The following is a 72,089-nucleotide window of genomic DNA, read 5'->3' as shown; positions in this document are numbered from 1 at the left end:
AAAGTTACTATTGTGACAAAGGCACTTTGCTAAGAGGTGATGGATACCCAGATGGAGCAGGCATAGATCTTATTTTTAAGCAGCTTACAGTTGACTAAGCAGAACAGCCTTTCAGACTGGAGGCCCCAGGCTAGCAGGCATGTTAGTTACTGCTGGTGCCCAGCATCTAGAGGAAAGCCTGAACTTCACAGCTGCTCAGTCAGATTGGTTGTGGGATTAAACAGATAACAGAGAGATGAAGAGACCAGAGACAAGTTAGGCTGCTGATTTTTCTGCAACCTCGGGGGCGGGGTGGGGGGTGGGTGGGAGCCTATTCTAGAACCAAAAGTTGAATGGGACCCCTGGAAAGGCAAGCACACCTTTGATTACCCGGTGCTGCCAAAAAGCAGGAAAAAGGATCCTATGAAAAATTAAAGCCTATAGTTGGGAGATGGGAAGGAAAGTCTATGGAAACCCTAACTAGAAGTTCCAGAGTTGTGGCTAAGAGCCAAAATGAGGAGCCTAAAAACAACCAAATCAAGGTCATCAGGATGAAAATAAACTGATGAAAAAAGTATTAATGTTTAGTGAGACAGATTTTTTTAAATGTAGCTAACTTTTTGATTTCTGTTAAAATATTAGTGTTCACAGTAGTTACTACATTGTGACATGCACACATTGTGACTAAAGTATATATGTGCATAGAATCATTTGGAAGAAAATACACCAAAACGTCAACTAAAAATGGTTATCCCTAGGCGGTAGGATTATGGATGATTTTTATTTTATTTTAAATAACAATTTAATAATGAATATTTGTTTAATGAATTTTAAAATTCATTTTAAATCATGATTTATTTAATAATGTTTAAATAGTGATTGTTTATTGCTGGAAAAATGTTTTTAAAAGTAACAATTAGGGCCTGGCCTGGTGGCATAGTGGTTAAATTTGTGTGCTCTGCTTTGGTGGCCTGGGGTTCACTGGTTCGGATCCTGGGTGCAGACCTACACACCACTCATCAAGCCATGCTGTGGTGGCATCCCACATAGAAGAGTTAGAAGGACTTACAACCAGGATATACAACTATGTACTGGGGCTTTGGGGAGAAGAAAACACCGAAAACAAAAACCAGTAAACATTATTTAACATAGCTTAAACATTTTAGTCACAAGGTGTGTAGGGAGTGTGCATGCATGTGAAATGAAGTATGGAAAATTCAAGGTAATTCTGAGTGTTAGAAAAGAAAAGAGATGTGCCTCGTAAATGTCAGCAAAAACAAACACATCGCTTTCAAGTAAGAAATTCCACTTCTGACTGGAACTGTGATTATATACTTTTTGCTTTGATCTGATTAAAAGACAAACAAAATACCAAAACAAAACTCTAAAAGGTGAAAAGGCAGCAAGTGTTATATTCTCCGAAGGGCCCTTGGGAGGGGAGAGGCCAGTGATGGTGGGGCTGGAGGGTGGGGAGACAAGAGGAAGAAGGGAACTTTCTCAAAATGCTGACTTTGTGATAATTGTAGGTTTGAAAGCTACTCTACCCTTTTTCCTCCCGAGTCAAGACAAAAATAACAGCCACATGTAGATATCTCATAGAAGTAACCCAAACTAGATGGGGCTTTAACAAATCTATCGAGATTTGTTAGTATTTACACTTTTCTGTTGAAATCAAAGTATGTTAAATTCCTTTGTGATGTACACAAAAATGTAAAGGATGAATATAACTTTAGGAAAAGTAGGTTTTTAGATGATTTTTATTTTCTTCTTTTGCTCATCTGTAGCTCCTGCTTTTTCATTTTATTTTTACTATGAGTGTATATTATTTGCACAACAGCAGCAGCAGCAAAAAAAGAAAAGATAACACTCAATAGGGTCAAAATTAATTAAAACAAAACAAACATGTGTGAATAGAGAAGAGACTACAAAAGAATAAACCCACTATTCCTAGTGATTGTCTTTGGGGTAGATTACAAATAATGGATAGATTTCAGCTTCTTTCTACTCCAGGTGTTCTCCGAATTTTCTCAAATGGGCATGGGAGAGCAACACATATAGCAGGATCCCACTGTGTAAAAAATAAAATTGCATACCTATATAATATATACTTTTTGCAGGGAAATGTTTAGAAGTGTCTATACTACAAGAGTGATTTTTTTTGGAGGAAAAATGGATTAGAGAGGGGAGAAACAGGAAAGCTGTTTTGTTGGTGTCAATATACCGTTTGCTTTTTTGCAACAAATGTGTATTACTTTAGCAATTTTGACCAAAAAAAGTAATTAGAAAAATGCACAAGGAAGGCCCGACAAGCCTAGATTAGACTCACGGGCTTCTTCGCACCCTTTGATGTGTGTTTCACATGTGGCCTACAGAGGAAGTCTCCCCAGCTGAACAGCTCCACTGTTTCAGTTTTGGCTCTCACTCAGGTTCTTAGCCCTTTAAATAATGTCAAACGCATTTTTAAAAATAAATATTTTTCTTTGGAAGTCTCCCCTACTTTTGCAGCATATTTGAAAATCAGGAAGCCAGGAAGAGTTAATTTGGAGTCCTAGATTTCTCTTCGGTTTATACGTCTATCATAGAGGCGGTGACGGGATCTATTAATATTAAAAAGCTGTCAACTTGGCTCATATTTTCGCTTTTGAAAACTAGGCTGTTGGGTGAGTAGTATTGTTGAGCTCATTCAGTTGTGTCTGCTTGCCTCTCACATGCAGAACAGAACTCAGTCTATGGAGGACAATAATTTTAATAATCTAAGCCCTAGAAAATTCTCTACAGAATTTCCATTGACTTTATTGGCTTTTAAAGTGGAGAATTCTGTCCTTTCAGCCACTGAGAAAGTGGAGTTCACAGCACTGTTTTGGACGAATTGTAATGTTGCGTTGTGCAGATTGAGCGCTGCACAAAGGTGCCGTGTGCCTGCAGTGTTATGTTACGCTAAGGGGATGCTGGCCTCTTACTTGCACATTGGCTGGACGTGGGTCACTAGTAGCCCTGAGCGTCAGCAGCTGGCCAGGGCTGGCAAACACCTGGATTCCTGTAATTGGTAAGGAAATCCCTTTCTCTTCTCCCTCTCTTGTCTTCATTATTTCATCCACTGGTTTTGCTCATTTTTTAGTCTCTTTCCTCATCTATTTCCCCTCTCCCTTTTCCTTTTTCTTACCCACAATTATCTTTCTTCTTGTAATGGGTTGAATTGTGTCTCCCACACCCCTCACAAGAAAGGGAATATTGGAGTACTAACCCCCAGTATCTCAGATTGTGACCTTATTTGGAAATAGAGTCTTTACAGAGGTAATGAAGTTAAAATGAGGTCAGTACGTGGGCCCTAATTCTGCATGACTGGTTTCCTTATAAAAGCAGAAACTTGGACACAGGGAAGATGATGGGAAGACACAAGGAAAACACCATCTACAAGCCTGAGGCTGCCAGACGCTAGGACAGAGGCTTGGAACAGATCCCTCCCTCACAGCCTGCAGAAGGAAACAACCCTGCTAACACCTTAATTTCAGACTTCCAGCATGCAGAACCCTGAAACAATGTTTGTCTAAAGCCACGAAGTTTGTGATACTTTATTTTGGCAACTCCAAGAAACTAATATGCCCCACCCCACCCTAAGCTTTCAACCTCTCTCACTCGTGCTTTATTTCCACTTCCTTTCTCTGAACTTTCCTATCCCAGGAAACCCATCTTTACCTTACTCCTCTGTCTTGGTTGCACGAGCTGGTCAAATGTGGTCAGTGTATTCTAGTGAAATAAGCCAGATCCCACGGACTCTCTAAAGAAAAGAAAGTCCGTTTGGAGGACCCTTGTATTAGGCACTCTGTTTTTGGATAATTTATACTGTGGGCACTACCACAGCCAGTGTATCTGCTCTATTTGTAAAATTTTGACTGCGTGTAGCACCTAGTGCTCATCCAAAGTCACACCTGGACAAGTACCTCTTAAAGAAGGACCGGGTGCATACAGAACATTGTTTTCATCAAATAGAATTGAATTCTGTACTCCATACTTATTATCAATTATTGGCCATTGTTTATGATAATCAAGCACTTGTTTGTTTTACTTTCTTCCAACTTAATAATTAAATAGACTTTTTCGTGATGACAGGAGTTGGTTTTTGTCTTGGCCGTTATAATCGTGTATGAGATTGCTTTGATGTAGCAACCTGTCAACAATATAGATAAAAGAAACCCAAAGCAAATATCAGGCAACCCAGAAAGCAGTACTTTCTAAGAAGTACTGTATCCTGAGTTATCAGTCTTGGAAGCTCAGTTCCCAGCCACGGTTCGACTGCACTATTCCAGTGACCCAGATAATAAAATTACCCTTGTTTTCCTTGGGGGAAAAGAGGAAGGAACATCAGTGTGTTCTTTCCTCTGAAAATTATGTGGAATGTCCTGACACCCTAGAATTTGTTCAGTCTTCATTCTGAAGGTCATTTATGCGCAATTCCCAAAGGTTTTATAGGGATTTTAATCATTTCAGGCCAGGTTCCTCCTACACACAACGCTAGCATGTATAGCTCTACTGTCTGTCATTGAGGACCAGCTCAGAGCTTGTTGCCAAGTGCCACCCATTTGATGGCATTGTTATCATACTTGTTCTTGGGAATTATTTATAAGGAAACCTGGCAGTAAGGGTTCACATCATTATTGCTGGTATGTGAACTATTTCTAAATGCACTCCTGTGTTACATTTGTGAATTCTACTCACCAAACCTGCCTCATACTGTTGAGCACATTGTGCATGATCGTCAGTGGGTATCTGTTGCTTGCTTCCCACTGAACACCACTTACACAGGCAGGGGCTTCCATCAGACAGACCTGGGCTCTGGGCCATAGTCTCTTAGTTACTTAACCTCTCTGATCCCCCAATTCCTCTTCTGTGTGTAACTGAGGAGGATGGGGAATGGTATACAGACTTATCCTGCCTTCTGAAGTGGGCAAATCAAGGCAAAAGAAAGACCTTCATCTCAGGGCTTCTGTAGGTCCTTTGTCCTGCTACGGAAATCAATGACTCTTTTGTCTGGATTTTTTTTTTAAATATGTAGTGGTTCTAAAAGTGTTATCCCCAGACCAGTGGCATCAACATCACCTGAGAAATTGTAAGAAATGCAACTTCTCACTCACACCTACAGACTCAAAACCCAGCAAGCTGTGTCCTAAGGTCCCCAGGTGACTCTGACACATTCTCAAGGTTCAGAACCACTGGTGTAGGTAAAGACAGGCCAGGAGCTGAGTTAGATGTAGAGACTTGCTAGAATTGAACCCCCACTCTACATAATAAAGTGAAAGGAATCTGGAGTTCCTGGGTACAGTCTGGGTAAGAGATATATGGAAACTAAAGCCAGTAGGATGGTGAGAGGGCAAGGTATTGCATGAGGTCACATGTGCAGTGAGAAAGCCCCAGCCCTAGTGGTGCGGTGGCTGAAAGGACTTTAAAAGCAGGGCTGCCTATGACACTACTTGGTTCATTTGCTATGTGATGTGATTTTGTACCCTCTCCCTCACACCTACAAATATTTAAAATTTTCTCCTACATGCAATAACTTTGCATTAGTGGGGCCTTGCTTTAGGAAGGGAGGGATGGAAGTTTGGATACATGCCAAAGTGGGAGAAAGACATCTGTGACTAAAGCACTGAGCAAAAAATATCAATAAATGCAGGAAATGAGAGTAAGAGATGATTACACTCCAGGGCAGGGTTCTCAACCTCAGCACTACTGACATTTCAGACTGGGTAATTCTTTGTTTCATTGGCTCTTAATTGTACAATGTTTAGCAGTATCCCTGGCCTCTAGCTACTAGATGCTAACAACACCCCTACCCTAAGTTGCGGCCACCAAAAATGTCTTCAGCCATTGCTAAATTGGGGGGAAATCACCCCCTTTGAGAATCACTGCTCTGGAGTCTTCTGTGAGCACTGGATTTTCTTAAGGACATGTACTAAGTGAGGTAATTGGGGACATGCTGAGTCCTTTTTATCTGAATCACAAGCAACCAGGTCATCCTAGCTGACATCTGGGTGGCCATTAAAATGACGGTAGCATCTCTTACAGAGCAGTGTGAAAACTCAGTGAGAATATTTGTACAGTACTAGCAGAGTCAGTGGTAACTGGTAGACAGGCTGCCTCTTCCTTTTCCATTTCTATTATGAACATTCTTAGTAGACCCTGACCCATGGTGATCACAGAGGTTTGTACACTGTTCTGTTTACTACTTGTCAAGAACTGTGAAGGGTCTGAGACTTTACCCTATTTGTAAACTAACAAGTTAACCTAGTTCAGCAGTTTTGTAGATGCTGACAGAAGACACAAAACCCCTGGGTCAGAGACAAAAGACCATTTATTACTCACAGAAATAGCAGTAGCCAGAGGATCAGAATTTTCTGGAGCTGGTTTTTCCCATCACAGTTCTCACAGGGTGGCACAAAGAGGGCCAGATGGTACATTCACACACAGTGGGTTGCCATCAGAGAGGAACCCTGAGCTTAGGGGACTTGAATTTTTTATACTGGACTGTAACCATGTCTGCCCTTTGCTCTGGAGGTAGATTCTGTCTTCTAAGGTTGTTCTCTGCACAGACAAATATCCTTGAAAAGACAGTCTTGAATAAAGGCAATCAGTGCTTCTGCTCACCAGATGTGCAGAAACACGAGACTAGTTCCCAACACTATTATTCTGTAAGCTCCCTGGGCACTGGGACCATGTTCATTCATCTGTGTAACCCCAGTGCCTGGTACCCAGGAGGTCACTAACAAGCATTTTTTGGATAAATAATAAAAATCCGTAACAAAAGTGTGGAAAGAGTTCACAAGTTATGTTTGGCCCAATTGCATACTCCATCCATTTGACAGTTCTACTAGTTTCCAAATGTTGCTGTAACAAATTACTGCAAACTTTGTAGCTTAAAACAACACAAATTTATATTAGAGTTCTAGAGATCAAAAGTCTGAAATTGGTCTTAGTGGGCCAAAGTTAGGCTGAGGGCAGAGCTGCATTTCTTTTGCAGACTTCAGAGGAGAATCAATTTCTTGCCTTTTCTGACTTCTAGAGGCCTACATTTCTTGGCTTGTAGCCCCTTTTGCCATCTTTAAAGCCAGAGCATAGCATCTTCCAGTCTTTCTCTGACTCTAACTTTCCTGCCTCCATCTTTCTCTTATAAAGACTCTTTTATTACATTGAGAACCCCCAGATAATCCAGGATAATTTCCCCATCTCAAGAGCCTTAGCTTAATGACAGTTCCAAAAAGTCCCTTTAGCAAAATAAGATAAAATATGCAAAGTTTCCAGGAATTAGGATGTGGAAATTTCAGGGGGGCCATTATTCTGCCTTCCACAACAGTCTACCCTTTTGTAGCTGGAATCAGATTTTTAGCCCCTCAGACTTCCCTGAGGCATAAAGCATAGTCATCCTAGTTTGGGAATCAGAAAAGAACTTTTTCCTTCACACTACTTTTTCTTCTTATAATTTACATTTGGAATACATTTTAAAAATGTTTTTTATAAGTCTTCTGTTTAGCACCCAAAGTATGCTAAGGAAAAAGTGCTTTCCAGGAAATAGTAGGCAACATACTATTTTTACTAGTGATGTTAACTTGTGATTTTTCCACATTATGTGTATTTTCTATTCTTCCATAAATTCTTTCCTTAGGAGATAATTTTTGCCAACCACAACAAGAACATCTTTAGAGTCTTGGTAAGAGTTGCTGAACATGCCTTAATGACCCTATTATCTGAGGGAAAGAAAATCTTGAGTGCTTACTATGTGCTAGGAGCTCTACTAAGCATCTAACCTGATCATCTCAGCTACTCCTCAGAACAGACCTGTCAGGTAGGTATCATCATGCCCCTAATTTTACAGAGGGTACATTATGTATGTTGCCCAAGGGTCCAATACCTTGTGAGTGGGTAAGACAAAAATCACATCCAGGCTTTCTGACTCCACAGCTCTAAAGATTAACACCTGGGCTAAACTTCTTTCCTGGGTCTGAATCTCTCTTTTTGTGAAATATGACATACATACCCAAAAGATTGTATAAAACAGGTATTTATAAAGCAAACACCCTCATCACCATCACCTAGAACAGGGATTGGTAAATCTGGTCCATGGGCCAAATTTGGCTGGCTGCTTTTTTTTGTAAATAAAGTTTTATTGGGACATTCCCTTGCCCGTTCCTTCACATATTATCTCTGTCTACTTTCAGACTACATCGGCAGTCTTGAGTAGTCGTGACAGAAACCATACGGCTCACAAAGCCCATGATAATTACTATATCGTCCTTCACAGAAAAAGTTTGCTGACCCCCGATCTAGATCAAGGAAAAGAGCATTGCCAGCCCCCTGGAAGACCTCTGTATGCCTTCCCCTCTCATAATCCTATGAATAACCACTGTCCTGTCTTTTGTGATCATGATTTTTTTTGCTTTTTTAAAAGTTTTAGAACCTAAATATTGCTAAACTCTATGATTCAGCTTTGCCCTTCTTTTTTTTGAACTTTATAAGAAAAGAATCATATCATATGACTTTTTCATCTTGTTTCTTTTGCCCAACATTTGATTTGTGAGATCGATCCATGTTATTGCATTGAGCTGTAGTTTGTTGCCAGCAAATGATACTCTATTGTATGGACATATTCCTTCTACTGTTTATGAAAATTTGAGTTATTTCAATATAATGGAACCATGTTGCTATGGACATTCTTGTCTGTGTCTCATGGTGCACATGTACTTGACTTTCTCGGGAGTAGACTTGCTAGGTCATAGGATATGCATTATCATTCCATAGTACTTCCCAAAGGGTTTTAACAATTTACACTCCAGTCAGTCGGTCCACATCCTCATCAACATTGACATTATCAAATATCTGGGATTTTCTTTGCCAGTTTATTAAGGGTATCTGAGGGTAAATGCATCTCATTGTGGTTTAACTTGCATTTTCGTGGGAACATTGAGCTTGAGGACATTTTTCATACATTTATTGACCACTTGGATTTCCTTAGTCTCTGAAATGCTTGTTCAAATTTTCTGTCCTTTTCCCAACCATGTTGTTTTTCTTATTTATTTCTAGTTTTTTACATATTCTGGATACTAGTCCTTTGTAAGTTATATGTAATGTGAATAGCTTCTCCCACTCTATGGCTTTTCTTTTTACTGTTCATGTCGTCTTTTGATGAACACAAGGTCTTGATTTTTAATGTAGTCAAGTTTATCAATCTTTTCTTTCATCATTAGTGCTTTTTTGTCTTTAGAAATTCTTCTCTATCTTCAAGATACCTTCCTTTATTGTGTTCTTAAAGCTTTATAGTTTTGCCTTTCACATGAGGTCTTTAATTCAACTGGAATTCATTTTGTGTTTGGTGTGACATAGGTAATGTTTTTTTCATGTTGCTACCCAGTTGTCCCAATGCCATTTATTGAAGATACTTTCTACTTTTCCTCAGGGCGTCTCTTTCATATACGTAGTGGCCATATAAGCATGGGTGTGTTTTCTAGGTTATCCTTGCTTCCTCATTGGCGTATTTGTATACCTTCACATCACACCTATATTACACTGATATATAGGACTATAGTTACTCTGTATTGAATTTTCTATCTGGAAATTTGCTAAACTCTCATACTAATTCTAATACATGTCCTGTGTATTATTTTATAAACATAAAAGTTATATCATTCATAAATAGTGAGAGTTTTATTTTCAAACCTTAAATTCTTTTTTTGACATTACACTGACTAGGACCTCCAGGACAATGTTGAATAGAAGTATTAGTAAGTTACTTTCTTGCTTCTGATTTTAAGGGGAAAGCATTCAATATTTCACTATTAAGCATGACATCTGCTGAGTGGTGTTTTTATAGATACTCTTTATCTGAATCAAGTAGTTACATTTTTACTACTAGTACGCTAAGAAATTTTTTAAAATCATAAATGATATTGCATTTATCATAAGCTTTTTCTTTAACCATTGATAATATTTGACTACTTTCATTAATATCTTAATGTGGTTAATTACATTAATTGGTATTTTAAATCAGTTTTTAAACTAACTTTGCATTTCTGAAATAAACCCAATTTAGTCCTAATATGTTATCCTTTTTCCCTGTTACTAGATTAATTTTGCTAATATTGTTTAGGACTTTTCCATCTACATTAATGAGGGAGATTGGCCTATAGTTTTCCTTTTTTATTACTTCCCCTGTGAAGTTTTATTAAGGGGATTGTGTTAGCTCATAAAATGTGAGTTGTGTGTGGCAAAGATATGTTATCTTTTTACCACACCATTTCTACACCCTCTACAGATAAGACTATATTTCTCAGCCTCCCTTGCAGTTAAATTGGCCAATAGGAATCTGAGTAAAAAGGACATGTACTTTGGGGCTGGCCCCGTGGCCGGGTGGTTAAGTTCGCACACTCTGCTGCAGGGCCCAGTGTTTCGTTGGTTCGAATCCTGGGCGCGGACATGGCACTGCTCATCAAACCACGCTGAGGCAGCGTCCCACATGCCACAACTAGAAGGACCCACAACGAAGAATATACAACTATGTACTGGGGGGCTTTGGGGAAAAAAAGGAAAAAAATAAAATCTTTAAAAAAAAAGGACATGTACTTAAAATCTAAGTTAGGAGTGGTTGTGCCTTCTCTGTATTTTTCTCTTGGAGGCCACAGGCATTACAGATGGTGTAATTATAAGATAAAGGAGGATGGCTAGAGCACAGGATTAATTAAGCCCACTAATGGAACATTCCTTCCTTTTCTGTTCTCTAGAAGACCTTGCGTAAAATTAGAATTGTGTTTTTTTTAAAGATTTTTGTGTTAGAACTCACCAACGGTTTTATCTAGAGGAAGATTTATAACTTCTGGTTCAATTTCATTAATGGTTGTAGAAATGTTCAGGTTTTCTATTTCTCCTTAAGTTAATTGTAATACATTACATTTTTAAAAGATTTGGTCCTTTTATCAAATTTCCCAATTTATTCACATGAAGTTATTTACAATATCCCCTTATTACATTTCAAAATGTTTGCAACATCTGTAGAATGTTGATCTTTTCATTTCTGTTACTCATTATTTGTATCTCCTCTTTTTTTCCCTTAATCAATCTTTCCTGAATTTTCTCAATTTTATTAGTCTTCAAATAAACCAGCTTTTGGGGCTGGCCCCATGGCTGAGTGTTTAAGTTCATGCCCTCCACTTTGGTGGCCCAGGATTTCGCTGGTTTGGATCCTGGGCGCAGACATGGTACCACTCATCAAGCCATGCTGAGGCGGCATCCCACATGCCACAACCAGAAAGACCCACAACTAAAAATATACAACTATGTTCCCGGGGGACTTTGGGGAGAAAAAGGAAAAATAAAATCTTTAAAAATAAATAAATTTTAATAAACCCCAGCTTTTGACCTTATGAATTCTTTGTATTTTGTGTGTGCCTTCTGTTACTTTCTGATCTTCATTTTTTCCTTTCCTTTGAGTTTTTTACTTTTGAATTTTTCATGTAAATGCTTAACATTAATTTGAAGTCCTAATTTTTTCTAATGTAATCATTTACAGTTATAAATTTCCAAACACTGCTGTCATGTCTGTCCCCTTACAGATAAGAAAGTCATTTTCATTGTTCAGTTAAGAATGTTTCTAACTTTTTACTTATGGTTTGTTCTCTGATCTATAGATAATTTGGAAGTAGAGTTCTTAATTTCTAAGTTAATAATGATTTTCTAATTATCTTTTTCCTTTGCATTTCTAAATTAACTGCAATGTATCAGAGAACATGGTGTCCTCATAAATTTGTTGAAGGTTGCATTGTTGTCCAGGATACAGTAATTTTTTGTAAAAACTTCACACACACTTTAAAAGAAGCATATTTTGCATTTACTGGTTATATTGTTCCATATAAGTTCAATAAATCAAATTTGTTAATCGCCTTATTTAAATCTTTTATCTCAGAGTTTTTTGGTCTGCTTTTTCTATCAGTTCCTAACAGAGATGTGTTAAAAAAAATCTCCCACTATGATTGTTACTTTGCTATTTCTTCTTGTAATTCTCTCAACTTTTGCTTTATATATTTTCAAGATAAATTATTATGTAAACACATTTAAAACCGTGTAGAATAACTTTCTGATGACTTGAACCATTTATCCTTATGAAGGACACTATTCATCTCTAGCAAGATATTTTGCCTTAAAATTTATTTAATATAGAAGAAGCTAAGTCAACTAGACTTTAGTTAGTATTTGCATATTCCTTAATTTTTAACTTTGCTGTTTCTGATATTTTAGGTATGTGTCTTGTAAATGACAGATTTTGTTGTTGTGATTTTCATTTTCTATCCAGCCTACAATCCGTCTATTAACCTGAGAATTTAGTCCACTGACATTAATGTAATTACTTATATACTTTTTTTTAAATGTGCCATTTTTGTGTGTGATTTCAATGCTATTTTTTGCCCTATTTTATGTTTCTTTGTTTTTAACTTTATACCTCTATTATTAATCTCATACCAATTTGCTAGAAAGGGAATTGTATATTCTATTTGTCCACTTTTTGTGATTATTGCAAATACTAAATGAAAACATTAAGTTTTGAGGTTGATCCATACAATTATTCTGCCCCCGAAGTCTATGAAGAATTTAGAATGTTTAGCTCCAATTCTTTTCCCTCCTCACTCAAACTCTATTGTTGTATTTTACTTGTATTTTGTTCCTTTTAAAATTTTTAAGACAAAGTCTTATGATTTTATTCAACCTGTGCTCTTAGGTTTCATCATATATTTACCATTTCTTTGCTCTGTATTTCTTTTTATTCCTTCTTCCATTTCAGACTTCAAATCTTTGATCATTATCCTTCTGTCAGAAGTCTATCTTCTAAGCAAGATGAAGAGCTAAGAGGTCCCAAAGCTTGTCTGCCCCACGAAACAACAAAAACAACAAATAAACTACAAACTGAAGAAAACAGCTCAGGGCAAGCTTAGGACTACAAAGAAGAAATAGCAAAAAACCCCGCAGAGCTCGAGGGTTGAAGCTGGCTGCATAGAAAAGTACAGGAAGAGCATTACCCACGTCACCCCATCTCCTGGTCAAGAGCAGCTTGACACCAGGCAGGAGCGATCCCCTCAGAGGAATTTCACCCCAAGGGAAAAAGTAGAACAAGAGAACCCAAGCGTGCCTGGCCATTGTGGACCTTCGCAGTCCTTGCTACAGAGGTCTACCACAGTCTTCCCAGCGCTGATCCCAGCCGACAGAGCTGCCCTAGAGTCCCACGGACTGTATCTACTTCCTGGGGCTGGGGCTGGAGCTGTGGTGAGATCTGACCTTAGGGTCCCCAGTTGCTGCTGTGCCCTGTTCTCCAGGATCAGGATGCCACACCATCTGACCATATATGGGACCAGAAGTGGAACTGCCACAGTTCCATGCACCATCCATGGCCCCACGTCAGGGCTTTGTCTCACCATTACCTGGGCAACCTCTGTTGCCCTGATCCCCACCCCCCAAGTCCCAGGTTATCGCTCTGATCTACCATTGCTGGGGGCAACTGAAATAGAAAAATCTGAACAGACCAATAATAAGTAAAGAGCTTGAATCAGTAGTCAAAAGTCTTCTAGCAAAAAAAAAAATCCAAGACCAGATAGCTTCACTGAAGAATTCTACCAAACACTTGAATTAATATCAATCCTTCTCAAACTCTCCCCCAAAAATGAAGAAGAGGCAACACCCCCAAACTCATTTTAAAAGGCCAGCATTACTCTAATATCAAAGCCAGATAAGGACACTACAAGAAAAGAAAATTACAGACCAATAACCCTGATGAGTATAGACACAAAAATTCTAAACACAATAGTAGCAAACCAAATTTAACAGCACGTTAAAAGGATCATTCACCATGATCAAGTGGGATTTATCCCTGGGATGCAAGAATGTTTCAACATATGCAAATCGATCAATGTGATTCACTACACTAATAAAGTGACAAATAAAAATTATATAGTCATCTCAGTAGATGCAGAAAAGGCATTCGACAAACTACAACATCCTTTTCATAATAAACATGCCTAACAAATTGGATATAGAAGGAATATGCCTCAGCATAATGAACTCCATGTATGCCAAGCCCACAGCTAACATCATACTCAGTGGTGAAAAGTTAAAATCCTTTCCTCTAAAATCAGGAACAAGACAGGGATGCCCACTGTCACCATTTCTATTCAACCTAGTACTAGAAGTCCTAGCCAGAGCAGTAAGGCAAGAATAAGAAATAAAAGGCATCCATATTAGGGGGAAAAAAGTAAAATTATCTATTTGCAGATGATGTGATCTTACATACAGAAAACTCTTAAGACTACACTAAAAAAATTGTTAGAACCAAAAAATAAATTCAGTAAAGTTGTAGAATACAAAAATCAACATACAGAAATCAGTTGCTTTTCTATACACTAACAATGAACCTTCTGAAAAAGAAATTAAGAAAGCAATCCCATTTATGATCACATTAAAATCAATAACATACTTAGGAATAAATTTAACCAAGGAGGTGAAAGACTCTGAAAACTATAGGACATCCATGAAGGAAGCCGATGACGGTACAAATAAATGGAAAAATATCCCATGTTCCTGGGCTGAAAGAATGTTGTGAAAATATCCATATTACGAAAAGTGATCTACAGATTCAATACAATCCTGATCAAAATCCTAACGGCATTTTTCACAGAAATAGAAAAACTATCATAAAATTTTTTGGAACCACAAAAGACCCCAAATACCCAAAGCAATCCTGAGAAAGAAGAACAAAGCTGGCGGCATCACACTACCTGATTTCAAGCAATATTTCAAAGCTGTAGTAATCAAAACAGTATGTTACTGGCATAAAAACAGATACATAGACTAGCGAAACAGAATAGAGAGTCCAGAATAAACCCACATATATATGGTCAACTAATTTTTGACAAAGGTCCCAGAACACACCATGGAAAAAGGACAGTCTCCTCAAAAAATGGTATGAGAAACCTAGATGTCCACAAGCAAAGGAATGAAACTGGATCCCTATCTTACACCACTCACAAAAATTAACTGAAAATGGATCAAAAACTTAAACGTAAGTCTTGAAACCATAAAACTCCTAGAAGAAAACATATGGAGAAAGATCCTTGACATTGGTCTTGTCAATGATTTCTTGGATAACACACCAAAAGCACAGGCAACAAAAACTAAAATAAACAAATAGGACTACATCAAACTAAAGAGCTTCTATACTACAAAGAAAACAACTAAATTGAAAAGGCAACCTACAGAATGGGAGAAAATATTCACAGACTATATGTCTGATAAGGGGTTAATATCCAAAATATATAAAGAACTCATATAATTCAATAGCGAAAAAGCAAATAATCCAATTTGAAAAATGAGCAAATGATCTGAATAGACATTTTTCCAAAGAAGATATACTAATGGCCATAGCTTTTTGAAAAGATGCTCAACATCTCTAATGATCAGGAAAACACAAGTCAAAACCACAATGAGATATTACCCACACCTGTTAGAAAGGCTATTATCCAAAAGACAAAAGATAACAAATGTTGGCAAGGATATGATAAAAAGGGAACCCTTATAGACTGTTGGCTGAAATGGAAAACAATATGGCAGTCCTTCAAAAAATTAAAAATTGAGCTACCATATGATCCAGCAATTCCACTCCTGGGTATTTATCTGAAGGAATTGAAATCAGTGTCTTGAAAAGATATCTGCACATCCATGTTCATTGCAGCATTATTCACAACAGCCAGGATATGGAAGCAACCTAAGTGTCCATCAACGGATGAATGGATAAAGAAGATGTGGCATATATACATACATACATACATATATATATATATACACACAAGGAAATATTATTCAGCCATGAGAAAGGACGTCCTGCCATTTGCAACAACATGGATGGACCTTGAGGGCATTATGCTAAGTGAGATAAGTCAGACAGAGAAAGACAAGTACCATATGATCTCTCTTATATGTAGAATTTAAAAAAAAAAACTCATAAAAACAGAGTAGAATGGTGGTTACCAAGGGCTAGGGAAATTGGGGAGATGTTAATCAGGGGTACCAATTTGCCACTAGTAGATAAGTTTTGGAGATCTAAAGTACAGCATATTGAATATAGTCAACAGTACTGTATTATAAATTTCAAAGTTGCTAAGAGACTAGATCCTTAATTGCTCTTGCCACAAAAAAGAAATCACCATTACGTGACAGTATGGAGGTGTTACCTAAGGCTATGTTGGCAATCATATTGCTATATATAAATGTATCAAATCAACACATTGCACACAGACTTACACAATGTTATGTGTCAATTATATATCAATAAAAACCAATAAAAGTTTGTCTTTTAAAATTTCCTTTAGGGAGCATCTTTGAATGGCGAACTATTTCACTTTTGTCTAAAAGGGTTTTTATTACCTTCATGCATTCTTCAAAGATTTTTGGGTGCTGTTTACTGCTCCAGGTTGGAGAGATTTTCTCTCTGTTCCATGGAGATATACTATTTTGGCTTCTCTTGTTGCCGCTAACTACTGCTCATTTGAAGGTGATTTTTCTTTTCCTCCTTCTGGCTGATTTAAGAGCTTCTCTTTGTCTTTGGTCTTCTGCAGTTTGTCCATCATTTCTTTAAGTATAGAGCTCTTTTATCATCATTCTTGGACTTGTTGGGCTCTTTGAAATTGTGGATTGGTGTCATTGTTTAAGGAAATTGCTTCTCTCCCCATTATCTCTCTCTTCTCTCCTCTAGAGCTGATTAAATATAGGTTAAATTTTCTCACTTTATCTTTCATATTTCTCTGTAACTCATCCATATTTCCCAACCTTTTTCTTTCTTGTACTGCATTCTGGATAATTTCTTCACAGCTATTTTTTAGTTCTCTGATTTTTCACTCATCAACTAAGGTTTTATCTTTGCTTAACGTAACTTTTTTTTATAGAAGGTCTATTTGTGTGTGTGTGTGTGTGTTTTTCCCTAATCTAGTTAGCTCTAGTTATGTTATAAAATCTAGTTAGCTCTTAGATTTCCCTAATCTAGCTCCCTTTTTATAGTTCAATATTCTTTGTAGAAATTTCTAAGTTTATCTTTTATTTATATATTTTAAGCACAGTTATAATGGTTTATAATTACAATATGTGAAATCTTTATGGGGCTGTTTCTTTCATTTTCTGTGTTTCCTGATTCTCACTCATGATGCCTTATTTCATTGGTGCTTAGTTATTTTTTGGTAAGCATAATGCTTACTGCCCTTAATTTTTTTTTCTATGGGCATTTTTTGAAGCCTAGAATAAACGTACCCTCTTTTAAAGAGGGTCTGTATTTACTCCTGCTTGGGAGCACTGATCAGTCACCAATTCTGTTAAGACAAATTCATGATTTGAGATTCCATGGGCTAAACTGGCAATGTAAACCCAGGCTACAAATCTGTGCATGGATGGGCAGTGGCCACAACTTTGTGTGGACATTTTTTTTTCCCTTTTTGTTTTTCCTACTGCTCCATCTAGTATCAAGGCAGTCTCTTTGCAATCCTTTGGCCAGAGGTGGTGATGGTGGTAGTGGTGATGGCTAGAGTTTATTCCTGGTTCACACTTACCCTAAGAGTTTCCAGTTGGGGCCCAAAAGAGGTGTGGCCACGTTAACTTCTGCCCCCCGTGATTGGGAGAATGTTTTAAAAATTGCCAGAATTTTCAAATGGCCCAAGAGATAAAAGTGGCTTTGATGCCCAGGCCCTTCTTAGTTCTCCATGTTCTGTTTACACTTACACTGTGTGCTGATAGTTTCTTTAGATCATACGAGCTGTTTGATGTTTCAAAGAAATTAAAATTCGAGTTGTTTTCACCAAAAGTTTTGGTCCAAATATCTTAATTTCCAATTCTTAGAATCAGAAATCTGTGTGTGTGTATGGATGCGTGTTTTACGGATGTCCACAAAATGGGGTTGGGAGAGAGTCTTTGAAATGATATATCCTAAAATGGCCAGAGAATATTATTTTGGGACCCATTTGTCAGGCTTGAAATCCATATGGCCACCTTCTGCATCCCCAAATGCTGAGTTTCTCTCAGAAGGTGGCATTGTTAGGAAGCATACATGGTCCCTTTATTTTGATAGAGCTCATTGATGACATCTACAATGTCCTTAAGTGAAAGTGATTAGCAGGTGAGTTCTAACTCTTTAAGGAATTTGACTTCGCTGCACTTAGCCTGGGTCTTCAGGTCTCTGCTAAGTATAACAACTCATATCTTTATGAAACTTTCGTAAAGCACTTTACCCAGTCTCTTCTAATTTGACCCTCACCACACCCTTGTGAGCCAAGCAGGGCAGGAAGGGCTATTGCTCTTTCACAGAGGAAGTTAGCTGGGACCTTAAGCTATTGGAGGGAAAGCTGAGAGCTAGGACTTTGTCCTCCTTGTTTAGTGCTCTTCAACCACAATACTCAGTGTCATCATAACTCTTGGCACAGAATGCAGTCAAGCGCTGCCTAATGCCATTTCAGTCGACACGAGACTGCATATACAACAGTGGACCCATAAGATCAGTACCACATAGCCTAGGTGTGTAGTAGGCTATACCATCTAGGTTTGTGTATGTACACTCCACAATGTTTGCACAATGACGAAACCACCTAACGATGCGTTTCTCAGAATGTATCCCTTTGTTAAGTGACACAGGACTATAGTCTCAAATTTTGAAAGCTATTCTGACTAATACGTACTCCTTTGTCACTAACTAAGCTGTGTGAATGAGAGTGTGCTTTCTAACAATTGTCAATAGCCCATTTTCTCACAAGTTATATGACTGTCCATTCTGAAAATGAAAGCAAACATCATTACCTTTATTACTATCACCTTTACCACTAGCCTGATGAGGATTACAGTGGTAAGATTTTGCCTCTGCTCTTTCCCGCCTTTCACTTTTTCTGTCTTCCTCCTCCCACCTCCTCTTCCTTCTTTCTTGTATTCTTGCTGTCTTGCTTTTCTTCTGTCTTTTCCCTATTCTTCCCTCGATGGACAGCTTTCCACTAAGTTTGGGTGAAATTGAGCAGCAGAATTTAGGAGGAGGGAAAGTGGGGAGGTTATGTTAGTTTCACCTGGTTGTGTTTTCCAAGCTCAAGATTTGGTGTTTGAGCAAAAATAGCTCAGCGGAAACTTGTGCGAACTTAGTGTAACCCAAATATCTCCATGCCTTGGTGTGTTTATAAATAACTAACATCGTTAACAGCTAAATATGAATGTTACTAACGCTAATCCCCTGACTACGACATACTTTCCAGCCCCATGAAAAGAATCCCCCGCCAGTAACTTGGAGCATCCAGGATTATCCTACATAATCACTTGACCTTGTCCTGTCCTTTTGATCTCATCATGCTGCCTTCCACGTCTGCCGCTGTGGGCGCACATCCCTGTAGCTATCCCTGGCTGCCATATGCTTAACCCTTAAGTCACCTCCTCAGCAATTCCACGGTGACTTGAGAAATAAGACGAGATGGCTTCCTCTCTCTGTGTTATACTCAGAGGGAGCTCCACATCAGGGCTGTTCATGTCTAGACATGTAATGGAGTTTAATATAGTCACTTGAATTTACACATAAAGACATCTTTGTCCCCAGGGTGGACAAATCCACAGAGCGGGTGGGTCAGAGAGGATCTTAGTACCAGCTGCTAAGCTTTATCCAGAGTGGAGCTCACCTCACACTCAGACTCCCAGACTCCTTCCTCCTCTTGGTGAACTCTCTCTCAGGGGCCTGACCATTTTCTGAGAGGCTTCCAACCTCCTCTCCTCTAGCCCCGCCCAGGCCATTGGGAATGCCAGGTGGTGTATGTCTGAAGCTCAGTTTTGGACAGAGTGTGAACTATTCCAGGAAGCTCCTTGGCGTTCACAATAATCAGAGGATCAAGCAAGCGGGCAGTAGGGATGAGGGCAAATCTGTATGGCTGTTGTATCTACATCTCCAGTTAATGCCAGCCGGGACCTCTGGTATATCCTGCTGGTTACCTACCAATATGCATTCTTCTCTTCCTTGAAAATTAAGTTTCAATTGTATTCAAGGCAACAATATACTCTGCTTGAAAGTTGTATGCCCCACTGTCTCTTGTAGATAGGTGTGGCCACATGACTAAGTTACAGCCAATGTGACATAAACAGAAGTGAGTGGGGCTTCTGGAACTCTCCTTAAAGAGGGAGCAGACAGCTGCACAGGCACATTTTTTCCCTTATCTCTCCCTCCTCTTTGCTTCTTGGAATTGGATATGGTGGCCCAGGTTCTAAAAACATTTTTGTACCATGAAGTACACTTAAGATGGAAGGTGGCCACAAAGTAAGGATGGTGGTGTAAAAAGGTAAGGAACCAATCCCCAGTGACAGAAAGTTATTATACCAACCATGGATTTGCTAGTCCCAGACTTTTTTTTTTTTCCTTAGGTGAGGACGATTGGCCCTGAGCTAACATCCATTGACAATCTCCCTCTTTTTGCTTGAGGAAGACTCATCCCGAGCTAACATCTGTGCCAATCTTCCTGTATTCTGTATGTAGGATGCTACCACAGCATGGCTTGATGAGTGGTGCCATGTCTGCACTCAGGATCTGAACCTGCAAACCCCAGGTTTCCAAAGTGGGGCACGTATACTAAACCACTATGCCACCAGGTCAGCCCTTCCCAGACTTTTATTACCAGAGAGAAAGATAAAATAAACTTACGTTTATTGTTTTTGAGTTTTCCTGTTAATATGCATCTTTACTTAGTCCTAACTGAAGTCCTCTGGTTGTAAGCTAGGTTTGGAGCAACTTTTCCTGGGGGCCTTTCCCCAGCTCCTCCAAACTTATTTCTGTGTCCTGGAACAATTTATTCAAGCTCCGATAATTAGAGCATCTCTCTCACAGTAATTAGGAGGATCAAATAAGATCATTCTATGAAGCTCTTAGAATAGTCCTTGGAACAGTCTTCATTAAATGTTGTTATTTTTGTCATTATTATGTCATGTAAAAGAAGAAAAATTCAGTCAACATAGGGGCAGGTTAACCTCAATGTTATTATATCTGCAGTTTTGTGTCAATGCTCAAGTTTCCCTCCTCTCTCGTGTCCCAGCCAAGGCAGGCCCCCCGCCGGTACTTCACTTCCCCCTCACATGCAGAGGGGCGAGGGGTGTGGGTGTGTATGTGTATCATGTTTTCTCCTTGGTTTCTGACACCAGAAAATGGTCTTCCTTTAATAAAAATCATAGATCCAGTTGTGTGTCTTCAAGCTCAAGGTCAGTGACAACTCTGGTAAGTCCCCCTTTTCTTCATTTAGGATTTTAAATTGTTCTGCAAACTTTAAGTCAGTGCAATCACATCCACTCAGCAGGACAATATATCCATCTCTGCAACATGCGGCAGGATGGGCTGGCTATCACAACGCTTTGCAGACACGTCACTATTCTGCAAAGGAGCAGAGGCTCACTGCCATCCAAGGGCAGCCAACCTCGAGCGGAAATCACTCCAGATGCCCCTCGCACTTCTCTTGGACGTGAAAATGGAACGGTTGAAAATGAAAATGATGTGGGAAGAATGAGGCACCATTTGTGGGAGACACAAAAAACACGAAGCCCCTGAATGCTATTTGTTCTCACTCCATTATTCAGCATCTGCTGTTGACCCTTCATCATTTGCATCCTTTTGTGCTGGGCCACCTCAGAGATTTCCTGGTTTCTGAGACAGATGATGAGTTGCAAACTCATTCTGAATAGGCCATTTGCTGACAATTTGTTTCTCCAGCGATGGTGAATGCATGCGGCTTGTTTGTAGCAGGATGGCTACACACTGCCTTACTTCTGCCTGGGGTGGGGGGGCAGCAAGATAATGGCCAGCCCTCAGGGACAGCCGCAGGAAGATCCCCAGCCAGGTGCACAAGTTGGAGGAGGCCAGTGTTAGTTCATTTTCAGAAGGTGCTTGTTCAGATTTTCCTAGGTTTGTTTCTTTGAGCAAATCTATCCATGGAAAACAAGGACCAAATCTGCCACTCTATCTGAGCATCCTGGAGATGATGGCCACATCAGGCTGGCCAAATGGATGTGCTGGGCAGAGTTCAAAGGTGCAGACTCCTCATGCGCAGGCGACCAGAACGCAAGATTCATTCAGTCCTGACCAAGTGCTCATTTTCGCAGGTCCGAATGGCCTGGCAGCTTAGCTGAAAAAAATGCATCTCCTTCTAAGCCTGCAAAGCCCCAGGAAACTCCTTTGTGCTCAGGGAGTTTGGTACATTCAAAAGGAGCTGCCGGGCCCTGTTTGATATGCAGAGGTCAGTGGAAACACATGGTTTAATAAATGGCGAGAGAGGGAAAAATTCAGAACAGCAACTGTTTACCTGCCAGATTCCATGTGCTCTTCTGAGTCTCATTCTCGTCATCTTCCTGATGCTCTTGATAATTATTTAATTGGTCTCCAATCTAAATAGATGCTGTTTGAACTGCCTTTCAGGGCTGGTAGAAAGAGTGACTGATGATACAGCTCCCACATGAATGAATGCACAGGACATTTTTCCTTCTCGCTGATCACAGAAAAGCAGCATTTTGCATTCACAGATAGACACAAAGTGAGGTAGAGAGTTGAAGCCATTTCCTGCACAATTTTCAATACGCAAATGATTTTTTTTTTTGAAATAGCCAGATATCTAGTGACAAAGCAGCAGCTTCACAAATAACACCCTGGTTAGGAAGAGTTTAGGGTTGGATAAAGGGGGAAAGAACACTGTGTTACATTTTTTTAAAAACTGTATGGGAAGGAAAAGATGTGAATTTTAGATCTAAAAATCAAGAAATTATACATTCCATATAAGCACCCTTCCTTTATTCTGGATTTGGTGCTTTGATAATATTTGGGTCATCCCTATAAGAACCTTGAATTTGGATCACGGAAGGCTTGATGAAAGAATATAACTTGTTTCATTTCTGAACTCAGATCTCTACATTGCTATCAAATGAGAACATTTAAAAACACAATACAAAGGCAAACTACAATGCTGTTATAATTGTGATTACTAGCCACTTCAATGATAATCACGTAGACAGTTAATCCCAAAGCAGAAACGTATGAACGCCATGAGTAATAGGATTTCAAACCAGCTCCTCTCAAGCCCAGCAGAGCTGAGCAAGGTCGCTGCTGCCGGAGACCGGATTATCTCCCCACCGTGGGGCCTTATTAGGCACCGGAGCAGGCTTTAGGGGACTTCTCCTTCATGTTGTAGGATCCCCACTTGGTGCTCTCTCTCTCTCAGAGTAATATCTGTGTCCTTCTTGCAATCCCAGAGTGTTAGAAGGATTAATGAGATAATCCCATTGTAAAACATTTTGACATCAAAAGCAAAAGTGAGAGTTGTGGCTTACGTCCCCAGGAGAGACAGAGGCCTACCTCTGTCCACTCTGAAGCCTTCAAGCCACCCCACACAGACCTCGCTCTTCCCTCCCCTGCTGGCTTGTTACCTGGTATACCCTCCACTATGGTGTAAGTCACACTGTGTTGTCAGCGTGTCCTCCACAGACTGGAAGAACTTGAGGAACCATGGCTTCTTCATCTTGGGATCCTCAGAGCTGATGCAGCTCCAGGCACAGCCGGTGCTCAGTTAATACGTGTTGAAGAGATAATAATATGCCAAACATTTCCATCATCTAAAAGTATTGCCTCAACTCAATAGAAGTTTCTTTTAGACAATGCCACTGCTGTTTAGTTTGATGGGAGGGATATGACTGGGCCTAAATATGGACCAAGAGAACCAGGAAGCCAGCTCATCTTCCATATAGGGTAACCAGAATTCACTTGTTTTGGCCAGAACCACTCTTTTGACAAAACATTCCTTTTTGAGTCATTGTAGTTATTTGATCCCTCACAAGAGTTGGGAATTATGACCTACACAGTAGCCAGTGCCATTTGCTTTGGCCAGATGGAAGGTGCTCCAGATGATAGGAGAATGGAAGAGAAAAAATATATGTAAAGTTCCTACTATGTGCCATTGTGGGGGACTGGCATTGGCCACCCCAAGATATGTCTCTTTGGCATGAGGATTATTTGGGGCTGGTTACTTTTAGTAAACTGCAGATGGGGAAGGAGGCTCTGAGGAGTGGAACTTGCTTGCCCTTTGTTAGGAGATATTTACATTGTAAAGGAAATTTCCATCTGTAAAGGTGTTTCCCTCTCTGTACCAGGAAGAAGGGGGGGATGACCTTACCTCTAGAAACTCTTAATCAATGCTAAAGGCAAGGACTTAAATCTGCATTTGTTTACTGTACTTGTGTGGTAATCTCCCATGATTGACTCCTCCTCCACCCCCAACATCCTCCTTTGTCATTAGCTGAAGGTGATATTTAAGGTGGGGGCTTCAGCCGTTTTGGTGAGTTGCTCAGCTAGCCTGAGCTTCTCCCATGTATGCATGTTATAAAGCTTTGTCTAATTTTCTCCTGTTAATCTGTCTCATGTGACTGTAATTCGTTCTCCAGCCAGAAGAACCCACAGTGGGTAGAGGAAATGTCTTCCTCCCCCACACCATCAACTTAGAACAACTTGCTAGAGTGATGTCAGACTGGCGACCTGCAGGTACAATCCGGACTGAGAGAGACCCTTTCTGATTATCCTGTATCTTTTTAAGAGATTGGATTTTGACTACTATAGGCCCAGCAGAGCAAGTATCATCATCATGAGGACTCATCAGGAGTCCTTATATCAGTGCCCATCATCTCACATGTGATCCATTTTATAGATTTTTTTTTAAAGATTGGCACCTGAGCTAACATCTGTTGCCAACCTTCCTTTTCTTCTTCTTCTTCTTTTCCCCAAAGCCCCCTCAGTACATAGTTGCATATTCTAGTTGTAGGTCCTTCTAGTTCTGCTATGTGGGACGCCGCCTCAGCATGGCCTGATGAGTGGTGCTAGGTCTGCACCCAGGATCCAAACTGGTGAAACTCTGGGCCACCAAAGAGGAGCACATGAACTTAACCACTTGGCCATGGGGCCGGCCCCCTATTTTATGGATTAATGTGAGCTACCATGCTCTGCCAGGCAGCTGAATGTGCCACCCTGATCTGGTTCAACCACCTTTAAAATTTCCTTTATTATGATGTTAAACAGAGAAAAGCACTAAGGCCCAGGGCTACTTATCTGGCTAATCCTGTTGTAGGCAGCCTTCTAAAGTGTCTCCCAACGATCATCCAGCTCCTGTTGTCCACTCCCTGTGTAATCTCTGGCCCTCGTGTTGGGGCTGGATCGAGTGACTTGCTTCCAATGAAAAGAATACAGCAAAAATGATGGGAAGTCACTTCTAAGAATAGATTATAAAAGACCAACTCTGTCTTACTTGTACTCTCTCTTGCTGGCACTCTCTTACTCATTCTCTTGCCCTCTCAGCTTATTCACTTTGATGAACCAAGCTCCCACGTTTGGGGAGGCCTGTGTAGCAAGGAATTGAGGGTGGCATCTGGCCAATAGCTAGCAAGGAACTGAGGTCCTCAGTCCAACAGCTCATGAGGAACTCAATCCTGCCAACAACCACAGAGTGAGCTAGGAAGTGGATGCTGCTCCAACCAAGCCTTGAGAGGATGTGGCCTGACCCAACCTTCTAAGAGACCCTGGGCTGGCCCCTTCATTGCAGCTGTGGAGAACCAGAAGCAGATCTAGCTAAGCCACACCCAGATTCCTGATCCAAAGGAACTGTGAGATAATCAAAGTCATTTTAAGCCACTGAGTTTGTGGTAATTTGTCATGCAGCTATAGATAGCTAGTACATGGCAGAGTAAGAAAGAGAACCTCAACCTCCTGCCTTCCATTCACCACTTGATACCCTACAGGCTTTGGCAGCATTGAGCCCCTTTAATCAGCCAGCAAATGTCCATGGTATCATGCTCAGGGTGAAAAGAGTTGTCCTCCTTTTTTGGCTAGACAGAAAACTTCAAGTATTAAAATAGCTGCAATTGATCAAAAATTAAATGAAGCAAGATAGAACATAAAAATGAACATAAGTCACTAGAGTGTTATGCTTGCAATTATGTCTGCAGTTAGGGAAGGAAGTATGGTTCTTTAAAGTGATTTTCAGAGGAAGTTTGTCCACACTGGAAACAAAAGAAAAAAAATCCCTTTCTCCCTGACTCTACTGTCCCTGGCAGAGCAGGGGACTTTCCCATCCCAGGGGTGAGCTGTGCGTGGGAAGCTTCCATGGTGAGATGCTCAGCTGACCATCTGACATTGCTGCATCCTCACGTCTGTTGGACATGAACTGGAAGGGTGAGGCCATGGTCCCACATCAGCAGCTCCCCCTGGTATCCTGCCTTTATCATCCATCATGACTGCCTTTCCCGGCCTCAGCTTGGGGCCAGCCCTTCTGGCCTGCCATCTTCTGAGACTATGAATAATTCCCTCCCTTCATTTATATTGCTTCTGTGAAGTATAACTTTATCATGTTCCTCCAGAGCCTTCTCTGTTTCTAGGTTATATAAATTTAGCTCTTCACTCTCCTTTCACAACTTGCCCTCCAATCCTCTTGCTAGTTTATTAATTTTCCTTTTTTTCTGGTGCATATGCACAGGTACACACCCTTTTGCAGAATAAAGGGCCATAGGAAAGAGGACCAAAAAAAGTGAAAAAGCCAGAATTTAAACTGAGAAGGGGTAAAATAGGAAATTTCTTTCATTTGACAGCGAACCCATGGAAACTTAGTTGGGGGAGGGGCCCACAAAAAGAATGTCATTTGGAAAAGGGGGTGGTTTTTGGAAGTTACATTCAGTTTCTTCCTCAAGATGGAGAGTTCTAATTAAAATAGCCTGTAAGATGATTTCAACACGTGCCCAAGGGCAAGGGCCAAGAGATTTATCTTTCTCTTGCATTCCTTTCTCTCCTCCTCCGTTCTCCAATCTTCTATCTCCTAGAATCTCTCTCACTGGGCCCCAGCTGATATCAACCCACTCAAGCTCCAAGGCCTGGAGAGTGTAGGGGAGGAAGACCTTTCCTCTCCATTACCTGGGTTCGTCTGGCCGGAGAACGAATTAAATTCACATGAGACAGAATAACAAGAGAAAATTAAACAAAGTTTTATGAGGACCACGGCCAGGGGCCTTTCTTCCCAAAGGAAGAAAGGGCACTGAAGAAGTGGGGTGCACAGAGTGGTTATATACCCCCAAACAGGATGTTTCACATGTGATTGAAATGTCCCTCCCACAATAGTCACAAGATCGCCCTGTAGGCACAGGGCTTGAGGGACACAGCAGGTGGTAGGTCTGCTATCTCAGAGGGCCTGGCAGGAGGCAAGTCTATTGTCTCGAGCTGGATGGTTACAGGTGAGCGCAGCAATCAGTTCCTAGCCTAAGGAAAGATGCTTAATCCTTAAAGAAATGCCAACGTTGGAGGGGGAGGGAAGTCAGTTACAGGAGGTTACCGGACAAGCACAATAAACAAATGCAGATTTAAGTCCTTGCCTTCCCCATTGATTAAGAGTTTCTAGAGACAAGGTCATCTCCCCTTCTTCCTGGTAGAGAGGGAGATATCTTTATAGATGGAGTTTTCCTTTACAATGTAAATGTCTCTTACAAAGGGTAAGTAAATTCTACTTTTCAGTTGTTTTCCTGTCTGCAAAGGAACCAGCCTCAAATAATCATCATGCCAAAGAGACATATCTTGGGGTGGCCAATTCCAGGTCCCCACAAGAGAAACGGAGCAACCACCTTCCCTAGGGGTGAAGGTGGGCCCCAGGCACTAACTCTAACTCCTGCTTCAAGGCCACCCTTCATCTATTTAAAATCAACAGTGATTCTGTTCTGGGGACACACCCCCTCCTACCCCACCTGTGAGCTTCCCAGCCCACAGGTGATGACTGCAAGTGAGAGGCAGACCTGGGGTGTTCCATTGCACTACAGAAAAAACCTCAGGTGGAATCAATAAATCTAGGCCTTGTTTTTGTTTTTCTAGAAACCCAAGTTCTTTTCCTTTGATGATTTAAGAAACTTTCATTTTTTATCATTTAAAAACCTTTGATTCTTGAGGGTATTATGTTAAGTGAAATAAGCCAGATAGAGAAAGACGAACTCTGTATGACTCCACTCATAGGTGGAAGTTAAACATAGAGACAAAGAGAACTGATTGGTGGTTACCAGAAGAAAGGGGGGGTGGGGGGAGGGCACAAAGGGTGAAGTGGTGCACCTACAGCATGACTGACAATAATGTACAACTGAAATTTCACAAGGTTGTAAACTATCATAATCTTCATAAAAAGTTTAAAACAAAACAAAAAAACCTTTGATTCATTTCTCTCTTTCCCTTCTTTCTTTTATATTTCTGTTTTAAGGAGTTAAAAATGAAAATTCTTCTATTACCCAGGACTTATATGTGGCCAATTGTGGTATTAGGGACTAAGGAGTATGACCATCTCCTTTCTAGACTTTCCCTCTTACAGTCCTAAGGTACTCAGCGCTGCATACTCCCAAGACATGACTTGACACAGGATGGAATCTGGGGGACAATAATGCGTTTAATCCAGAATCTAAGAAGTTCCAGAGTGTTTACCTTGTGCTATCAGCAAAGCGTGGTTATCCCTGCGTTACCAAGTGACACTCTGAAGTACAACTAGGTGCTGAGATTTCCCTTGTCTACATTGCTATTGGCAGAACTGAGGCTGGAACCCAGGGTGGGTCCTGCTTCCCCAGAACTGTCACCTGATGAAGCTGCCCTCTGGGGGGTGAAATAATGGAAGCTTCTATCATTATTTCACTATGTATCTTTCAGCTCTTATGCTATTACTTGTGGATTATGGCTTTTGTACTTAAAGAAGGTGGTACTTATCTTTGCAGGAACCAAAATGTTATTCTAAGAAATGCCAAATTGCATTATTCTAGACCCATAAAGATTTATCCTAATGAATAGCCTCTCTGGGTCTACCTAGTGTAATTTTTAGCACGTCATAGTCTTTTAGATCTGGCCTCGGCAGGGCTGTCCATGGTCCCACCAAGTAACCAGGAGGGACAGAGGCAGGCGGTGGTTAAAGAGCCTAGGGTTGGCATGCGTTGTGTGTGGCCCAAGTTTAAACAGGGGGGAATGAGGGGTTCATTGACATTGTTACGGGCTAAATTGTATCCCCTAAAATTCCTATTGAAGTCCTAACCCCCAGTTACTTCGAATGTGACTGTATTTGAAAATAATTACCTCTTTAAAGAGGACCCAAGTTAAAATGAGGTCTTTGGGATGGGCCCTCAACCATTCCAACTGGTGTCCTTGTAAGAAAAGGAGATTAAGACTTACAAAGAAACCCCCAGGGTTGTGCAAGCACTGAGAAAAGGCCATGTAAGGACACAGCGAGAAGGTGGCCATCTGTAAGGCAAGGAGAGAGGCCTTGGGAGAAACCAAACTTGTCAATGTCTTGATCTCAGACTTCCAGCCTCCAGAACTGTGAGAAAATAAAATTTCTGTTGTTTAAGCATCCCAGTCTGTGGCATTTTGTTCTGGCAGCCCTAGCAAACTGCTACAGAGGTCAAGGTGAAGAAAGAGATCAGAAGCAAGTGAACAAAAGAGAGACGATGGGAGCTGAGTGAGATGAGACAGGGAAGTCCAACATCGGAGGAACAAGCAGATGCAACTGGGGCAACCCTCCCGAGCTAAGGCAGTTAATAAGTTTTCCTGACCACAGCTTTTCAGTGCTTCAGCTTATAGAGCAGGCTCTTCCTCTAAAGACTCAAAGTCTAACATATACTTGGCCCATCTCATGTGCAACAAAATGGATCCTGTCTTTTCGCTGTGAGCAGGAGAAAAAGATTTGGCTAAGGCAAGAAGGAAGTTCTTAGGGAAGCAGAGAGAGGGCAGATGAACAAACCAGGTTTCCTTCAGTGCTAGGATGAGCCTGCAAAGAGCAGAAAGTGGATGCACTGGTGCTGCAGGTTCCACATATCACGTCAGTGGTAGGCAGAGCAATACACCCTCCAAAGACGCCCATGTCCCATCCCCAGAACTTGTGACTCAGTTACCTTACATAGCAGAAGGGACTTTACAGATGTGATCAAAGGGACGGACTGTGAGATGGTGAGAATATCCTGGATTACTCGGGTAGACCCAAGAGAATCATAAAGGTCCTTATAAGGGGAAAAGAGTAGGGCACAGAAGGAAAAGGTGATGTGACAAGGGAACGAAAGGTTGAAGCGATGCACTTAGAAGATGGAGGCAGGGGTCACGAGCCAAGGAAAGCAGACACCCTCTTGAAGCTAGAAAAGGCAAGGAAAGAGCTCTCTAGAGTCTCAAGAAGGAACCAGCCCTGCCTGTACCTGACTTTAGCCCAGTGGAACTGGCTTTGGACTTCTGACCTCCAGAACTTTATGAGAATACATTTGTGTTGTTTTAAGCCACTCTTTGCGGTCATTTGTTGTGGCAGTGAAAGGAAGCTAATACAATGTCTTCAGCACCCCTTCCTCTCTCTCTCTATTCTTTTCTCTTTCCCAACCTCCCTCCTCCTCAACTCTCCTCACTGCTTTCTCTCAATCGTGAATCAGCAGGGGCTGCCCTGAGGGGAGTACTGTGTGGTCCCTGTAGCCTGTGAATCCTCACACCCTGGTCACAGCTCTGACCCAAGAGTCCAAGTGTAGCAACAGCTACACTTTCTGCTCCATGTGTCCTGTCAATCTGGACAACTTCAGAGCATATAGCAAGACTTTGGCTTGGGTCTGATAACTTGAAATAAGTTCCTGTTTTGTATACAGTTGTCCCTCGGTATCTGCAGGGGATTGGTTCTGGGACCCCCCCCCCCAGCCGATACCAAAGTCCATGGATGCTCAAGTCCCTTATGTAAAGTGGCATAGTACAATGAACACCATCAGCCATCCGTATCAGCAGGTTTTGACGCACTCTCCTCTGGATAGTGGTTTGGTTTAGTGAGATTTGGAGTCAGAGAGCCCTCACTGGATCCAGCTCTAGCTAGGAGACCTTGAACAGGATAGCAAAATGGCTATTAAAATAAAATTATATGCAACTTTCAACTCAGCATTCTCATCTTTGGGAATATGGCTCTTAGAAATAAAAGGAACAATCACATAAAGTGACACATACAGGGATGATTACGGCAGATTTGTTTACAGCGGGGGAGAAAGGGGACAGGTGAACACCTATCACAGGGGAACGGCTGAATAAATGGGCTATAGCCAAACCGTGGAATATTATGCAGCCGTTAAAACAATGAGCCAGATCTACAAGAGGTCACTTGGGAAGAACTCCCCAAAGTACTGTATTGTATAGTGAGAAAGACAAAATATAATAAAACATAATTCCATTTTTATAAGGGAGTATGACAAAACCCCCTATGTTTGAGATTATATAAGAAAAAAAAGGTATTAAATGATACCAGACAAAAAGACAAAATTTAATATCCATTTTTAGTTTTTAGAAATCACAATTACAGTAAGATAGTGTTAGATAAATAAGTCTGTAACAAGATAAAATACTCCTATCGTAACCCCAAAGCTAGCATTATGCTTAACGGGAAGCACTAGAAACATTCTCATTAAAGTCAGAAATAGAATTTGATGTTGTGCTAGAAGTAATAGCTAATACAACTGGGTAAGAGAAAGAAATCATAGTTCTAAAAATTGGAAAGGAGCATGAAAAAATTATTAGCAGATACTACAACCACATATTTGGAAAAAGAGAGAACCAACTGAAAAGCTACCAGAACCAATAAGAGAATTCAGAAAGACGTTAGGCATATAAAAATAATAGAAACGTTAACTTTCACACACATTCTCTATGTATATACACACACATACACAACCACATAGATGATAAGACTACAAGAATATAGCTGCTAAGAGAGGAATTAACTTAATATGTTGGAGCCATAAGAAAAAAATGTTTAGGGGCCGGACCAGTGGTGCAGCGGTTAAGTTAGCACATTCTGCTTCTTGGAGGCCCGGGGTTCGCCAGTTTGGATCCCGGGTGCAGACATGGCACTACTTGGCAAAAGCCATGCTGTGGTAGGCATCCCACATATAAAGTAGAGGAAGATGGGCATGGATCTTAGTTTAGGACCAGTCTTCCTCAGCAAAAAGAGGAGGATTGGCAGTAGTTAGCTCAGGGCTAATCTTCCTCAAAAAAAAAAAATAAGAAAGAAAGAAAAAAGGAAAAAAATGTTTACAATATTCCTAAAGACCTAAAAAGACTTTCTAAAAATGGAAACACACACCATGACAAAGAAGTGAATTTTCCATAACCTAATTTATGTTTTATTCACCCTAATACCAGAAAGTTTATTTAAAAAAAAAAAAGAAAACAACTAGATGATGTGATTCTAAACTTCACATGGAAGCATAAGTTGGAATAACCAGGAAAACTCTGATAAAGAAGAACTGGGTGTATGTGAGAGGTAGTTAGTCAAAGTTAAACTGCGAAGTTAGCGTAAGTGCCTTTAAATTATGGTTCCACCTCTGAAGAGCTGCACGATTTGGGGCAAGATATTTAACCCTTGAAGCTTTACATCTAAAATGCATATAATAGTAGCCCATAGGTTGTTTGAGGATTCAATGTGATAATGACTGTAACCGGTGGGCCCAGAGTAAGCCTTCAATAAATATCACTTTTTATTCCCTGACAGGGCTGTCATGGAGGGGAGGACATGCAATAATGTAGCTGAAGCTACTGGTGCAGAGAGGCGCTCAATGAATATTCACACCCTCCCCTTCTCTTCCAATTCCCTCTGGCCCACCTCATGATAGGCCTCATTGCTGACAAATCTTCCTTGCCCTTGCAACAAAGTTCCGGAACCATCTTTCTTGACAGTGTGCCATCATAAAAGGAAAACACCCTAGCAGCTGGAAATAGTGATAAATTACCTGTTGTTTTGGAGGCCGTCCACCCTTCTTACACGGAACTTCTCTAATAATTGTAAACTGCCAGACCTGGTCCTGAGCTGCTGGGCTGGAAGAAAGTGGAATTATAAACACAGCTGAGGAACCTCAGTGATCAAATCTTGATGTAAATTAATAATTATGCTTAGAGGGGCCAGCCCTGTGGCCCAGTGGTTAAGTTCACACTCTCTGCTTCAGCAGCCCAGGGTTTCGCCAGTTCAGATCCTGGGCGGTGACATGGCACCACTCATCAGGCCACACTGAGACGGCGTCCCACATAGCACAACCAGAAGGATCTACAACTAGAATATACGACTACATACTGGAGGGCTTTGGGGAGAAGAAGAAAAAATAAAAATAGAAAATTGGCAACAGATGGTAGCTCAAGTGCCAATTTAAAAAAAATAATAATATACTTAGAAATTTTGAATCTCCAAAGACCAAAATTTAGAAGATATACAAAATTAACCTACGCTTTTCAGCCTCTTCTTTCCCCTTTGCCCTCGAAGTTGATACTTGGGTTGAATAATCTCTGATTCAATCTAAGGAGAAGTCATAATTCAGAGTAAGAGATTGGTCACTAATTAATTTAACTAATATTTATTAAGTATCTACTAAGCACAAAGCATGATGTTGGTCTCTGTGCACCGTATGAAGAAAATGAATAAAAGTTATGGCTTTGCTTTAAAAACTAATACAAAGTAAAACCAAAAATTTAAAGTGGGAAAATATTCAAGCCCAATTAGTTTAAAATTTTTCCATGGAAAGAAATATAATTCACGTAAAATAAAGAATACTAACCTACTTTATAGAGTGAGCTTCAAAATTTTTGAAACACCTGAGTAATGCATGTTGATTTTTGAATCATTTTTATCTGTTCGGGAAGGGAGCTTTGCCATGAGTGTTTAGCATGCAATACTTTATAGTCAGAGTTTAATTAACATCTGAAGATACAAATCTCTTTGGAATAATATTATCTATAATCCGAGTCTCATTGGGAGCCCAGGGGGAGAGAGCAGTCGGGAGCGAGGAAAAGTTCTACACGCTCTCCTCTACTCCCACAACCCTTCAACACACGCATCATGATTCCCACTTCACAGACAATGCAGTAGAGGTCTACTAGCCAAAGTCTCTGAACGGACAGCCTGCTACGGGGCACATGCCTCTGTCCTCTTCACCCCAATGCCTAGCTCATCTTAGACTTCACTGTAGCCATTTGTGAGACAGAAGGCCAAGGCCAGCCCTGCCCATGACCATCGGCCCCCGGCCACTGAAGAACCCAACTCCTCGCCGTGGCCTGCTTTGTGCAGAGAACAAAAAACATAGGCTGTAATTTTAGATTTTAAGCCCTTAGAAGGAGGTGCCAGTGGCCAACGAAGAGAATTTGCTTTTCAGGCCCGTGTAAATGATCACTCAGCTGTGGGGTATTTTTTGAGTTGCATTGATACAATTTCACTGCATTTCACAACCCAGGTTCAGGGTCCTGGGTCCTCCACCTGCCCCCTGGTCCCTATCCATGACATGTGCTTCCCGAGATAGGCTTCTGAAACCTCCCGTCCTCTCAGAGTTTGTTATCTCTTCTGACAAGGTTGTGTCAGTAAGATTTGTTTTGGGCTTCTGTTTCATATCCTGACTGGTTTTTCATTTAGACACTAATCATTTTGGAAATCCCAGGGCAACTTAGAGGAATTTCCAGGTTGAACTCCTTAAAACGAGACTATTTTATACCTTTCAGTCCATGCCCCATTCACAGACTTCCTGTACGTTCTTCTATGACCTGTGTGATCTCTCCTCCAAGAAGAAAAGGAGCCTCGAGTTGATCTGGCAAGAAAATTAGGGGGAAGCCTGGGGGTGGAGGGGCACAGATAGAGCCTGATACTTCAAGTAGATCCTTCTGGAGCTGGCCAAGAGAGGGTAAGCTCTTTCTGACTGATTATAACTAGAACTCCGGACAAAATAAAAAGAGTGACTGCTGAAGGACTCCATAAAGTAAATAGGAACAAGTGGGTAGGTGGGAGAGAAAAGGGAAAACTTGAAGGATGGCTAATGTGGTGACAGTGACTTTTCTGGTTTTCTGTTTGTTTTTTCTTCCTTTATCTCCTAGCTTTGACACAAGGACAAGCCAAATAGGGAAACTGCACAGGAAGAACAGGCAATGAAAAACTCACAAAATACATCCCATCTTTCTGGCCACGAGGCAGGCAATAGGGACTCATTGAAAGCTGTAGAGTGTGGGGAGAATCTTTATTGTTGTTCCCCTCTCTTTTTCTAGCAGCCAGCCCTGAGGCCAGTCATCTAAGTTCCCATAGTAGTATGAACATTTAAAAACTGGGATAAAATCCATCTTTGAGTCGATGAATTAGGAAAATGGGTCCCCTTTGTGCAAAGAGTATGGAAGGAATTTCTGTTTTTCTCCCCCACCTCTTTATTTCTCCCTGACAGCAATAGTGATGGTGGCCATAACTCCAAGAGAAACTTCATTTTTCCAGGTAGAGGAGTATGAAAAAAGACCCTAGGGAACCCAAGAGATTAGAGGAAACACTGCAGAGGTGAGAATGGGAAGGAAGGGACCCACCCCCAGTGCCATATATGAATTGGTACCACTCTTAGGTTCACTCTCAGCTGTAAATCTGCAGAACACACCCAAAGACGCATAAGCTTTGAGAATTGAACACCATATAAGCCACCGCCCATGTCCCAGACTACCCTAATGGTGTGTACAAGGAGCAGACCCAAACAGTGTAGCAAAGGCTTTGAGAACTAAACTGACAGTGGAACCACTGTCCACAGAAGGCAAGTCAGGTTGATTACCTGCTAAAACAGACAGAAAAAATATATCTTCTCCAGAGAATTTTAATGAGACCCAGAGCCTCCCAGCATAATGTGCAAATTGTCCAGGGTACAATCCAAAATTATTCAACACACCAAGGACCAGGAAAATCTGACCTACTCGTAAGTAAAAGACAGACACCAACTCTGAGATGACCCAGATGTTGGAATTATCAGAAAAACTTTAAAGCAGCGATTCTAACCATTCTTCATGAGGCAAAACATGCTCCAGAACAGAGAGGAAGGGAAGGAAATTTAACTGCTTGGTCCCTCTCATCTCCTGTATTCCACTGGTCAAAGTTTGCCCTATGAGGAATTAACTTATCTTTCTTTTATTTTGTATCACCCAGACACTTTGAGAGCCTCTTGGCGAACAAGACACCATGTCCTACAGCAGGGGTTAGGAAGCTCTTTCTGTAAAGGACTGAATAGTAAGTTTTAGAGTTTGTGGGCCATTCAGTCTCTTTTGCAACTACTCAACTCTGCTATCATAGTGCCAAAGGAACCAGACACAATATGTGAACAAATGCGCATGGCTGTGTTTCTTTAATTTACCAAAAAAAAGCAGCAGGCCAGCTTTGGGACACTAGTCATAGTTTGCTGACCTGTGTTTTACAGCTTAACTCTTCATCTAAATTGAGAAGTAGCAGGGGGATCCAGAGATTCCAGGATGATGGGGTACATGATGAAACCAGCAAAGCCTGTGACTGTGAATCCATTTTTGCATCTCCTTTGCCATAAGTGTATATATCTGTCTGAGGCAATGTTGCACAGAATACAATGCTAATAAATTAGGCATTCTGTGGTGTTAAGATGGTGGGGGTACTGTGAAAAAGGAGGACAAATCCACATCTGGAGTAGATGTCAGTTCCAGTAAAGGTAAGTCATTGCCCTTTTCAGAGTGGAAGGGATCTAAAATAATCAACCTGCCTGGTGGTCTCCCCAAAGATGGTTGCCCCAAGGATGGCGCCATATTGAAGGTCTGCCTTGGTCATTGCTGGTGGTGGTTTTGCCTTCAGCCGTAGCTACACAATCCTCAATGAGAGGCAGCTCATGTTGGGTCAATGCAAAGCTTCTATTCCTGCTACCATGGCCACTCTGTTCAATGGTCCACTGCAGAAGCACTGGGGGAGCCAACAAGAAGCTGATTGGCAACTACAGGGTAGATCATTTTGGTCCAAGTAGGTTAATAGACTTATCTGCAGTTGATGTTTTTTGGTACGTACCAATATGAAACCCAAATATCCACACAATGTGTGCTTCATTCTCACAAATCCATCCACACAGCTCTTTCCTAGTCCCCCTAGTCACAGATTTCCAGCCTTGTTTTTTTCGGGTCTCTGCCCAACCATCCATTCAGCATTGCTCATGAGTCAGTATATGGCCATCCCTCAAGCCACCTTTTCCTCCATATGAAGTGATTATGAGAGCACTGCTCACAGCTCTGCCCACTGGAAGGGTTTACCTTCACAACGTTCCTTGAGGGTCACACCTGATTAGGACTATAACATGGCAGCTGTCCATTTCCAGCTAGCATCAACATATTGCTTGGACCCAACAGTGAATCAGGACAGAGTCCTTTTCTCCTTCATCAGCTGATTGTGGGAAAACTCTCCTTAGCCAAAAGTATGAGTGCGGGAGAAGCATTAGTGCAACATCAGTAGGTAATATAGAGGTCTAAGCCACCTGAGTACATAATGTACTTCTTCTTTTGGAGGTACTTGAACCTAGTCTCCAATAAACCACTTTGATTATACAATGAGTTGCTGTTATGCCTGCTCTACTCTTTAGTTCAGCAGATCTCTTGATACTTTGGTCATAAAGGGCATCTTGGTTCACAGAGTCACTTGGTATTCCACGGTTAAGCACTCAGTCTCTGCTATGAACAATTTAAACATCAGAAGCTGTTTTGCAAACATTGTAGTTCTCTGCTGCAGAAGTCATGGTCTTGCTCCAGAATCCTACAGATCTGGCCACAGCTTTCACTTTCCAGAGACTCCATACATTATGTTTACCTATCCAGATACCACTAGCCACCACTGGAACTGCAGCTTGGAGAGCCTGGACCTGCTGCAGAATGTTCCTTTGCTCTAGACTCTGCTCGAAGCTTCTGAGCCAGCCAGTAAATTGGTTGTATAAGTATTTCCAAGCACAGTATCTACTATCTCCAAAATCCAGACAGATACATAAACACCATGCCTCTTAATGGTAGGAAGTGAAGGGTGCAACAATTCGTGTTTTACATTAGAAAGAATGTCCTGACATTTCCTTAATCACTGGACCCCTGAAAACTTCACTGATGGTGCACACTCAAATTCCCCACCCCCCCCCCCCCAACCTATGGCACGCCTATTTCAGATTAGGGCAGCTAATGAACATCCCGCCTCTAGCTCATCCAGTTCACTTAACATGTTATCATCAATATAGTGGATGAGTGTGATGCTTTGTAGAATGTCAAGATGATCAAGTTCTCTGAAGTCAACATTACAGCTTTGGGATAAGAGAGTAAACATATACTGCGTTCCTCTTCATCTAATAACATTCCGTTTTTGATTCTCTCTATTGCAGTATATCAAGAAGATAGCACTTGTTAAATGCATAGCAGCAGACTATGGACCAAGGGCTATGTTGAGATTCTGCAATAAATATACTGCATCTGGCCTAACATTTGTGATTGAGACTACTGCTGGGTTAAGTTTATGGCACTCTGCTTCCCTGAGTACTCTGATCTCTTCTTCAATTCTACGTCAAGGAAGTTCAAGCATCATCAACTCACTCTTAGATAAACTATCATATTCAATATTTCAAGATCCATTTCTACAGAATAGTAGAATAAACTCCAGGTATCTTCAACACAGCATTGAATCTCAAATCATGATGAGTTCCCCATATCAATAAATTCTCCCCTCTCCAATATATATTCCATCCCCTCCAGCTCTCCCCCAGTGCAACACACTCAGGATCCATTCCCACACGTTCTTCTGAATTTTGTCAGTATATATCAACCAGGTCAAACAATTTCCTTACCATGCAGACTATTTTTTTCCAAAGGCAAAGCTTGTACTTTCCCACTTGGGCTATGCTGACTCCTGACTCTCTTTATTGGTCTGGAAGCAACAAGAGGTGGTGGGGGCAGAAACCACAAGAATAAGCAGCATCTTTTAAGGCATTTGTTTCAGGTGAAATTATTACATGGCATTCGGACAAGGTGAGCTGTATTCTGGCAAATGGGGAGGGGCCAAAGGAATTTGGGGTTTTAAAACTCTCACATTCACTCATACAGATGTCTCCATTCCATGTCCCAATATCAGTCTCTCTCTATCAAGGCCCTGATTTTCACATAAGAGGCCTGTCCACATTGCATATATGAAAGTCTGCTTTCTAGGAATCAGACTTTATAATTAGATCCTAGGCCTGACTTTCAGCACTGTCTGCCCTGAAACTTTAGTTGCTAAGAGTCTCCCTTACAGAGACTAAAGGGAGAATTTCACAGCATGCCGTTACCTGCCCTGTAACTATCATTTGACAAGGAGTCCAGTGCAGCCAGAAACAGCCATGTTAGTCCAAATATGTATTTATCATTGCCCTCATACTGATGAACATTACCAGTTACCTTATCTCTCAACACCTTGCCCTCCACATGTGCCCCATCTCAACCACAGGTGAAAACGTAAGTACTAGTGATGTCATTGTATAGCAGGGGTGATTAATCCACTTACTGCTAGCAATGCAGTCCCTATTGCTTTCCGATCAATGGGCAATCAAACTCCAAATCTTATTCTGAGAGTCTGCTCTCTAGAACCACTTCTGAAACCAACTGTTTTAGCTCAAGTTCCTTAGAAAACAGAGTCTGAGCCAAAGATTACATGCCAATACATTTTTAGAGTCTAGCGCAGTAAGAATAATAAAATATGGTTGAGGCACAGAGGATGGGAAGCAATGAAAGGTGATGTATTACCACCTGGACACTGGTTCACAATGAGCCATGAAGAGATTCAGCCAGTCACTCAACAGGTCCAGCTGCTGAGCCATGTGGGCCACCTCCATACAGGCCATTCTTGGAACAGTCCATTGTAGAGAAGAAAAGAGAATTTATCTGATGTCTCCTCCCTTCTCCCACAGGTAAAAATTTTCCCCAAAGACTTAAGTTGTCTTTGTCTTCTCAGCAGGTACTTGGGAAACCCTGCAGCATGTCCTTCAGTGTCTGGATGTGGCAGTAGGAGCTCAAGGCTCTGTAGCTGGTTGTTCTCAGGCAGTGGAGCCAAATGGGCTCACAGGGAGTCAACTGGCCTTAAGAGTGGCTCAGGCAGAACAATGTAGCCTATGGACGGGGAGACAGGTGAGGCCAAAAGAGTCTGAGGAGGTGCAGAGGGTAGAGCTCATAAAGAAGCTGGTATTTTCATTTACTCAGACATTTATTACACTGTACAGGATCTTGGGAATACAATAGAAATGTTCTGTGCCATCAAGAGACTTTGTCTAGTGAAGGTAACAAAAATAAACACCAAACTATATAGGCTAAAATAACATGGGTTAAAAAAAATGCTGTCACCTTCCAGAGAAAATCCAACTATGTCTGGGAATTTGGGGAATTTCCCAGAGGAAGTGATCATAAACTGTATTAAATTTTATAAAATCAAAGTCTTTAGTTAGAAAGGAAACAAGAGCTCATCTGGCCAGTCTTTTACCTCAACCACCCAAGCCTTTAACATCCTGAGACCCAGAGAAGTTAAGCACCACCCCTATCCCCCCCAACCCCTGTGTGCATTACATATCCTGGTGTTATTAACCATTTGTACCTTCCACCTTGAAGCTATTGCATGTCTCCGGGCCTCTGTAAATAAGATTCCCTGTCCAGAATGCCTTTCTGTGTCAGTCAGGGTAGAGTCACTTATACTGCCATCCCAACCACTCTGAAATTTCATGGCTTTAAACAAAGGTTTATTTCTGCTCACTGTCATCACTCAAGAACCTAGATTGATGGAAGCTTCATCTTAACGTATGTTTCCACAGTTTCTGCAGCAGTGAGAAGAAAAAATGTTAAACCACGTACTGTTGTTTAAAGCTTCTACCTAGAAGTGACACGCATCACTTTCATTCACATTTCCTTGGCTCAAGCACATCGTTTGGCCACACTTAAATTCAAGAGGATAGGGGCATGCTATTCTGTGTGCCAAAGAGAACCAGGAATAATCAATGAAGATGACTGACTCACCCTTCTAAAACTTCTTCACCTGCCTAGTTCCTACTCAAGCTTCTAGATTCAGGTCAGGTGTTACCAATTCAGAGCAGCCGCTCAGCTACGTTTTCCCCACCCCCAGGCTGGGTAAGGAGACATCATCTGCGCTTCAGACGCTATGTACTTACCTCAACCATCGCACCGACAATACTGCATAGAAATTCTCTCTCCTACATAGTAGTGAGTGCTCCCCAAGGGCAGCAAGCATTTCTCACTTCCCACTGTGTGCTGAGCACCCAGCACAGCACCTGCTGTATAACAGATGCTCAGGGCATGTTTGTTGAACTGAACAAAACTGACACGACAGGATTAAAATAAAACTTCCTTCTTAAAAGAATCCATTGTGCCAGAACGAAGTGAAGCATTGTGCAGTGTTTTAAGCATTTTTCAACGCCAGTCTCTCCTCTCCTGCTGTTTATCAAATTAAAGTGACACATTCAGGTGATAAAAAGAACTCCCCTGGGGCAGAACCTAAATATAAACATTCTAGAAAACTTCTGCCTTCATCTTTTTACTAGTCAAGTAAACCTTGCACAAATCCTCAAGTTTGGAGTTTGTTTTTTTTTTTTCCCAAGCAGAGTTCATCCAGCAAGGAGGTAGGGCCTGGATTGGGAAAGCAACTCATTTCCCTCACTCTTTGCAGAGTTGTAAATCAGGTCATAAGCAAAAGTCATTTGGAAATCTGATTTCTCTGTGGGCTCATCTATTCAGCTCTGCTAAGTGGGTGAGTCCCACGAGCAACAGTCCTGCCTGTTCTGTCTGCTAAGAAAGAAGGAGAAATTGTACTTACAAATTCCCTCAAGCCAAGGCTCATCTGATGGTGGTCAGAAAACCCTAGGTCAAGTCCGCTGTGGGGCTGAACAAAGCCAAGGACAGCCCTGTGGTGCTATTTGGCTAGCAGTAAAGCAGAGGTGACATCCTGCAACATCTCCACACAGGTTCTCTACAAGAAGGCCAAGGAGCAGTTCCTAGGCCCTTTGATGCCAGGTGTGGTTCATGGACCAGCAGCACTGGTACCACCTGAGGCCTCATTCGAAATTCGGAATCTCAGCTCCGCACTGCACAGCTGCTGAATCAGAACCTGCATTGTCAGCAAGATTCCCAGATAACTTGTGTACCTTAAAATTTGAGAAGCACTGAGGTGAACTCTGAACACACTTTATGGGGGAGGCTGGTAAGAGTAAGGACAGCTGTGTCCATCATCGTCCCCATCTGTCACTTTGGGAGAGGTAAACACTCCTTGGCCATGAAGCATAGCACTGCCTTTATTCATTGTCTAGGAGGCAAGAGCGGATGGAAGGTGGAGGGAAGTCACAGTGTATCCAGGGGTCTCAGGGAAGGTACTCTGCGGACAGAATTCTTTATCATTCTGGGTGGTGGTCTGCCAGGTTGAAAAGATGGACAGCCAATTTACCATAGGGTGACGCAAGAGACCCAGAGATGCTGCAAAACCATTTCCAAAGGCCCCAGAGGACTCCAGCCTCTTATTCTACGAGCTACAGCTGGCATCTCACTCACAGCCCTCGCCTTAGGTGAGACTAGTGAGAGTAGGGGAAGCAACAGGGTTTGTGGGCTGGTTAAAACTTCCCAAGTCACTATTCTCCCTTCCACAAATACAGGGACTCTTCTGGCCTTGTCTATCTTCTCATCTGCCTGTCGTTTTTGCTATGTGCTGTCTCTCTGATTTTCACGATCTCTCCCTTCCTCCCTGCTCTCCCTCTCGCTTCACCACCCTGCACATCACTTTGGTTTACTGGTAACTTGACTGTCTTATGATATGATCTTGTCCAATCCATGATTTTACCCTTTCCCGGTAGACTATTTTAGTCCACAGCATTCCGTCTATCCTGAGATGAAGGTGTTTCTCTAATGACGTTTGTTCTTCTTTCATTATGTGATTGTATTCTTATACAATGACATAGGTTATTTAGGGAGTTCTTTCACAAAGTGACCGATACTGACATGCTGCACATAGTTACTTGAAGAAACTCAGCATGCTAGTCTAGGCACGGGTAAACATCTTGCCTCATCAATTATCTCGCTCCCTCCTGGATCATCATTCTCTCCATCTCCGATGGCAACTGACCTTCAGCCTACAGCATATTAAAATCTGCATGATCTTAAAAAACAACTTTCCAGAATACTATTCTCCCTTAAGTATACCACTCCATCTCCCTTCTTCTTTTCGGGGCCCTTAACTACCTTCTCTGCCTCCATTTCTCTCTTTCTTTTGCACTGCCACCTAAGTGAACTTTCTCAAACATTAGCTGTTACTGCACTCCCTGCTTGAAACCTTGGGACATCTTTCTTCCATTAACCCGAGACAGAAATTGAGACAGGCATTGCCCTTTGCAGCTGAGTCTCAGCCCCACTTACCAACGTTATTTCAAGTCATTTCTTACCTGCTCAAATCACGCATCCAACTACAGGAGCTTCCTGGTGATTTCTAAATGTAATTACACTTTTTCTTGCTTCCTGCCTGGGTCTATGTTAATTCCTCTGTGTAGATGACTTTTCCCTTTTAGTACCTGAGGAGGTCCTGCTTGCCTTTCAAGACCCAGCTCAGGTCACCTCCGTTGGTGGAGCTGAAAGCCTTGCCTCACGTTCTCTATGTTCTAAAGTGTCTTGGCCACACGTCTGTCTTATTCTTTGCCGTGTGAATATTTGCACTTCTTCGGAAGCTTGAATTTTTATTCTATTTGTCTTTATATCAGAGCTTCTAATATAATGCCTGACATATCAAGGTACACAGATGTTTATTAAATTACATCACAAATGGACTGCAGGATTTTCTTTTTCATTTTATTTCATACTGTGGTTTTAGATTCATAAGATATTTTCAATCCAGAAAGAGTCAGGTACAGAGGCGTGACAGCCAGAAGGCATGCCACGGTTTCAGGGGGGATGTGCAATTCTGGATGGGCTCCAGCCTCCCAGGAAAAAGGGTCCTGGAGTATTACCAGGCTGTTACCCTTACCTCCCTCTCCCCATCGCATTGTATTGGATTTGCGAAAAAAGCAACTTCTACCAGCTCCTCAGCTGCCAGCGATTACCCCGGATGATCTGACTATCGGGAAGAAGGAAATACTGGACCTGTCTCCCACAGGCTAGATATCCACTGAAAATTAGGCCAAGCTGGAGTAGGCACAGTCAGACCTCAGGGCATGGGGGATTTGAATAAAGGGATAGGAGGTCAGGGAACTTTGGATGGTTTTCACTTAAAACTTCCCATTTGTTCTATAGAGCAGAGGAACTAATATAGTCTCTGTTGGGAGCACCTTACAAAACCCCATTTTGATCTTCTCAGTCTCTCTTTGCCCACCCAACTGGCCTCCAGACTTCATGTGGATAGTTCCTTAACTGTGTTGAGTCAAGCTGTCCAGAGCTGTGCTGTAAGCAGCACTGAGAATTCTGAGGGCTCTCATCTGGCTTTCACTCTGCTGAGAGTGGGCTGGCTTCTCAGCAGGCTCAGGGGCTCCCCGTGGGCCAGTGGGAGAATGGCCCAGCGTGATTCACTCAAGAGAGATCCTTGGTCCACTCCACAGCTGCCCCCAAGGCCAGCGTGGGCAGCAATGAGCACTTCAGCATGTGCCTGCACCCACGGTGAGTACTTTGAAATTTTCAAATTTTTGACGCTCCAATCAACTCTGTCTTGTGGCTAGATATCCTGGGAACTTTTCTGCTCTTGGAAGAAGAAATACTCTCTCTCCAGCTTCCTCCTGAGCTCGTCTCACTCATGCTGAGACAACTCTGAAATGAACAAGAACTTTGCTAAAAATCGGTTGGACATGTTTGTGCATGAGCAAATATGTTGTGATCTTTACGTCATCTATGTAAATAATTGCAGTGCATGTTTTTTAAATATTGAAACACTTGTCTTTTTCCTGAAGCAACATTTTATATATATATATTTAAAAAATCTGAAATTTGATTTCTTTTTACAACTTGATATACCCAGAGAGTTATTCGCTGCGTTAAAATTTCAAATCTAACAAAACTGCACTGATTTAGAAGGCATTCGTCTATGCCTCTGTAATCCTCAAGAGGAGAATGAAAGTGACAGTGGATGGAGCCAAGCTTCTATTGCAAGGAATATTTCTCCCTCTAGTTCAAAGACTTTCTGAAAAAGTAGAATATAAACATGACAGAGTGGAAATGGATGCAGATAACTCTGCATCAAATACTCCATCTACGCATGATGAGAATAAAGGAGCGGAAGCAAAGCTGGCAGTGCTCTCTTTGAAACAAAGCTATAGCTGTCGATACAAAGATGGAGGTCTGTGCAGAAACAAAAAGCTTCTCATAAAACGCCTCCTCCAAGTTGTCGAACAAAAGATGAGATTATTCGAAAATGTTACGTCAGAGGAAAATATTTGGAGTCAGTCCATAACTAACTTCGCCATCATCCCGCCTATAAAGCAGCAGACAAAGATTTATCAACAGCGGGAAAAATTTGTACCAGAGTACACTCTCCTTATGACACCATATTTTTTTATGTAAACTTAACTTTTGAGAAATATTTAATTTTCAACTTCCCATGGCAGATAAAATTTTTCCTTTTATATAATGTTTTTGAGTACTACTCTTTTATTAATTGTATTGCTAATAAGTGATTTGGGAATAACAAAGTATGCTTAATATGCATACTTTTAAAAATTTGCATTTTTACTTGTTTTAGAGTATATTTCATTTTTTAGTTGTTATAAGTGAAATATTGGGTTTTACTTTTTATTTCATAAACTCTGAAAATGTTAAAAACATAAAATGCCAGTATCAATATTAATATTTCAATGTTATACAAAATAATAACCAAATTACTAACCTGTCATTTTGCTTTGGTATTGTAGTCACCAAATAATAAAGCAATAAAAGTCCATAATCTCTTACACACACACACAAAGCAATCATCAAGGGGCCATTCAGTGTTTAGAGTTTCTGTATCTTTCTCCTTATATTTCATTTCAACCATTTGATTAAATTGAAACCTGAACAAGGTTCTTAGAGCTTTTCAAAATTAGGGCTGTCACTCGAGTCCGTGTAAAACTGTATTTTGGCTTCTCTTGTGTCAGAATGAAATCGAAATTGCCAGACACCGGGAGATAGAAGCTGGTCAAAAGAGTTTCGCTGCTTGTTTTGTCTCTTCATAAATGCCGTGCAAGCAGCGTCCAGACACGGCGGATTTCCTCCCAACCTCTGTCTGAGAATGGGCTTCCTCCATCACCCATTCAGCACCTTTAAGCTGGATCAACTCACTCCATGGCCCATTGGGTGCTGGCCTCTGAGAGTGTTCCCTTCCCACCGCCAACTCTGCAGCCTGACTCAGGCCCCCATTCCAAGAGGGGCATATGTTTGATCCCTTCTCTTTCCTCCTGGAGGATCCTCAGGGGCCCATGAATATCTAATCAGCACTCTTTCAATGCATTCAGATTAGCTTTCTCCCTATTCTTCAACAATAACATACAAGGCAAAAAAGTATGGATGATAACAAAAGAGAGACTTTTTTTTTTTGAGGAAGATTAGCCCTGAGCTAACATCTGCCGCCAATCCTCCTCTTTTTGCTGAGGAAGATAGGCCCTGAGCTAACATCCGTGGCCGTCTTCCTCTACTTTATATGTGGGACGCCTGCCACAGCATGGCTTGACCAGCAGTTCCATGTCCGCACCTGGGATCTGAACCGGTGAACCCCAGGCGGCTGAAGTGGAACGTGTGAACTTCACTGCTGTGCCACCAGCCTGCCCCAGGAGAGACCTTTTTTACAGGGTGTTTGCAAGTATTACAAGTTTTCTTCCTGGTTTCCTGTTCTCAGCCTGTCGTTGGGGAGAGAGAGAACTAGCTTAAGTCAGTAAGTGGTTCAGCCAGGACTTAAACCCAAGTCTAGTTGCCTCAAGAGTTCACGTTCATTCTTTCTAATCTATCAGTGGTTCTTAAACTGTAGCATCCATCAGAATCCCCTAAGATGGCTGGGCCCCATCCCCAGAGGTTGGGGTTAGGGCCTACAAATGTGCATTTCTACTAAGCTCCTGCGTGATGCTGATGTTGCTAGCCCTCAGACTACACTTGAAGACCCTCTGCCATGTATCAGTGGTCCCCCAACCTGAGGGGGAGCTTGTTGTGAGAAGCCCTAGAACCACTCCCAGGTGATTCTAATGTAGGTGACCCACAGGTGACATCTGGAAGAAATTACAGCTTACTAGCAGGAGCTACAGGGAAGTAGATAGTAACTGAAATTCCAAGCAGCAGGAGCCAAATACAGTGCTAAACACGAGTTTAAAAATAATTAGAAGTGAAAGGCAGGAGACTATTAATTTTGAATGGTGGGAACCTAAGACAACCTTAGTGGGAAGGAGGCATCTGAGCCAGAGCCAGCTATGTAATTTGCAGGGTCCAGTGCAAAATGAAAATCTGGGGACCTTTGTTCAAAAAGCAGGAAAAGCATGTCATTAATGGTACAAAATATAAAGTCGTTTCCTTTCTCAGTCTCTCAACTTGTCACAGTGTTTTTTATTTGCTATTTAATGACATTCTAAGTAAGGAAAATAAAGAATTTAAATTATTTGTATAAATTTTACTATTCATCTTTATATGGTGCAATACAAACTTAAAAGCATTTAATTAACACGTGGAATCACCAATATTACAATTCACATTTTGGAGCTCATACATGCAATGTATTTCATTCTTGCCAGAAGAGTGGAAACACTGCACAAAACTAATTCTTAATTTCACTTCTTGATACGTGCACATTCTAGCAACACTGTACCTTCAGCTTATTGATGAGCAAGGAAGGACTAAAGGAAAAGGAACTGTGGATTGCCCTATCTTTCCTTTTCCTTTTATGCCATCGTTTTCAGCTCATGTGGTTGGCTGATCCAGGGATGTACCATGGGTAGGAAAGGATATGATAGGATTCCTTTGTCATCCCTGTTTCTTGGAACACCATTGCTTTCTCTCTGTGTTGGAAGTGAGTTCTGGTTAGAGTAGAAAGCTTCTCCAGGCTACCAGAACTCCCACTTAGTTCTAGAGGTAACACACCCACCTTGTACTCACTCACCTGGAACTCATGCACCCTGCGACCACCAGAATTCTACGTCCATGGGACATCTTGAACACCACGTGCAACTGGGGTGGCAAGGAATGGAGGCACACACATTCCACGCATCTCTTCTGCTCCTGTGCATATGCCACTGTCCCATCGGGCTTCACTTCCAAAACACAAGTTCAAAGATAAAATTATTAATTATTCAAGATAGTGACAGCAGAGCATTAAACCTAGCGTGGGGCTCGTCTGAGCATGGGGCCCTGAGTGGCTGCATTACTTGGCTAAACTGGCTAAGCTGGCTCTGACAAGTATTTGAATAAAGAGGCATAGAATGGAACGTTATGAAGGGAATTCCAGTCCGAGAGAATCAGGTGGGGTGGACCATGAAAGGCACACATCCAGTCCCATAAAAATGTGAGGGAGTTCGTATTCCATCTCAAGAGAGACCTCCTTCCTCTTGGCCCTATGTTGCTGTCCACGGCCCAGGAGTCTAACAGGCTGGGAATAGCTTATTCTCTGGAAAAAGCTGCCCTTGACCATGAGGCAAGGCAGCTTTTTGGTTTTTTCTTTCTTCTATAGAACACATTTTAAAAAGCTTAAATTCATACATATGAGTACAGATAAATGTGAAATTATTTTACTTTTACGTTATATTTTCTCTCAGAAACCTCATGAAAGCTGTATATTTTATTGATCAGTGTAATAAAAGTATCAGAAGATAATTTTCAGCTTTTGATTGCCTACAAGACATTTTAGTCTATTTAATAAAATTAGGAAGAAATATTTCCACTTTGTTTTTTATATGAAATCATGTTTATTAAATCATATTGCTATTACTTTCTCTCTCCTTTGGTTATTACTGTGAAATATGGAGGCACAGTGCCTAGCATGTTGGAGGTTGTTTTGTAACATAGCTAACATTTTATTAAAAACCAATAATATATCTTTGCTTTTCTAATTACTATCACGTGAGCTAAAATTAGGGCTCATATCTACTTGTGATAACCAAACTAGGAGAAAGTTTTTATCAAAGCACTGGTACCACACCTCTTAATCTCAAATTCATGTGCCAGATGCCCAGCAAGCCAAACACTGAGACATCTGTGCTTGCAGATGGAGAAAGATTTATTTGAATTTGCCAAAATGAGTAGTTGGGAGCCTGGGTTCACTCAAATGCGACTCCTCAAGAACAGACTCAGGGGGTTTTTATGAAGCTAAGGGGTTTGACAGGATGAGCTTCCAGGAAACAAAGGTGTCACCCCCAATAAGCCCCTGGGCAATCTGACTTCTGGGCGTTCACGGCTGCTGAGGGCCTGCCATCCGGCATGGCGACCTCTCGGAAGGCATTCTCTTTTCTCTTTCATCTGCAAAACAAACTCGCAATCCTCAACCTGAGACCCAAGTCATCCCTCAGTTTAAACAAGAAAACAGCAAATTGACAAGATTCATCTCTGTCTGTGCTGGGAACAAGGTCAAAAGGCAAACACGTTCTTACTGAACATCTACAGCAACACTCAGGTACCTGGCTTCAGCACCATTATCAGACTATATAAAATACATTCACTTTTTGTTGAGAGATTAGACTTTGTATATTATAGATTAAGATAATATTGTAAGAATTCAGCATATAATTTTTCCATATAAATTTCAAGTATTATGTCAACTATTTTGTAATGTGTCTTTTAATGTGCATAGTTAACACGCCAAGTTCAAAAGTGAATTCTAACTTTTGAGATAAAATATATTTTGTAAATTGATAACACTTTTTTTTAAAGATTGGCCCTGAGCTAACATCTGTTGCCCATCTTTTTTCTTCTCCCCAAAGCTCCCCACTACATAGTTGTATATTCTAGTTGTAGGTCCTTCTACATAGTTTACTATGTGGGACGCCACCTCAGCATGGCCTGATGAGCGCTGCCGTGTCCACGTCCAGGATCTGAACAAGTGAAACCCTGGGCCACCGAAGCAGAGCGCGCAAACTCAACCACTCGGCCATGGGGCTGGCCCCTATAACTTTTAATATTACACTTAAATTATACAAGTAATTTATTAGTACTTATTGTAAAAATGCAAACAATACAGATAAATAGCCATCCTCCCTGATAACATCCCTCCAGAAGTAACAATTACTATCAGTGAGATAGGCATAATTTAAATTATTTTTTGGCATTTATATCATAATGTATATATGGAAATTTGCTTTTTTTAAAGATTTTATTTTTTCCTTTTTCTCCCCAAAGCCCCCCAGTACATAGTTGTATATTCTTCATTGTGGGTCCTTCTAGTTGTGGCATGTGGGACGCTGCCTCAGCGTGGTCTGATGAGCAGTGCCATGTCCGCGCCCAGGATTCGAACCAACGAAACACTGGGCCTCCTGCAGCAGAGCGCGGGAACTTAACCACTCAGCCACGGGGCCAGCCCCAAAATTTGCTTTTTTTATATAAATGATGTCATTTTGTGCTTATTGCTCTGAGACTTGCTTTAATTTTAAACCATTGATGTCATAGAGTTCTAAGCAAGTATATATGCATAGATCTAACATTTTTTTGACTGCTATCAGTATTTTTAGATGTTCCATTGTTTATCCCCTTTCTAATTATATTTTGTTTACAATTTTTCACTTTACATACAATGCTATAATGAACACCTTTGTGAATGCTTCTTTGTTTATATGCAAACGTATTTTCAAGGATACAAAGAAAAGCTGATAGAACTGATAGGTCAAAAGATACATATTTCAGATTTTTATAGATGCTGTCAAATTGCTCTGAAAAAAGACTTTGCCACTTTACCCCCATGTCCCAATACCATGCTAAAACTTGTTATTTTGAATCTTTTAAATATTTGGAAATCTAATGAGTGAAAACTGGTACGAGTTCTCTTAGGAATTCAAGGAGAGCCTAATATTCAAAAATCTAATAATAAAATTAAGCGTATTAATAGAGGAGAATTTCATATAATACATTCTCAAAATGCATTTAATAAAAGCCAGTTCCATCTCTGTGATAGTTAATTTTATGAGTCAACTTAACTAGGCCACAGTATCCAGATATTTGGTTAAACATTAGTCTAGATGTCTCTGCAGAGGTATTTTTAGTGAGAGTAACATTTAAATCAGCCAACTTTGAGTAAAGCAGATGACCCTCCATAATGTGAGTAGGCTTCGTCTAATCAGTTGAAGGCCTTAAGAGAAAAAGTCTGGTCCCCCCTGAGGAAGAGGAGATTCTGCTAGCAGACTGCCTTTGGACTGCACTGGACTTGAACAGAGTCCATTCTTCCCTGGGTCTCCAGCCTGCCAGCCTGCCTGCAGATTCTGGACTTGCCAGCCTCCACACTCGCAAGGCCAATTCCATGAAGTAAATCTCGTCTCTCTCTCTCTCCACAGAGACACACACACACACACACACACACACACACACACACACACTCTTGACTGTATATAAACAGAAGTCTACAGAATGAGAAGGGCACCAGGCTTGATGCTAGAACACCTGGGTTCTGATTATTCTGGTTTCCTCACTTACCAGCTACACGACCTTGGGGAAGTTATTTATTATCATTGAGCTAAAGCTTCATGCCTTATAATAAGAATAATAAAAAATAATAACATCCTACTTACAGCCTGACATTTCTTAAACAATTGCCTATTGATAGATGACTACAGAGCACAGAGTAAGTTTTAAGTGCTTGCTTTTTGAAAAATAGATGTGTGCGCAAACACACACACTCCATTCACACTGGCCTTTCATTCTTTCGTACTAAAATTTTTATATTCACAGAGAACTCTGTGTGTGTGTTTTTAACGAGACTGTCTGCTATGAGACTGGAAGCCTCCACTCTTTTTCTGTTTTTGAGTTGAGATGAGCAAGTGTTAGCGCCCTGGGTTCTGGGTTTTGTGTATGTGTAGTATTTTTTTTTCCAAGCAAAAATACACCACTATTAATATGAAGGGGAAAAAATAAACCGTAGATATCTCAGTTAAAGGCAACATCCAGAGTCTGCCTTGAGGGCACCTTCTAGAATGCTCCAGCATTCTAGAAACAGGCCCAAGAACTCCATAGCTGACAAGGAAATTGTTGACAGATTTGATCGCATAAAAAATTGTAACTTCTGAGTGACAGAAGACACCATAAACTAAGTTAAAAAGACAAATGACAGGGGCTGGCCCCGTGGCCGAGTGGTTAAGTTCGCGCGCTCCGCTGCAGGTGGCCCAGTGTTTCATTGGTTCAAATCCTGGGCGCGGACATGGCACTGCTCATCAGACCATGCTGAGGCAGCGTCCCACATGCCACAACTAGAAGGACCCACAATGAAAAATATGCAACTATGTACTGGGGGTCTTTGGGGAGAAAAAGGAAAAAAATAAAATCTTTAAAAAAAAATAAAAAAGACAAATGACAAACAGGGATATTTGCAACATGTACAACAAACAAAGGATTTATATCCAGAACCTCTAAAGAGCTCCCACAAATTAAAATGAAAAAGACAAATATCCCAGTAGAGAAATGGGCTTGCGATATGAACGAGCAATTCACAGAAAAAGAAAAGCAAAAATCCAATAAGCATATGAAAAGACATTCAAACTTACTAGTCATTAGAGAAATGCAAATTGAAACTATAATGAGCTTTTTCTATCCCCATCACATTTGCAAAAATTTAAAAGCTTGACGATATATAGCACTGATGAGGATTTGAGAAAACCTGTACTCTTGTACACGGGTGGTGAGCGGTAAAGGTTGGCAAATCTGTTGTGTTTTTGAATGTATGTCCCCATTCTACAGAAATACTCACCTGTATTTATGTAACAGCACCATATGGTGGATAGCACCATAATCTGTATATAGCAATAAATTTGGAAAATTCCTATTAGTAAAGGACAGTCTAAATAAATTTTGATTCACTCGTAAAACACGATGCTATGCCAACCTTAAAAAGAGTGAGACAGACATGCAAAGACTTTCAAAGAACATTGTTGATAAAGAAAGCAGTAATTGTGCCCATTTATGTTTTAAAGTGACACATAGCATATGCATATATAATTGTGTATAAGTGCATGGAACAAAATTAGAAGGACACACATGACACTTTAAGATCAAATGACTTGACATTGCAATACTTGACAATTTTTGATCTACAGAAATGGTAATATCATATGGTTTGAGCTAATATTAATAATGATTATGTCTGAGGAATGGAGTCGGATATGGAAGGTATAGTTAAGGGCAGGAATCCCAGCAGCATTTAAATCCTAAGAGTGAGTATGCCTTTACAAATCATGCATCAACATTTTTAATTTTTTAAAATGAAAGCCAGGTTTAACATATTTGTTATGATTAATAAGTGTGTGCTTTGTGGAGTGTATCTGTATGATTAATAAGTGTGTGCCTGGTGTAGTGTCTGTGCGTGTCTGATTCTGAAATAGTTATACTATGATCATTATCGCAAACTTTACAACATGCCAGGTCTGTCCCAAGAATTTCACGTACATTATATTACTTAATCTTCACAATATTCTGAAAGGTATTAGGCCCATTTTCTGGATGTGAAAAGAACTATCTGATACCAATAACTCTGTCAGGGCACCATTTTAGAAAGATTAACATGCCCAACATCATAGGACTAGTAATGCAGTGGAGCTAAGATTTGAACTTGAGCGGTCTAAAGCCTAGAACAGTGATCAAAATCACTATGTAGCCAGGAGCTTAGACCATATGCCTCTTCCCTACACTGCGGCCTCAGTTTGAAACCACAGCTTCAATGTGGCAACTGTATGGACCAATGTCTATTGTGCCATTGAGATGATAACAGTTCTAGGCTTTCTACCACCGAGACCCTTTTTCACATTGTTTTATTCCTTGGATCCTATGTTTTAAAAGAGTCTTTCTCCAATCCACGTGTAATAAATGATAAATAAATTCCATTTATTCAGTTATTATTTACCCATCTTTTCATCAGCATCCTGGTAGGAAATAGACAACACAATTAGAATATTTAAAGACATGTTTTTAAATGAAAAGACCACTTACAGAATTATGGATAATTTTAAGGCAGTGGTTCTCAACTTTAGGATGACTTTACATCCCGAGGAACACATGACAATATGTGGAGACATTTTTGGTTGTCACACCCAGGGTAGTAGCTACTGGTATCTTGTGGGAAGAGGCCAGGGATGCTGCTAAACATTCTGCAATGCCCAGGACAGCCCCCACATCAAAGAAATATCTGGATCGAAACGTCAACAGTCTCAAGATTGAAAATCCTGGTTTTAGGTAAAAGACAAGTGACAGTGATGTGTCCAGGACTTAGCAAAAGCAGGAAGCCATTAAAACTCCTGGGCCTGAAGGGGAGACAGGAAACTAGTGCAGGAGCCCAGTTGAGATCTAAAGCCATGGAACAGGGTGCTGCCTACCAGAAGCTGTAGTCCAAGAGCGAAGCAGCCACTTCCAGAAGGGCACAAAGAAGGTGGGGAATGAGAAGGAAGAAACACCACATTATCTTTCTCTTTCCATCCTCCAAACTTCTGCTCATGCTTCTCGTTGGCCAAATCAACTAAAATCCAGAGAGCAAGCAGTCTGTTGGGGTTGGCCTCTCAGGGCAAGCACAGGGCAGAAATGGGAGAAGAATGAAATGCAGGGATCAGGGAAGGGGAGAAAAAAGAGAAGACTAGCATGATGCAATTAACGATTCTAATTATCCATAAGGATCCATAATTACCAAGTGCTATGGACTGAATGCTTGTGTCCCTCTCAAATTTATACGTTGAAACCCTACCCTGCAACGTGATGGTATTAGGAGGTGGGACCTTTTGAAGTAATTAGGTTTAGATGAGGTCATGAGGGTGGAGCATCCACGATGGGATGGGCATGAGAGTCTTTATAAAAACAGGAAGAGACTAGAGCCGCTGGGTCTCTCTGCCATGTGAGTATGCAGCAAGAAGACAACTGTTGTGCAAGTCAGGAAAAGAGCTCTCACCATCAGTGAATCCACTGGCACCTTGATCTTGGACTTCTCAGCCTCCAGAACTCTGAGAAACAAATTTCTGTTGTTTAAGCCACATGGTCTATGATATTTTCTTACAGCAGCCCAGGCAGACTAAGACATCAAGGAAGTGGTGAAATCAGCTGAACCCGGGCTGGGCTATGGGACTAATAAGAAATGAGTCAAGTAAGCAGACCAACTCTGGCCCATAGCCATGGCCCTTTCCCTTCATTTGGGGTGTTGTGCAAGTGTGACCTGTCCTGGAAGCATGCTGCTCAGACACTGTCATTCCCTAATCCTGGCTCCAGTAACTCTGTCAAGGCCACTAATCACTCATGTTTCACAAACCCAGTTGTAAGGGAATAATCAGAGCTTCCGATGTGGCCATTAAGTGGCTATAATTCCCATCAAAGGCAAAAAAATTGATGTGTCAGAGAGCCACCAATTCCTCATGGCTCCTGTAGAACTTTAAAAATTTCAAAAATAACTTATCACTGCCTACATGAATAGATCAGGAGCTATTGAAATAGCATGAGTATTGACTCATTTCACAGATCACAGGACTTTCTGTCAGGTGCCACATCAAACTGGAAACACATCCTTAGATGTTGGAAGTAAAACTATCTTTCTCCACATGTAATGGGGTAAGGTAATTTATAACACCAAACTTGAGTTCTGTGTCTAATATATAGAATGGTTTTGACTCTAAGACCTCGGGCCTCCTTACAATAGGAAATAGATCTGCTTAATAGATCACTTTGGAGTTTTAATTAGTATACCAGTGGTTCAAGAGAAAAAGAGAACTAAGCGGACTCAGCTGATATGAGAAAGCTTCTTAAAGGAAAGGACCTTTAACTGCATCGTGATTAATATGTAGAATTTGTGTGGAAGAGGCAAAGTGCTTTTCCCAGGATAGAGAAGAGATGGAATAATTCTTGAAGAGCTTATGCGTACAAGATGCTTGGCCTGGCGTTCACATTCATGAGAGGCAATGTAGCCTAATGGTTAAGAGTATAGCCTCTGGAAACTTCCCAGTCTCAAAGCCTAGCTCCATCACTTATAAATGACAGGCTTTAACTCTCCTGTGCCTCTATTATATCATCTGTCTAACTGAAGTAGTCATGGAAATCTACCGCGTGGTTTCATGGTGAGATGCATTAATGCATAGAAGCACTTGGCAAGTACTTACTCTGCATTGGCAATTCTTGTCACTCACAACAGCCCCATGTTAGCTAAATTGGGAGGATTCATGCCACTTTGACTGCCAATACCTTCTTACAGATACGAGTTACTGAGGTGAAGAGAGAATAACTATCTTCTTCCACAGCCAGGAGGAGGGAAGGCTAAAACTCAGACTGAGTGCCCCCTTCCTAAATTTTACCCACTTTGCTCTCTTGACCACACAGCCTCTTCCTCCTCTGTGCTCAACAAATACATGTTGCCCTGGATGCAATAGAAGAGCAAACTCAGCTCCTTTCTATTTCTTTTCCCACCCTCCGGCTGAAACAAGCAATTTCATCGCAGAAAATTGTATTGCTGTGTTACCCACCCTGATGCTGATATTGGCTATCTCAACCACTCCATAGCAAGTCGGTTTCAATTTGACCCAGGCTCTATTCTTTTCTTCTCTTAAAATGATTTTTCTACCTTAGACTTGTTTCCATTTCACAAATCTGACAAATAATAGTAATAACAACAAACTACCACTACTTATTAAATGCCCTACGTGCTAAACACCCTGTGTGCTAAGTACTTTACGTGCATTATCTCATTTAATCATCACAACAACCTCCTATGATCTCCATTTGTACAGCTGTCAGAGTAAGTATAGAAGAATTAAGCTCCTTGCCCAAGATCACACAGCTGGGCACTTCAGCGGTTGGAATTTGATACCAGGACTGTATGATTCCCTATACTCTCTTTCTTCCCAATTCATGATGTGCTTCTTAGAATATTTTATAAGCAGAGGATTGAGAATTATCACTGTTGAAGTCATCAGCAAGAAAGACTTCAAACTTCATTTCATATGACGGGGTTATTTCAGACAGTAGAACCTTCTCTTTAACCAAAGTTTATACAAAGATGGTTGACTTGCCTCTCTGGTTACAATGGAGGGACCCAGACTCAAAACAACCTGCTTTCTCCCATAAAACCTTTTCATTCCCCACCCTTACCTCAGATGGGAAACTGAGGCATGCAATTTGAAGACAAGTGAAATGCTAATAAAATGTAGGTGTCATTTGAATATTGATGAGATGCATTCAAATTTAGACAGAAATATGATTATTTGTACTCAGAAGAAAAAACTCCCTGTTAGCATTAGTGTGATGTTATATGATCTCTTGATTGCAATAGAGATCAAAATACATGAAAAGAAACTTAATGTGGCATAATCTCGTCAGACTGGAAAACAGCCTAAGTGATTTAAAACGCTTTCTTTAAGAAATATGGTATATTCTCTATCAGTCAAGACGGACTAGATTATACCATCAGGGGAGAAAAGATCTTAGCGGCTTACCATAACAGGCTTATTTCTCTCTCATGTTATATATCCATCACAGCTCAGAATCATCCTGACTCCAGGACCCAAACTACAGAGCAGCCACAATCTGGAAGTTTCCTGGTTGTCCTGGCAAAGGGGAAGAAAGCCGCAGAGGCCTCATATCAGGAGTTAAGTGCTCTAACCTAGCAGTGCATGCTTCCACTTACAACTCCTTAGCCAGAGTGAGTCACAAGCCTCTCCCATGACAAGGAAGACAGGAAGTGACAGAGCGAAGTGCTGGGAAAAGTCGGTGAACAGCACCACTGACCACCACAGTTACTCAGGTGTAGATCCCTGGGTGCCTCACTCCATGGCTGGGTTAGTTATTGGATACAGGAATCCCGAACTGAACCAACAAAGCACGTGTTCCAAAGTTAAACAATCAAATAACGCAGATGTTGGCTGGAAAATAAGATATAAAAGAAGGCTTAAGAAATATTCATGTACACGTAGCCTACCGTGAATTGTTTTAACAAAGAATCAAAGCTGATTGGGAATATGATGACTAAGGTATCAAAACATTTTCTTCAATGTTACATATTTTTCTAGTGATACACACACACACACACACACACCCCTGCATAGTTCATTTATTTACTGCAATTTACAGGGGAATTGATGCAATTATCCAGATAATTTAAAAGTAAAGGCATCCTTTGTCCATTATCTGCACATTTGAGATGAATAGTTTTTTCGTTTGTTTTTTATCTTTTAAGACAAATTTTCAGAACAGTTTTAGGTTTACAGCAAAATTAAGAGGGAGATACAGACACTTCTCATAGACCCCCTTGCCCATATAAATGCTTACCCTTCTCTACCACCAACATCAGTCACCAGAGTGGTATGTTTTTTACCAAGGATGAACCTACACTGACACATCATAATCAACCAAAGTCCATAGTTTACACAAGGGTTCACTCGTTGCACATTCTATGGATTTAGACAGATGTATTGACATGGGTCCATCGTTATAATATCATGCAGAGTATTTTCACTGCCCTAAAAATTCTCTGTGTTCTGCATGTTCTCTCCTCATCCTCTCCATCCCTGGCAACCACTGGTTAAAATTTTTAATGTCTCCGTAGTTTTGCCTTTTCCACAATATCATATAGTTAGAATCATACAGTATGTAGCCTTTTCACATTGGCTTCTTTCACTTAGTAATATGCATTCAAAGTTCCTGCATGTATTTTCATGGCTTAATAGCTCATTTCTTTTTAGCACTGAAAAATATGCCATTATCTGGATGTACCACAGTTTATGTATCCATTCACCTACTGAAGGACATCTTGGTTGCTTCTAAATGTTGGCAATTATGAATAAAGCTGCTATAAACATCCGTGTGCTGGTTTTTGTGTGGACAGACGTTTTCATCTCCTTTGAGTAAATACCACGGAGCACGATTGCTGGGCCAAATGGTGAGAATGTTTAGTTTTGTAAGAAACTGTCTTCCAAACTGTCTTCCAAAGTGGCTGTACCATTTTCGTTCTCACCTGTTGCTCCACATCCTCACCAGCATTTGGTGTTGTCAGTGTTCTGGATTTTGGCCCATTCTACTAGGTATGTAGTGGGATCTCCTTGTTGTTTTAATTTGTATTTCCTTGATGACATATATTTTGGAGGAATGAACAGTTTTTAGACAATAATAACTCAGACAATTTCCTTAAATTCCTCAGTCTGCAGTTGTAGATACAGCTTACTAAGTAATTTCTTTTCTTTTTTTTTTTTTTGAGGAAAATTAGCCCTGACCTAACTACTGCCAATCCTCCTCTTTTTGCTGAGGAAGATCAGCCCTGAGCTAACATCAATGCCCATCTTCCTCTACTTTATACTTGGGATGCCTGCCACAGCATGGCTTTTGCCAAGCGGTGCCTTGTCCGCACTCAGGATCCGAACCAGCGAATCCCGGGCCGCTGAAAAGCAGAGCATACGAACTTAACCACTGTGCTACTGGGCCAGCCCCCGATTTCTTGATGTGACTTGGAGAAGTTAAACGAAATCTAGAACCTGAAGAAATCAGTGACTTATGAAACAATGCCCTATTCTTGGGACCAAGTCTCCTACAAAATTAAGAAGGTTGGGCTAGCCTTTCAGATGTTTCAAGGGCCACTTTCAGATTTTAATGCTTTAGAACCTTAACATAAAATTAAGAAATATCAAAAGAAGGTAAGAAAATTGTGATAAATATTACCATTGTCAAAAATTAACACAATGCACATATCTGTGCTATTTTTAAGATAATTATAGTATTTCTATGTGTTTTTCATTCATCGGGCACCACCCACAGGCAGTGTGGTCAGAATGGGGGGCAGGTTAGAGCTGTGTAATGGCCATCCTCCCAGCCTGTCAGCTGTCCCTATGACTTTATATTTAATCTCATGCAGAGAACTCAAAGCCCTGAACTTGAGGTCCTTCAGGAGTGTGAGGACGTTCTTGCACACGCAGCCCATGAAAGGCTGTCTGCATTTGGGTACGTAGTGGTCATTAGTGACACGGGGATTGAACTGGATTCACTCTCAGGCCTGAAAGTCCAACATCCTTCTGCCTCCTCGAAAGAGACTCTGCACCCCGCCCCACTTCTGCCCTGGCCCAGTTCAGTGGTTGGTGTCAGCTCTGTGGGGGAATCAAAGCGCAAGCTGGGAGAAGGCCATTCTCCCTCTGCAGCTTACTGCCTCTGAGGGCTGATGGTCACACAAGCTCTCCATTGTCAGGGAAGGAAGCAAATATCATTCAGAGGACACAGGTTTTAGAAAGCTCAGCAATAGGAGGTAGCCTCTTGAGGCTCTGAGGCTGGCTAGGGAAGAAGGATGGATTAGGCTGAGAACTTGGAGCATGTGTGAGTCAGTGCAGGGCCCCTCCCACTGCCCAGGTAGCTGTTCTGTAACATGCCCCTCCCAAGTCCCCAAGCTTTCAACCTTCCTTTGTCACCTAGTAGGGCCTTTTGATTGTGGGTGTTTCCGCAACATAACCTCACCCATCCTGACTAACACAGAAACTTATTTATTTCTTAAAGCAAAGAGTAACCACCCACTCACCCAAAAATCTCTCACCTGGACTTGAGAGTATATTAGAAAAGACATTTCGTTTAAGGTGCAAGACTAGGGTTTAAATCCGAATGGGGAAAGTATTTGCTGTCAGATTTTATGCAAGTGACTCAGTGGCACTTAACCACTATGTCTTCAGTTCTAAAAGGAGGAGATAATAGCCATCTCACGGAATTGCTGTGAGAATCAAGTGAAACACCTAGGCAAAAACATTTTGTTAACTCTAAAATGACTATTGACCTTTCCAGCATCCCCGAAAACTGCCCAGGGTAAAGGGGGCCTTAGCCTTTCAGCCACAGCCCCAGGTGCTCCCTGGGGTTAACTTAATCCTGGTTGGAAGCCCACCACTTCAAATGCAAATAAACAAATGAACCATTCAGAGAGAGTTCCTACCAGACTGCAAGGCCCTCAAGGGCAAGGCCTTTGACTTACTCATCTTCATATACAAGCATCTAGCCCTGCTTCTGACACACGGGAGACACTTGACATTCACTCAATGGATGAGTGTTGAAGGAGGCCACCACCATTGCCTCTTTGCTCAGGAAAGGGTGTGATCCCCCTAAGGAAGGCTGTTTCAGGCAAATCTGGGGCTCCTGGGATTAATATGAGCCAGAAACCAGCACAAGCAAATAGTAGCTTCAGGAACGAGACAGGGTGAGGCAGCTGAGTGCTGGTCCTGTGCATGTATGACCCCGGGGTTGAGGACCCTTAAATTTTGCATCCTATGTGCCTCACTGCCTCAGCTGAGTGCCCATCCTGGGCAGCCCGGTACTTGACCAGCTTCACTCTGAGAGTTCTTGGCAGAGAAGTCAGGCTAAGTCAGGGTCATAGGCACCCTCCCACTTATCCAGAATGGCTGGTCTATGTAATGTTCTGTCTATTGAATATTGATTAGCACACAATTTTATTCACTTCGGGGAACTAGGCAGATCATTGATGTGTGAGTAGAGAGACGGCTTGTACCCCTCAGTATTGAATTTCCTCCCTTTTAAAATGAAACGTTGCCTGTTTTAAATTCAGTATTTTCAGATTGGCAGAATGTTAATAATTAAAGCTAGGGGAGGAGAAAACATTGGGACAGATTCTACTGTTCTCTCTTACTTGGGGTAGGCTCGCAATTTGACATAAGACTTTCAAAAAATGATCTGTGCTTTCGCTAAATATCCTCTGCCACTTAGACCAATTTTCTAAGATGTCAAAAATAGCACAGATGACCTTTGACCCATATATATCCCAAGGTGGTTCCAAATCTTCAGATTCACAAAAATCCTGATAGTACAGACTTTGTTCTGACTACCCACACTCAAGTCCTTAGCAATCCAATAGGTAAATATAAATTAAATTTTGTGTGGTCTTTTCAGACCCTCACTGAGGGTAGTTTCATATGCAAGAGCAACATTGAGATGCTGGTGGTCAGGTAGATGCACAATTCAGACGAAACACTCATTTCCCTACATGGAGAGTTTAAACGTTTGCCTTACCAACATGACACCCTGCTATAAGCCAGGGGCTTTGGGGCCACCTGCAAATGCATCTACAGTAAGTAGAGAATGCAAAGTTCAGTCCCCTAACTCAGAAGTACTCAGAATGTGACTTTATTTATTTTTCTACAATTTAATCTGATTTCCATTTCAAGTCCCTTTTGGCCAAAATAGCATAAACTGAATCACAACCTATTTTGGGGTTCTGGTTCTCCCTGGGGTTGTGTGTAAGTTTGGGGAGGGGGTTCAAATGGTATCATTGTGAAAGGGGGGCCTGTGGCCCTCGATATCATCGTTCATCTTTTGGGGCTGGCATCTGGTGAGACATTTCAACTCCCATCGGGACTTCATCTGCCCATCAGAGCAATGATTGGGTTGTCCTGCATTCCCGCTGAAGGCCTTTGGATGTAGCTCTCTCAGCTATAGTGAAACTCTGCTGGGGGTCAGCAGGTAATTCTGTGGCTCCAGCACCATGCTGAGCTATGGTGAGACCTGTGAGGCTGTGTAGGACCCCATGTACCTGTAGGGAGGAAGACATTTCCTCTACACAATGTGGGTTCGTCTGGCCGGAGGATGAATTAAATTCACGTGAGACAGAATAGCAGGAGAAAATTAAACAAAGCTTTATAACATGTATACATGGGAGGCTCAGGCAAGCTGAGCAACTCGCCAAAATGGCTGAAGTCCCCACTTAAATATCATATCCAGCTAAAGACAAAGGAGGATGTTGGGCGTGGGGGGAGTCAGTTACAGGAGGTTACCAGACAAGCACAATAAACAAATGCAGATTTAAGTCCTTGTCTTCTCCATTGATTAAGAGTTTCTAGACATAAGGTCATCCCCCCTTCTTCCTGGTAGAGAGGGAGATATCTTTACAGATGGAGATTTCCTTTACAATGTAAATGTCTCTTACAAAGGGTAAGTAAATTCTACTTTTCAGCTGCTTTCCTGTCTGCAAAATAACCAGCCTCTAATCATCATGCCAAAGAGACCTATCTTGGGGTGGCCAATTCCAGGCCCCCACATACCTCAATGCACCACACAGTGGCCACTTCTCTGAGGCCTGGCCTCTCCCCTAGGGTGATCCTTAGGGCAGGGGGACTCAGGCATCTTTGCTCTCAGACACCCCCAAACTAGAGGTGCTCTCACCCCCAGATTAGTGATCGGTAGAGAAGAATACACCCCCATCCCCTCACCAATCCACAACACGCACCCATTCTTGACTTCCCCTCTATCTTTCTCCACCCCTCACCCAAATTCAGGGAATCTTGAGCTGGTCTCCAGGTAAGACGTCTACCTCTAACTCAGCAGGTATTAGTCCAAATCTATTGTTTATGCCTGAAGTCCCCTTAAGGCTGGGCTTTTGAAACTCGAAATGTTTTTTGTGTTTTTGCAAAAACATCAATTCTCCATGGTAACGAACACCTCAAAGTCTGGGCTTGAAACAGGAAAGGGGGAAGGGGTTGTGAGGTAACAGAAAATAACAGGAAAATTAAGACTGCTGTTAATATTTAAAAATATTTCTCTGCCAGAATTATTTGGTTTCATTGCAACTCGCCATTTCCAGAGCTCCAGCTCACCTTCAGAGCTCTTCATCCCTTCCACTATTCCTAGGGGAGATCCAAAAATCGGCTTTCACTGTTGTTCCCTTCCCCTGCTAACTGACAGCTCAGGCCAGGAAGCCCCGGGGGCCATTACAAAAGCTGTCTGTGCCACTTCCTGCTGCTGCCCAAACCCGCCACTCCAGGCTGCCAAGTCCGTGAAGGCTTTTCTGCTCCCTCAATGTCCCCCAGGGATTTTAGAGAAACAGTTCTTTTGCCTAGTACTCACTGTTTAACTTCCTTGGCCGTGAGCCCACGGGGCTGGCGCAGGGGTGATCTGAGTGACAGGCATGGCCCCTGCCCCAAAGCCATTCAACTCCCTGTGCTCTGCGCATGTGGCTTCCACACCTTCCTCTTACCAGCAGGTAGGGTGAGTCTTGTCTAGCAGGCTCCTGAGTCCCACAGGCAAAGAGGCCTCTGGTGGGTCAGCCCCGCAGGCCCCCTGGACGTGCTCAGACAAATTTGAATCCTAGGACAGAGACAGCCAGGGCTCTCCCTGAAACCCACGCCTCCTCCTTGCAAAAAAATTCACACCGATGACTGGTCAATATATACATAAATACTGGCATTCGGCATTCCTTCCACTTATAGGCAGTGGAGGCTCAAAGGCCAGGACTAAAGAACTTTGTCATTGTTTATGGATACCGGTCTGGTTACCTCGATCTCTACTCTGAGCTCAGAGACTAAGGAGGGCACATCTGTGAGGGCAGTCCATGCCCCAGAGAGAGACTGGGTACTTTCTTCCCCCTCACTGGGAATGCAATGGCCTTTTGTACCATAGCCCTCCCATTCTTTTCTCAGATAAATCCCTTGGCAAGTAAAATTTTTGAATCTCTCTTTAAAAACCACTGAGTAGGAAAATAAAATTCTCCTCTGTGGTGGGTTGAATAATGACTCCAAAATATGGCCACGCCCTAATCCCCAGATTCTTTGAAAGTGACAAAAGGGACTTAGCGGGTGTCTTTAAGAATTTTGAGATGGGGGGGATAATTCTGGGTTATCTAGTGGGGCTGGTATAATGACAGGGGTCTTTAGAAAGGATGCAGGCGGAATTAGGGACAAGAGAAGGCAATGTGAGGACGGAAGCAGAGCTGGGCATGAAAGGGCCACAAGGCAAGGAGTGCCAACAGCCCCCAGAAGCTGGAAGGGAAAAGAAATGGATTCTCCTTGGGGTCTCCAGAAGGACTCAGCCCTGCTGACGTCCTGATTCCAGCTCTGCAAGACTCATTTCAGACTTCTGACTTCCAGGACTGTAACACTTCCAAAACACTAAGTTTGTGGGAACTTGTTATAGTGGCAATAGGAACCTAATACATTCTCCTTACCCAAGGTAACATGAAGGTGGACATTGTCATGACTCAGGAGAATTAGTGGAATAGCAGTGTTAACTTATATCTAGAATTTTGCCTCATAGATCTGGAGCCGTAGAAGCAACAGGAGGCTGAGAGAACCTAGAAGTGGTGTTTCTTATCAAGAAGATGCTTGAGATCGGCTTGCCTATTTGCCGTTCATCGGATGATAAGCATCCCACCACGTGGTGGATAGCACACTAAACCTAGAATCAGCAGACTGCTTTGAATCCTGGTTGCCACTTGCTAGCTAAATGATTCAGGGCAAGTAACTTAATCTTTGTAAAATGGGGGAGCTCATTATCTTCCTAAAACAGTATTTGGAGAATTTAATGAGATAATGTAAGTGAAAGGATTTGATATTCCCTAAAGACCTTTACATGTATAAGATATTCTTACAGATAAAAACATGGCATAGAGGGGCTGGCCCATTGGCGGAGCAGTCAAGTGCATACGTTCCGCTTCGGCGGCCCGGGATTCACTGGTTCGGATTCCGGGTGCAGACATGGCACCGCTTGGCAAGCCATGCTGTGGTAGGCGTCCCGCATATAAAGTAGAGGAAGATGGGCACGGATGTTAGCTTAGGGCCAGTCTTCTTCAGCAAAAAGACGAGGATTGGCAGCAGATGTTAGCTCAGGGCTAATCTTCCTCAAAAGAAATAAAATAAAATAAAAAATAAAAATATGGCATAGAATGTATAAAAGCTTCCAGTCTTTTGCATTTCTTGGTTGTTTGGATTTCAGATAAATGAGAGTTTACTGAAATCTGCCCTAAGTTTCTTTTAAGAAGCTCAGATTTCATCAAAATCTATAGACTCCGTCTCTTAAGTTCCCTTCCAGCTCTGCCATTCTATAATTCTAAACGTCAGCCTGAATGATGTTACGATAGCACCATTACTCCTCTCATGGCAGATAGATAGGGACCAAAAGCCCAAGAAAGAAGCTAGAGTTGATCAAGAATGAAGGATAGCCAAGACCAGTGTACAGACTTCTGAGTAAGAGTGTTTTATTCATGCATTCTTTATTCATTTATTCATTACACATATAATCACTGAGTGAATACAATATATGCCAGGGGCTATGCAAGGCATGGGTAGGATGAAATAAGAATGATTGAAGGACAGGGAGAATTATGAAAATGAATAAGACAAGGTTCATGACCTCAACAACTGGACAACCAAGTGGGGGAGGCGTATACAACCCACAGCAGTCCGAACATCCCTAGGCCTTACTCTCCTGGGGTCTCCGGTGAGGACAAATTACATTTATACCCACATCTCATTGATTTCCAAGCACCCACCTACTCACACAGAAACTCAACTCCTTGCTAAGGCCCCCAATATTTCTGGGAGTCTCCAGGGATTATCTCATATGTGCTCACCAACATTCTGGGCTTGCTGGCTGCTGCCACTCCCTACAGAGGCTCCGCCAGGCACACACTGTGCCTGCTGCCATCACAGCTATCAGAAGAGATCCCTCTGTATTGCATTGATGTGGTTAAATTTGGAGTCACATTTCATTCCAGGACTTTTAGCCATCTAAACCCTGGTCACAATTTCTGCGAGTTTCCATGGCTTTCATCCTCCTTACCTGCTTTGTGTACCACACACCCGCCTCCAACACCCTCCTCCACATTATTCTTGCAGGACTCAGCTGCACCTACCATTTCCAAAGAAATCCACGCACATCAAGAACTTTGTGTCCTTCTTTCTTTTCCTCTTTCCCTCCCTCTCTCCCACCTTCCTGCCTTTCCTCCCTCCCTCCCTCTCTCCCTCCCTCTCTCCTTCCTTCCTTCTTTCTTTCCTTCCTTTTGTAGATTTAATTGACAACTTATATGATAGGGACAGAATGGAGTAGGGATTCAAAGAGACAGCACATTGCAAGGAACATCCTTCCTCCATCCACTGGCTCCAATCCCTTTTCTCTGTCTTCCTCTCTCTCTCTCTCTCTCTCTCTCTCTCTCTGTCTCTCTGTCTCTCTCTCTCCTCCTGATTTCCACAGGGCGATTCAACTCACACCTAGATGTGTTGAAGACTTAGCTCCTACTGCAGGTCCTTAGCCAAGTATTCTCCCCATAAAGATTTCTGGAATCCAGAAAAGGGGCTGAGTTTTGCATGCAGAAATCTTTCAGGATACAACAGAATAAAATCCAGTGCATAAAATTTCTTCCATTTTATTACCTAAAGCACCAACATACATTCTTTCTGGATTCCAGTGTCATTTGTGAAAATATAGGTGTGAGGACACAAGTCGGACATCAGCCTCACAAGCCAGCAGTGTGGTGTTAAGCTGCTACTGTTTGTAAGGACTTTGAGGTAGGGTTGGGTCTGAGCATCTGCACCCTGAAATGACAAATCAGACACCTCAGGATCCCACTGTACACCAAGAGCAGGTGCCTCTTTCATTTTTTAGGATTCTGAGTGTTTCAGAGTATCAGTCATGCACCAGATGTCACTAAGGAGGCTTTTTTGAAAGAATCTGACTTAATGAGCTCAGATTGTTGCTATGAGCTCCGGGTGGAAAAACATACACAAGCCGAGGTGGATTTACCCTGAAGCTAATAAAGCTCAAGCTTTAGAGTTGTCACTTGTGCAGGTTTTTTCCAAGGGCCCTAGCCCTAATTTGGTATTTGTAATTTTATATTCATTTCCTTAAAGACAATTCCAAAATTGTTAAGTTTCAGGTCCCATGAAACCAACCACCCCAGTCCATCACCTGAACGTAGACATGAGCATACACTTGATGTCACTGGACCAGCCCTTGCAAAATTAGGAAATGTCAATCTTTGTCACCAACATCCTTCCACCCCTCCCATCTTTCAGAGCCCATGGCCTTGATCTTAGAATCCTCTGTGCTCCCGCTAAATATGCCACATACACCATCATCCTGTTTGGTGCCCTCAACTGCCTTTCCATCTAACCTAGTGGTCTGCAAACGGGGGCCCCTTGCATCAAATCCAGCCCACCTCCTGTTTTTATAAATAAAGATCTACTGGAATGCAGCAACACTCATTTCATTCACATGTTAGTTTTGACTGATAGAATTGAATAGTTACAACAGAGACCAAACGGCCGCAAAGCCTAAAATATTTACTCCTCTGACCCTTTACGGAAAAAGTTTCCCAACCCCATCTCACCCCTGTTAATGTCATACCTGATATTGATAACTCATTCCATCAGCCAAAGATCTGTTTAAAAAAATAAGTAAACTCATACCCTCCCCTCTGGCTCCTCACAAAGTGTAGAATGAAAGCCAACTCCTTACCAGACCCTACAAGACCTCACGTGATCTACCTGTAAACCTGACTGCCTCCTCCAGTCTCCTGCCCCTCACTCTATCACTCATGACGCCACTCTCACTGTCTTGCTCTTCTTCAGACACACTGAGTGAGTCCAGCCTCTACGTCTTTGCACTTGCTGTTCATTCTTCCATTCATCCTTCTCTCTCATCTCATATGGTGGGTCCTTTCTAATGATTTGGGTCTCCACTCAAACACTGTTTCCCCTGAGAGGCCCTCCGTGACCACTTATCAAATATTGTCCCCTCCCTTCAATCACTTTCAGTTATATCCCCTGTTTCTTCTTTGTATAGCTCTTGTAGTTACCTTGTTTGCAAATGTTTACATCAATTTCCCATGTTAGAACGTGAGCTTCCCAGGCCCAGGGCCTTGTCTGTCTTACTCACTGTTAGAAAGTGCCTGGAACAGTGTCTGGCATATCATAGGCTCCCAAGAAATATTGGCTGCCAACAAATGAATAAATGGAATGGTTATGTCTTAATAGGGAGATCCTTAAGAGGAATCTCCTTCAAAAGAGGAATTTCAGAATTGCACAGATAGCTGCATGAGTACATTGCAGGGAGACCAGCCAGAGGGTCAATCAGATTCTCCTTCTGGGAGCCTCGGGGTGTAGGTTTCAGGTTTAATCCATGACCAGGAAACCACGCAGAGCTGAGATGGATTTAGTGCAAGCCACATCTTTCATCTCTCTCTGAAGAAAGAAAACTCACATTAGGATTCAGCCTGGACCAGTGAGCCTGTTTGTTTATTACCATGACATATTTCAATAAACAGCCTCTGACGCTGAAGCAATAACCAGAGGCAAGGCCTTAAAACCTTAAAACCTCCTTTTCAGTAGCAACAAGCATCTCCAATTTCAGGCATTGCCCTGACATTAACCAGCGATTTTTTCCAAAAATCTCTTCCTGCTGCTGTTTCCACTCACATCAGCCTCACCCAGTCACTCTGGACAAACTCAGAACATTCTCTATGTGCTCCTTCTTGCACTGCTTCCTTACTCTCCTCTCTACATTAGGAATGCTCTCCCACACCCCTCACCATCTCCACTTGCCCATGGCCTGCTCATCCTCAAGGCCATACTTAAGCCCTACCTCCTCCATCCCAGAGAACCCCAAAGTAAGCATTAACCTCTTCTTCCCTGACATCCTGTTGGACTTTCCACTTTACTGGTTGCCTATTGCTGGAGAACAGACCACCCAAAAACTAGTCAGCTTAAAACAATCATCATTTTATTTTATCTCATGATTTTGTGGATCAGGAATTTGGGCAGGTCTCAGGTTGGTGTTTTTCCTGTTCCATGTGATGTGAACCGAAGTCATACTTCTGGTGGAATTCATATGGTAAAGAGGAATTCTGGTCTCGATAGCTCACTCACTGTTTGGCATATTGATGGGAATGGTGAAAGGCTTGACTCAGCAGGGGTTGGCATCTGGACACCTAGACATGGCCTCGAGCGTGTGCAGGTGGCTAGTCAGACTTCTCTTGTAGCAACTCAGAGCTCTCAGAGAATGTTCCAGGAGACACGAAGCAGAAGCTTCTTGGGTTGCAGCTTCCTCTCTGAAGATAAAAACGTATTGACAAGATGGTCTCCCAGCTTGCCTCCAGCCCCAAGAGTGTGGCACTTTACTCTGTCTCAGAGTGTGTACACTCAGCAGTTACTCTCTTCTTTACTTGGAAAGCAGAGGACTGCTAGGAACATCAGACAAATTACAATAGAGTATTTTAAGAGCTGTTCATCTAATGGGCTAAGAGTTAGGAACAACCTGGTAGAACAGGATTGTAAAAATTCACATACTTCACTGTGTCGGCAAAAAACAAAAACGAAAAAAGCTTCTTTATATTTTTAAATGATCTAATCTTCCTTGTTACCAGCTTCTCTCCCAATCCTGCTAGTTAGTGGGGAAATGGGGTAAGAGGAGGGGTGGAATTTAACTCTACAATTAATAGTGTCTCCATATGAAAATGACTCTTTTGGACAAATAGTCATTTAATTTAACTTTAAACTCTTTAAATAGAGCCGTTTCTCCCCTCTTCCTCTTTTTCAGGATGATTTCTGAGCAAACATGGAAGCTTGAGATATTTCCGATCATGGGGCAGTGGGGTTACAGAAGGGGGGCTGAGGTGGCGCGAGGTAGCTGTCCCAGGCACTGTCCCTCTCTGCAGACCTGGCACGGGGTGGCATCTGCTAAGGATGGTCCCACCTGGACTTATGGTGTGAAATAGTGTCCCCCAATGTCCATGGTTGACCTTTGTGGTAACTTCATGCCCTTGGCAGTTGCCTATTTCTGGCCCCCCAGGCTCTTGCTGGTCTGGCCTTCCTGTTAGCACCTCTGGCTTCTCACCAGGCAAAGCAGCAAGCTTCAAATCCTTTGCCCAACATGCCAAGGCTCAGCAGAGCCAAAAGGGCTTCCTCAGACTCATCTCTGGAGCCACTTCCCTCTACTGGTGCTGCACCTGCACCATCTCCCTCCTTCAGATTTCTCCTAAAGACCTGAAATGTTCACCGGGCCATGCCTAGGGACAGGGCCACGACCTTGCACCACACCAGGAAAGGCCATTCCCAAAGAATGCAGCGTGATGAATGGGTGCCCCTGGAGTTGTAAAACACAGAGGTTCGACCGCGGGGAGCAGGCCACCAACTTCAGTACTGGAGTCACTCAAGATTCTCTCAAATGGGGGAACCATAAACACACATTTGTTTCTTTGGCCCTTTCCCGTCCTTACCTTCTTGCTCCAAAGCCCAAGCTGAGAGGCCAGAATTCTCCCTGCCCTTCCCCTATAATGAGACTTCCCTTACATTATATCCTGAGTTTTCTCCACTCAAGATTTCTAGAAGCTTATGAGCCAGCCCACAAGCCCTGGCTCTTCATATGTTAGTGGAAGCTCAAGGAATTTAGGAATTCATTTCTCTTCCCCAAAGCCTGGCATTGAAGGCTATTATCTTGCTAGTGACTCAAAAGTCCTATTTGACAATCCAAGATGAGAAATAACTTTATTGTTATAATTGGTCTCTGCCCTTTTCCTGAAGCCCTTAAATCCATTGCTTCAATGACTGGGGAGCCCCAGGGCAACAATCATTCTGGGAGATGGAAATACTACAGAAAATATACTTTAAATGATTATCCCCTATGTGCATATATGTTGCAAACATGGTCTTCACATTTTTACAAACAATAGTATTACAGGGCTCTCAGGGGTTAAGAAATAGGGTGAATGCTTCTCTTTCTTATGCTCATACAGGATTTACTTCCTATTACCTTCTTCGTAGGTCCATTTTCCCAACTCTTGCTTTTTCTAACACTCTTTTAAAGAAAGGGTATGTTCTCATCATAGAAATGATTATTCTGTTTCAAGCTTGCTGCGTGCCTTTGAGTGTGCTTCATGGGATTTCTAGGCGAAGCAACTAAAATGCTCAGCCTCACATTTTCACCCTTTCAAGACAGCATCGTTCAATGGAAAACATCCTACATTCTGGTCCTAGCTGTGCAACTAAGCAGCTGTCAGATTTAGAGTGTCATTTCACTTTCTGGACTTCAATTTCCTCACCTGTGAAGTGCGGGGCTTGTGATCTCAGCAGACCTCTGCTTGGCGGCTTAGGCGAACTGTTCGTAGCTGCGCTTGACACAGACAGTCCCCATCTTAACCATCTATTCATTCCTTCAAACTCAAATCCTGGTCACCTGCTCCTGGGGATCTTTCTGATACTCCTTCTCAACACCCTCCTTGGCTCCCAGACTTACTTAACTGCGCTTCTTCGTGGACATCATAATTCCCTGTTTGTATAGCAATAAAGATTATTATGCAGTCACCACACAATATGATAATGATCTGTTTAGAAAAGACTGGTTTTTTTAATATCTCTAT

At 41.8% G+C, this 72,089-nt stretch overlaps 1 long non-coding RNA gene across 2 annotated transcripts; it reads right to left on the bottom strand.

The window, feature by feature from the left end:
- Window positions 1-43,687: 43,687 nt before the first annotated feature.
- Window positions 43,688-64,152, bottom strand: LOC139041714 (uncharacterized). 2 transcript variants are annotated; one of them, XR_011497445.1, is made up of 3 exons: window positions 63,809-64,152; window positions 47,946-48,096; window positions 43,688-44,644 (listed from the first exon to the last, which is right to left on the bottom strand). It is a non-coding gene; the product is annotated as an uncharacterized lncRNA (long non-coding RNA). The 2 variants fall into 2 exon arrangements; XR_011497446.1 differs by lacking the exon at window positions 63,809-64,152 and adding an exon at window positions 54,343-54,665.
- Window positions 64,153-72,089: the final 7,937 nt, after the last annotated feature.

This window comes from Equus asinus, chromosome 23 (assembly GCF_041296235.1).
Source record: "Equus asinus isolate D_3611 breed Donkey chromosome 23, EquAss-T2T_v2, whole genome shotgun sequence".
NCBI lineage: Eukaryota > Metazoa > Chordata > Mammalia > Perissodactyla > Equidae > Equus > Equus asinus.
This window is presented reverse-complemented; position numbering and strand designations above follow the sequence as displayed.